General features: G+C 32.6%; 5 protein-coding genes across 6 annotated transcripts; 4 read left to right on the plus strand and 1 right to left on the minus strand.

Annotated features, from left to right (window-relative positions):
• Nucleotides 1-3,782: 3,782 nt before the first annotated feature.
• Nucleotides 3,783-13,035, minus strand: LOC105328790 (uncharacterized). Its single transcript, XM_011429801.4, has 8 exons — nucleotides 12,729-13,035; nucleotides 8,399-8,651; nucleotides 7,764-8,068; nucleotides 7,375-7,521; nucleotides 6,937-7,271; nucleotides 5,506-6,765; nucleotides 4,979-5,207; nucleotides 3,783-4,711 (listed from the first exon to the last, which is right to left on the minus strand). Exons 1-8 carry the CDS (start codon nucleotides 12,969-12,971, stop codon nucleotides 4,238-4,240), a joined length of 3,246 nt encoding a protein of 1,081 aa, XP_011428103.3. The 5' UTR covers nucleotides 12,972-13,035; the 3' UTR covers nucleotides 3,783-4,237.
• Nucleotides 13,036-13,167: 132 nt separating this feature from the next.
• On the plus strand, nucleotides 13,168-22,502 carry LOC105328791 (dual serine/threonine and tyrosine protein kinase). The gene is made up of 10 exons (XM_011429802.4): nucleotides 13,168-13,526; nucleotides 16,169-16,388; nucleotides 17,024-17,325; nucleotides 17,477-17,617; nucleotides 18,009-18,206; nucleotides 18,730-18,845; nucleotides 19,181-19,632; nucleotides 20,122-20,818; nucleotides 20,985-21,279; nucleotides 21,524-22,502. The coding sequence occupies exons 1-10, from the start codon at nucleotides 13,350-13,352 to the stop codon at nucleotides 21,926-21,928; spliced, it is 3,003 nt and encodes a 1,000-aa protein (XP_011428104.3). The 5' UTR covers nucleotides 13,168-13,349; the 3' UTR covers nucleotides 21,929-22,502.
• Nucleotides 22,503-23,773: 1,271 nt separating this feature from the next.
• LOC105328799 (uncharacterized) lies at nucleotides 23,774-29,409 on the plus strand. Of its 2 annotated transcripts, none has more exons than XM_034449514.2 (10): nucleotides 23,774-24,143; nucleotides 24,748-24,967; nucleotides 25,483-25,781; nucleotides 25,870-26,010; nucleotides 26,268-26,459; nucleotides 26,637-26,749; nucleotides 26,935-27,386; nucleotides 27,623-28,304; nucleotides 28,402-28,696; nucleotides 28,924-29,409. In XM_034449514.2, the coding sequence occupies exons 1-10, from the start codon at nucleotides 23,937-23,939 to the stop codon at nucleotides 29,332-29,334; spliced, it is 3,012 nt and encodes a 1,003-aa protein (XP_034305405.2). In that variant the 5' UTR covers nucleotides 23,774-23,936; the 3' UTR covers nucleotides 29,335-29,409. The 2 variants fall into 2 exon arrangements, with proteins under 2 accessions (XP_034305405.2, XP_034305406.2); XM_034449515.2 differs by having other exon boundaries at nucleotides 25,528-25,781.
• Nucleotides 29,410-30,542: 1,133 nt separating this feature from the next.
• Nucleotides 30,543-40,348, plus strand: LOC105328792 (uncharacterized). The gene is made up of 10 exons (XM_034449516.2): nucleotides 30,543-30,951; nucleotides 32,792-33,005; nucleotides 33,804-34,105; nucleotides 34,206-34,346; nucleotides 34,768-34,965; nucleotides 35,126-35,241; nucleotides 35,690-36,141; nucleotides 37,078-37,774; nucleotides 39,168-39,462; nucleotides 39,692-40,348. Exons 1-10 carry the CDS (start codon nucleotides 30,784-30,786, stop codon nucleotides 40,094-40,096), a joined length of 2,988 nt encoding a protein of 995 aa, XP_034305407.2. The 5' UTR covers nucleotides 30,543-30,783; the 3' UTR covers nucleotides 40,097-40,348.
• A 2,911-nt stretch (nucleotides 40,349-43,259) lies between these two features.
• LOC105328793 (leucine-rich repeat and fibronectin type-III domain-containing protein 2) lies at nucleotides 43,260-47,031 on the plus strand. Its single transcript, XM_011429805.4, has 2 exons — nucleotides 43,260-43,389; nucleotides 44,521-47,031. The coding sequence occupies exon 2, from the start codon at nucleotides 44,541-44,543 to the stop codon at nucleotides 46,476-46,478; it is 1,938 nt and encodes a 645-aa protein (XP_011428107.3). The 5' UTR covers nucleotides 43,260-43,389; nucleotides 44,521-44,540; the 3' UTR covers nucleotides 46,479-47,031.
• Nucleotides 47,032-72,089: the final 25,058 nt, after the last annotated feature.

The following is a 72,089-nucleotide window of genomic DNA, read 5'->3' on the forward strand; positions in this document are numbered from 1 at the left end:
ATTCAATCAAATCCATTTTGTTTTGTTTTGTGAATCCTAAATTGTTGGAGTCATTATGAAGCTGCTGATATTTGGCTAACATTAATTACATTAGAAGTTCAATTTTGGTAATTCCTGACGTTTTCAAAATATAACTACATGTATGATAGCAAAGCTTGGATAGAATACACACATAAAGAAGTTGACTTAATGTTACTTTTTAATCAACCGTTTTTAATGTAACAAATGTAGTTATTGGTTAACTTAGTCTATTAACTAGATGGTCAGTATATTTTATTTACCAGTAAAGATTTTCTTTGTGAAAAAGTTTATAACCTTATAAATAAATTATGTTGTCATTTAAGAAAAATGTACGTGGGAATAACTTTCATACGTTTGTATAATTAGTAAAATGGTTGAGTAATCAATTTTTCCAACTAACTCTTTTTTAAGATGAATTTCATATGCGGTATAGACCCCCATACAGACCCAGTTAAAGAATCAATGACAAAAGGACATTTTTTTTAAGAATTAAAGGGACGTACTTCGGGTAAATGCACAGAAGTGTCAATGAATTTTGCATTGTAAAACGACGACATGCGTTTTTGATTGAAAATTCACGCTTCCGGACCGTGATTACGTAACTCTAACTTGGCCTTGTGTATTTTTTTCAATGCGAGGGGTTTAAGTTTTGTTAAAACCACACTGAGTGATTCATATGACATGAGATTAAACCCGAAGATAATAATAACAATAGTGGTATCAATAAAAACATCATCATCATCATCATCATCATCATCATCAATAACAATCTCGGTTATAACAAATGGTGTTCAAAAAAGTTTTTGATGAAAGACGGCGAAACTCGGGATTAGTTAATTGAATTTTTATTAGTATTTACACTAGGTCTAATCAGTCTTGATTGTGTATTTTTGAAAAGAGTTCACGTCGACTTTTTTTTTTTCGGGAAGAATGCTGATAATTTTTTAAAAAATATTCCGTCAATTTCAAGACGTTTACATGTATACGATTTAATACGTTTTTTTAACCTCTGAACTTAAATAGATTTTTAATTTGACTGTATGACGTGGATTTAAAAGAATCTAGTAAACTAATCCAATAATTGAAAATTTTAATCGCAATTAAATAGCTATATTGAGGTAGTCTTTGGAAACCTCCCCAGATCTGACTATTTCTGACCACCTTACTCCCTTCAGAGTAGGGAGTAACTGTCCTGTTTGTTGGTAGTATTTTTAATCTTCGCCGTTCCTGTTTTTCACAATTTACCCAGTTGAAGTCGTTTTAACCTTGGAGTACATGTACCATTGCCTTGGTTTAAAGGTTTCGTGGTGTCACGGCTTTGTTGTACACATAAAACCCTCTCGGTATTTAATAATTAAGGAGTGCAATAGATAATTATAGAGCATGTCTTACGTGTTGGAAATCCAGGGAATTTCCCTTATTAAACCTTTCATGTACGCTGTAAAAATATTTTCTTTAGAAAAAAATAATAATCACCGCAGATCAATTCTTTATTGTTTTTGTTAAATTGAAAGTTGAGATTTGCATTTTTTAAATCAATTTTTATGTACATCACACGAGATTTTTGGAACCAGGAAGTATAGAAGTACATTGTATATTTTTATGCTATTGTGAAACTCTTATTCATTGCTGAATAATTCTGTTTGGTGTAAATCATATTGATTTCATACTCAATAACAATTAAGATCCAAAGCAGTTATTTATATATAGTACATGTACTAGTGCATGTGTGGGTTTTTTGTCTGTAAGAAGGGTGATTGTATCACTTTTTGAAAAAAAAAATATATGAGGAAGCGGGTGAAGAAAAAAGTATTACAATTTTTCTTTATCTAGAACCTAATTTACACCCTTCTTTAAAAAAAATAGTAAAAAGACCCGATGTCTTCCCCATTTATTTCTACTCCAAACAATTAACCACTTTCCCTCTTACAAAAATAATTTTGAGAAATTACTCTGTGCTGAAAAAAATTCTTTAATACAATGTATTCTGAGGATATTTTCCCCATTTGTGCCTAAATGTAGTATGCTATTTCATAAAAAAAATTCTGATTGTTACCATTGAGAAATTTGAAGAAGAAAATATAACCTTCGAAATGTATACGTATAAAATGACTTATTGAATACGTGACAAACCCCGATAGTGCCTACACAGCAAAACCAGATGTCTAAACAAGCTTGTCATTGTGAAACCGAAATAAGCATTCGTAAGAATTTCTCATGTGACATTGAGCAAAGACACTTTATTGAAAGACTTTTGGGTCTTCTGTGAGCGCACTCGCGCACGTCGGAAAACTTTCGCTTTCATCATCAAAAAAAGGGGGATTATACATGTAATGCGAAGCACTTTACGGCATTTAGTAACACCGTTCTCCGTTCCAATTAGGCCGTGTTATCTAACTGTTTTCTTTTTCATTATTTTTATATAATTTTAAAATGTTTTATTGATATTTCGTCGTTGACTTGTTTGACTCCTAAAGATGGAAGCTAAACGAAATTAAGGCCAAGAGTCATATTCAAATGTTAAACGTTTTATAATGAATTCTGGTCAATGAGGGTTAGGAAAGGATAAAGTATTAAATAACGATAAATGTTCAGTCTTCTTTCTAGAATTGCCTTTTTGCGCGTACTCGCTGCGCTTCTGTAGATTTTTGGGCCCTTCCACATTAAACTTAGCAAAAAATAAACCATTTTTCTTATATTCAGAAAAATAGTAAAAAACAGAAAATAATAACCCGATTGACTGGTACATGTTTTTTCCACTTTGATGGATGGTTAGTTTTTTTTTAACACCGGAAAGCAGAATAGCAATTGCAAGGATAAACTACGTTTTCAATTTATCTTGTTATTAATTATTATTGGTTATGTAAAGCAAGACATATAACATGCTGATATTTAAAACACCCCCTAGAGTGAAATCTGCATTTCCCACTGCTGAACTCCTTAAATAGCTGTTTTGACAACAACATTACCATTTTCATTGCAAGTAAGGAATTAATGTGAAGCACAAAACATTCAATTCTCAAAAATATTAAATAAAAAATATGGATCAAACAGCGCCAATCTTTTAAAACATATTCATGATGAAAGTAAAATATACACGTATTTTACTTTGATAAAAAGGCCTTTTAGTAGGAGAGCAAAAATGTCTTAACTTTCAGTTGGTCAAGAAATGGTTTTTTTACTGCATAATTGATGAATAAAGTAAAACGTTTGGATAATTAATCATATAAGTTTTTGTAGAAAAGAGCTGTTAGATTTAGGCAAATTTTCAGCTTTTGACTTCTATATTATTTTGGAAGTCTCATCATCAAATAGTGAATACATGGCACCTTTCAATTTAACCTTATAACAATGTGATAAACCACTTATATCAAAAGTACTACCAGTCAAAATTCTTTACTACAATCCGTTTAAAAAAAATATCTCTTCATGTTTAAGGTCTTATCTATTGATATAAAAAATAAAGAAACTTTACTTAATTTCCATAATTCAATAAGAGACTTAACATATGCCTTCTTTTACATCTAGTATCAAGTGTTTTCCTACATGGCGGTAGGTGTTTATTCTACGCTAGTGCAACAATGGCAATTGCAAGCAAGCATATCAGTTTGCATACTATCACACAGGTTCTGTCCTATTCAAATTTCAAATTTCAAATTGAAAAAAAAAATATTTAAAAACGTTGCCCACGTGGACTTTGCATGTACCCAGTACAGGGAATTTGTCCCTGACCCTTTGTTTACGTAAGAACAAGACTGATGTTATTTGGAAACCGTTTATTATGAACACAACAGTTATTGTAACAGTGTAAGGAACAGTTCTACAAACGGTCCTCTGTACATAAAACAAGACACATTCTTCTAGATCACAGATAAATAAACTTAAATACAGTCACATCGTATTACTAACGTACATACAAATACTTTTATATGAAACCCATATTCTGATGCAGAAGGTTCTACGATAGGCCTGCTGATATGCTAATTAACTAACTTTTTTTCAATTTAGTAATTGTAGGACTTGACGTACGAGCTTGTGCGTATGTTCTAGCATAAAGTAAGGTATAGCTACAATGCCCAGGTTTTTCCTGAAGTTCATTCGATTCTATTAAATAACCAGACAGAACAACATACATTCAAAATACACAATCAGCATACCATCACTTACATATGTAACTGATTTGCGACTGTTCATATGAGAAGAGCTAGACAGTAATTTATTCACGAGAAGGAGCACCGAATCCATCAAATCTTTGAGCAGAAGTTGGATTTTCTTCTTCCACTGTTCGCATTCTGTCAATGATCGGAAATTTCAATCTCATGAATTCCTCCATATGCGGTCGGTCGTCTGCTTTTCCGAAGCACTTGGTCATGACGTCATACACTTCTCTCGGCTGGCCTTGAAGAGTCTCGTGCAGTTTCAACATTTCCCGCGGATTAACTTCTCTCGCAAACTGGTCGAGCGACCAGGTGCGGTATTCCTTGTAAGGTTTTATCTTGAAAATCAATTCCAGGGCCAAAAGTCCTGCTGCGTACGCATCATCACATGAGAGGTAGGCTTCGTCGTTCAACACTTCCGGTGAAATGAAGACAAAGTGAGAGACTTCGACAGACTCCCTGTCCATTGGGAAATTTGCTTTCCTTGGCAAACACGCTCCAGTAAGAGTGACCCTTTCTGTAGATTGGTCCAGCTGATGACGAAAAACAGCATCATTACGTCATGAATCGTCATATATTACGAATCCAATTGGGAATGAAAATTTTTAAAATTGAATTTGCTTAATTATATGAACGTATTTTAAGGTAGTGGTTGCAGAGTATAATCACACAAGATAGGCTTAAAATTGACAATAATCCTTAAGATTTCAGTGGACCGAGCATGATTTTAAAAGAAAGTATTTTTACTACACTTATTATAACAATTTTAAGGTGTAGAACTATTAACATGTTTAGCATACCGTAATAGTGTGTGTGTTCAGCTCCATGTGAACTAATCTCCGACGATGGAGGTACTCCAGCCCTTTCACTGTCTCCTGAAATATCCGGATCCTCTCTTTCCCGTCCCTGGTTTTACTCTTTAAGTATTGTCGGAGTGTCCGCATTTTGTTCTTGTAGATGAGAGCCGGAAAACCAACGTAAGCTCGATGGAGACCAAGGAACTCGGCGACATGTTGGTGTTTCAGAAACCTGAGCAAAGGAAAGAGCATTGATGTACTAGATGTACTAGAATAAGTAATTTGAACAACTCCAGGTGATTTAATAACTGGCACAATTTAAAGAATTAAAGTGTGAAGTCCTCTAAATGAGATACTTGTATCAAATATCAAATCTTGACAAGATCAACTGCAATGAGAGAGAGAGAGAGAGAGAGAGAGAGAGAGAGAGAGAGAGAGAGAGAGAGATAAAATACTGCAGACCTCTTTATATTCTTTATTCAAACATCTTTCAAAGAGATGAATTGTATTATAGTATAGCGAATCTGTACCTGAGTTTTGAAACCTCCGATGTGATATTGTTAACCCCTGATGACGTCATGTAAATTCTGATGAACACTGGCGTATCCTCCCTCTCTTCTTCCTTTCTGACGGTTCCATTCTGGAGTATGGTCCACAGGGCTCTTGTTTCGCCCGTCATCGCCCCATTGTTCTCATTATAACTTTTCTCGATGAAGTTGGAAATTCCGATGGTCTGGTTACTAGAATGGTTTATGGAGTTGGAAATCTGAATATCGGCATGCCGGAAGTCATCTACAAAGATTTCTCCTTCTCCGTACTCAGTCAGCTGCTGTTTTAGATCCTCTAGTCCATGCATCATCTCTTCATATAGTTCTATGGATACATTCGTATCTTTTCTGCATCGTAGAATATGTTCCATGACTTCTCTGTTGGCCTTGATGATTGCAGGTATCTTCTGTTGAATATCTGAAAGCTTTTCTCTGCTCTGATCCAACAAATTGTCAACAAACTTTCGCAGGAAAGTGTTCCCTTTCGGCGTATTGAGAAGGTAATTGTAATACCGGTCTGACTTTTCACGAGTTACTTTGGTCCGATATTTTACGTACTCCCCCATGCGATTTTTGCCGGGAACCAAACTTTGTAGGGCGTTACCAAGAGGGGAAAGAATTTGGGCAATGAAAGGAACTGACAGTTGGTTTTCCGTGTCTTCTGTGTCCATCATCATGCTTGGTAAATTACTTTGACCAAAAATGGAGTTCCGTTTTCGCAAGGTTCCGAATTGATAACCAGAGTCGTTGCTGGTTATGGATCGACAATCTGAGTTAAGCTCGTCATCCACATCAGTCAATTCGTCGTTCAACAACTTCAGTTCATTGTTGATCTCTCTGAGAATAGTTTTTTCGATGTCGTGAATATGGCCTTGCTTCTCCTCCCATCTTACCAGCTCTTTGGATATTCTTTTCGATGTCATCTCGTAAATTTCCATCTTTAAGTCGTCCCAGCAGGAGAATTTCTGTGGATCGGGAGTTTCATTCAGTGCCCAAATTATGATTCCTGTTCTAGATGGATGTGTCATTAAATGCTGTTTGAACGACTGGAAGATTTCTTCACTTGCTTTGTCAATTTTATCGGAGAGAGCTTTGAAAACATTTTCCGCCTGAGAATTCAACCTTTGTAACTTTAATTCTATATGAGACAGTTTTTCCTGAAGACTTTCCTCTGAACCGTCCAAGCGATGTACAAAAGTCTTCAAGTGATGAGTCATTCTTTTTAATATGGTTTCCAACCATCTAAAAATGAATAGAATTTGCAAGTGAATTCACACTTCTGTTTTTTTTTTAAATTTCTGGCGTTACGTACTGATATTTACAAGAATTCAGATTTAAGTAACTGTTTTAGTATTGTTGTTTTTTTTAAATGAATGATGTAATTAAAAACTTCGTTTCTTTTTCCATACTTACTTGTAAGTAGATGTAACCCTTTTATCGAGTGCAGATTCAAAAAGTTCATGAATCCCTTCCCATAATGCCTTGTAATCTGGAGTGATGTAGTTCTCGTTCTGGTTCAACTCTCGCCTTGCCTCGAGGGCTGAAAACTTGATCACTTGATCTGTTTTAAGACCAGGCCAGAACTTTTCGAGTTTTGTCACAATGTGTTGAAATACTTCCTCTCTCTCGCTTTTCAAATCGTCCCAGTGGTTACATATAAACAGAGCCAGTCTTGGATCGAACCCCAGGCCACTGCCATCTTTCTTTTCCTTTTTGGTGGTTATAATCATTTTCAGCAAATCCCCGAGCTGAAAAAGGAAGAAAATTCAAATAAAGACCTGTCCTGATAAGAAATAAAATTCTTTTTTCTTGAGTCTACATGTATATCTCAAATGTAAGTTGAAAACCAACCCTATCTTCGTCCACTCGCGACCCACTGTTTGACTTGATCAGATATAGGAATCCGTGGATCTCGTTGTTGGCAACAAAGCGTTTGATGACGCTGTCCATGACTGGGTTTTCTCCTATTCCTGGTGAATCCACCAAAACAAGTCCACACTACACAAAAGCCAGAATCACAACATTAGCTTGACCTTGACCTTTAATCAATTCCAAAATTAGGTTTTTGACTTTGGTTTGTTACCATTAATTAGGGAACAAAACTCACACCCCCCCCCCCCAAATAAAAAAGACACCCAAAAAACAAAAACAAAACAAAACAAAAACTATGGTAGAGATCTAAAACAGTCGAAATTAAACTATTAACAAAAAATCTTTTGCAAATAGAACTGCTCAAATACCTTTAGAATCTTGCTTGGGATTTTGAGATGGACTTCGACGATTCTGTCCCCAGTTCGCTCAGTGGTCTCCCTTAGTGTTAGGTCGTGTTCAAACAATAGTTTTTCTACTTGTTTGTTCACTTCTATGCCGGGTGTGAGGGGGACATCTTCTTTGTTCCCGCTTTCGTAAAGGACGCACACAGAGACCTTTGTTCCATACGATATACGCGTGATGACGGATGTACAGCAAACAGCTTTGACTGTCAGGAGGTCCTTCTCGCCCAGAACCAGATTCAGAAATGTTGATTTACCAGCATTTGTTTCACCTTCAATGCAAAAATGTACCACATTTTGATTACAGTGTTTAAATATCAGTATATATGGAATTACTTAAATAGTATAAGGTGTAACTTGTAATGCATATTTGGAGTGTATGAAAAAATGACAATAACAAAACCGTCAACCATTTTATTCGGTCTCTCTGTCAAATCATTATGCGAATATGGACAAGGTTCAAGATCGACCATTTATACATTGATGCCACATGCTACTATTTTAAGTTTTATAGTGCTCATTTATTGAAGAATCAAGGATTGGTTTAGTAGCACCAACTTGTAAGTAATCTCAGTACTTTGATTATAAAAACGTCAGTTTACCTGCTACAACTACCACGCAATGTCCGCTGGTGATGTATTTGGTTTTGATAGTAAGATCTGTAACAAGGTCCTTTGTAATGCCCTCGGTCTGTAGAAGAGATTCCAGAGTTGTCTGCCCTTTGATGCGTTCCCTGCCGGAAGTAGACAATTTGTGGAAATTTGCGTTGGTATCCTTGAATTTACCGAGGAGTTCCCGTAGTTTTTTCCTTCTCTGGTAGTCGTCTGCTTGTTTATCGGAGAGTAACTTTAGAACCTTAAAAAGAGAAAAAAAATATTTAAACTAAAATATTTGCTTTCTAAATACTTTTTTGTGATTTGAATTATATTTTCTCTTGGCAGAGATCATTGTACATATTGTTTGCCGTTGTTTTAATATGATGATAGAAATGATGATGAAATAAGACTGATTATCAAAAAACCTTTTAAGAAAGTCTCCGAATAAAATTGTCTTTTATTTAATGTCTTAAATACTATCTTAAAATATTTAGAACCAATATCCAGTTCAGAATTTTCCTACTGGCCAAACAGTGAAAGTTTCATCAGAAAAACCAAATAAATGTGAAATAAACTTAAAAAGCCATTAAATAAGATATCGGAGTACTAGGTATCTTGTTATTTTGCTTACTGTCAATTACCAGTATCTACGGGCTAAAAGTAAATAGTTTTATAATTAGCAATTTCTAGGTGACTGAGATTTTATTTCACCAATCTGTTGTGAGTATAAAGAACACGAACTTCATTTCAGTTGAAAGCTAATCGTCTTACAAAAAAAATAAATATATGCAGTGTGTATTCAACACCCCACAGAGCTTTTCTTTATTTCTGGACAATACCCCACCCGTCATTGGCTTCTGATTGGTGGAAAGTCAGGCTCATGGAACCCGGAAGACAAATTATGTCTTTAAACATTTCAATTGAACAATTTAAAACTGTCTGTAAACTTAAACGGCTTTCAAAATTTTTTAAATGCCAATTCACGCATGGCTGAAAATGGTTCTATTGACAAACTGCACTAAGTTATCCTTCAAACATCATAAGGCAGAATTTGTATCGATCTCTTCGAAAAATACTGCATTGCTTTGGGTTATATTGATTTAAGAGGACTGGATAATAGTGACCATTTTAAGACTTTTTTTTACCTCCTTTAAATGAAGAGTTCTGTATAAAGATATAGAAAAATGTTCAAAATTGTAAAGAGAAAATATTTTAGAATTTCTCTCTCCTAAATAATGATGTAAAGCAGAGCATATCCTGTTAAAAAGTGTAAGGCAAATCTGACTTAATTTTTTTTAATCACCTAGCCTCCTTAAATGCAAAGATTTGTACGAATCAAATAATTGTGAATTTTGGTTAAAAGTGAAAAACAAAATTATAATAAATAAATGACCATTTAGAATTAAAAAGAAACCTAATAACAAGGATTTAAAATAAGTTATTAAACTACGGAAAAACCCCCCAAAAGATTTATTTCGAGCAATATATTGCACCATTTTTCATGTCAATTTTTTTATTATTAAACCTGCTTGAATACAACGTCACGAAACACATCGTATCTGGTTTCCATGCTTTATCTTTTGAATTCTTTTTCGTGATTTCAATGATAATGGAAAGGATATATATGTATGGTATGTAAGGTTACCACTGCTATTGAGATGCTGCTTTTAAACACAGAATGAAAATGTAAAGATGATACTGTGGCGAAAACCGAGAATTGATAGACAAAAAGCGCATGACTAAGAATTTTGCGAATTCCCAATACCAAATTTCCCTCAAATCTACACCTGAGCGTTCAAAGAAAATAATTGAAATGGAAAAAAAAATACGCCTTTGTTTCAAAAAATGAAATCCCCGCCATTCTCTTGTATTTTTAGTTTTGTAATGTAATACTTTTGTCTGTTTCTGAAATTACAAAGGGGAATTTCACTTTCCAAAATGATGTCATAACATATATTTAGATATGTTTCATTTACTTTAAATTAAAATCAATGTATCATTAAACAATTGTTTTAAAAATTTAAAAATTCAAACCATTTCATAGAATCGCAATTCTGAAAAGAAAAATATTACATTGTTGAGACCAAAAAACCCAACTCAACAGTCATTTCATATTACACAAAAATTTGAAATACATGTATTGAATATTTTTTCTATAATCGATAGTAGGCCTTTTTTCTTTCAAGACATTTTTTGGAGAAAAAAATTATTGATTTATTTAAAATCCCATAACATACTAGACTGTGTCTAAACACACGTACCCCCTTTTATATAGCATACGTGCACCTATAGCGAATTGAACGCAGTCGATCAGGTAATTTTCTTTAATTATATATGTTTTCAACCAAAACGTTTCGCAGAACTTGTCCTTGAATGTACAGACGGACTCGATTGTAAGATTGTGTAATCAATAAACGAGAGAGAGAGAGAGAGAGAGAGAGAGAGAGAGAGAGAGAGAGAGAGAGAGAGAGAGAGAGAGAGAGAGAGAGAGAGAGAGAGATTTATTTGCTTCTCTAAAGTGGCTTCAAAATATCTTTTATCAGGTAAACCCTTATAAATGCTTATTTATTTATATACTTAAAAACAAATAGATACTTATCAGTTCTAAAATTAATTCATTTTTCATCGACCCGGAAGATAGAATATGCAAATGAGACTGTGATATTGATCTACACCAATGAAGGTCATTATTTAATTGCTTTAATGACAAACAGAAAAAAAACCCCCTGATATGGGTATGTAAATAAAAGATCAAATACAGTTGCCAAGCGGAATCTTATCATGTTTATTTAAATGAAGCATGTGATTTAAATTTAACATGCTTTTTTATATTGTAAATTCATACGTTCCGCCGACACAGTTCCTAATATTCTTTCAATTGAAAATTACTTTCAAGTTTTTTAAAGGACTCTATCCCAAAACATTTTTTTTTTATTTTAATAGATATTTTATAATTCAAAGAATATTACACAAAACTAAAAAGGGACATTTTGTCTTTTGTAATCAAAATATGAAATGAAATGAAAAATGTTCTTGATAACGTGAATGAAACTGATGAAAATTAGAATGCTTCGAGATAATATATTACATGATGGAAGTTTTTTAGAATACATGTTATTTTATCCCAAAAAATATTCTAGGCTTCCGATAATTTGTTGCTTGAAAAAAAAATTGGGTCTTTTATGGGCAAACAATCTGACCAGAAACGTTTTTTTTTTCCTATTCACAATTTTACGAATATAATTTGTTTTTATTCTGACAAAATTTATTAGTTTAAAAACTTTTTAAAAAATAAATATTTCTAATCCATAACTGGTTATTATTTTAAAAAAAAATGTTTAAAATATCTTTAATTTCATTTTTGCAATGATGCAAGAGTTTCACAGAATAAAAAAAAAGTAAATAAAAGAAAATAACTAAAAAATATAGATATTTGAAGTCCAAATTTTTAAAGTACGTTCTTATATTAATGATGTTAATAATAATTTTACAATATTTAAAGAAGAAATGTTAAAACATATTCGGCAAATAGTTTGAAAATAAAGGATATGAAGATCTGCGTACATACGCCATAAAAATGCATAAACAGAAGCCCCTCTACCAGAACAATGCCTACCAAAAAAGAAGCAAACAATAGACATGTACAGTGTATATTGTCAACTCAATGATTATCTGATTGATTATATCATGTAACAACATATACAGTACTCTTATAGAAAGTTTCAAAACTAATAAATGTTAATCAAAAGAAGAAAGCAGCAATAGGTTTATATTTTACTAGTCAACCCTCCTCCGCCTCGAAAAAAAAATCAATTACTAGTAATTTGAAAACAAATGAAAGATAATGAATCCAGATAATTAAGCCAGATAATTGTAAAAAATAAACACCCCACACACAAAAGTGTTTGCAACATGCAAGTAAACTATATAAATGTAAAAAATCTATGAGATATTGAAATTACTTCTATCATATTATAATACTGTTTCGTTCTCATTCTAAACTAAATAGTATTGTTGGATTGTTATTTACAGTTGTATCTACCTCCCGAATCTGTTATTCTGCGCTTAACATTGGCATTGGATTGCGTTTAATTGTATAAGATTCAAAAGATCGATGATGAATCAGTTAAAGAGACAAAACAGTCTGCTAAAACTATCTGAAATCAATGTCAATCAAAACAAGTTACGAATGTTACTGACGTGTGTTTTTTTATTTCCACTCAAAATTATTTTGCAAATTCTAATAATACTTCTATAACTGTACCTGTCTTAAATGAAGAACCTTAATAAAAGCATATCTAATTTTTTGAAATCTTTCTTTAACGGAGTCTGTTACCTTCTCAATTGGGTTCCCCTTCGACTCCATGAAATCCAGGTGCATACAGATTCGGGTTCTCATTTCTTCCACCGTGTTAAGACCGCTCAGACTGACGTCCAGTTCGTCGGCATAGTCCATGACAGTGTCCAAGTCAGCGTCCGGACTCAGCACCATGTCCTTGTTAATGTCAACGCTCCCGCGCCTTGTTATCATAAAGTCCTTATAGGACGTGTCCATATCAGGAGTTCTAGGACTCGCCATTTTTTCTTAGCACAGAACAACTCGCTCTTGGTTTTGCGATGACTGCGAAGAATCGCCAACTGCAATTGACTATATAAAGATGGGTTTTTCTTATGCGACTGCGCATGCCTATTCTGTCTTTTTTTGCTTCGGATTTTTTCTTACTTTTGTTCTATTTTTAAAAGTCTCTTCAATGCTTGAAACTTGTATTTGAACCGGGAAGAGCTTTAAAGGTACACCTTCCACAGAGCCGTAGCACTACTTTGGTCGCCAGTGTAAACCGAGAAGAGGAAAAAGTATATTTTTTTTCTCTTAGCCTTTCTTCGAAAAACCTTTTCTCAATCTTGTCGTCTGACGAGAAGAAAACCGGGCTGAGGAAATATATAGGAATCGAGCACCATGCCCGTGGAAATAAATTGTCGGGACGATATCATAAAGTTACCAGACATCGCCTCGCTGCGTGCTTTGAAGAAACAGTGGAACGTTCAGAACGAGGGTCCCCTCACAAACAGGGATGATTATGTACGTCTTCTGCTCAATTTCTACGACAGGATGGGCGCCCCCGCTAACAATAAGGTAAGACAACAACAACAACAACAACAAAAATAAAATAAAATCGTGATCTATATTCTAATTAACAATTTGATCAATCGGTTGATTAAAGGGGCAACGATGCATTGTCACACAAGCGAGGGCTCTTAAGGAATGTTTCAAAACAGCGAATGGACATGATTATTCTTGATATAAATGGAATTTTCATTTTTTAAAAGAACTCTTTGAAAGATTTACGTAAAATTCTATATTGTTGAAAAAGAAAGTAGATAACATTGTGCCAATAAATGTGAAAGTATATGTATTTCTATGCTGATGTCTACTTTCGGAATAATTATTACGTGGTGCACACACACATTAATTATTTACCAAGCTTTAATCTGCGCAGCTAGATCATATTTGTCCCAAAAAATAACCACTGCTGCAAAACAGCCTGGAACAACAACACACAACAAATATAATACGTTGTGGGTCCAAAGGTGCACAACCTGTATATATTCATTACATGACGAATCTTGTAGAGGGTGCAACGATTGAAATTTGATACAAATGTTGCACTTGTAAAGAATAAAAGATGTCGTCAGTTTTAATTAAGAGCGAAGAATTTAGCAAAGTCTTTTTTCTTATCAAAAAAAAAAATAACATCGCCTCAAATATCACGGGACATATCTGCTTGATTGTATGGTATCGTTTAATCTTTGAACAAATTTGAATAGCGTAATTTACCATTAAGGGTGGCACTGAGACTCGAGTGTGAGGATATTTAACATTTGATGAAATTGTCAACATGGCGCGGGGCCGTCGTTTAGCGAGAACGAGCACATTTCCATACTCAGTATTTATTTGAACGAGCGTATGTAAGAAGATTTGTTCTTAGTCTACACAGATGATTGACAATATGTTTATCAGTTTTTAAACACTGAACGCTAGTCAAGGAAGAATGGATTCAAAAGAGAGCTGTTCAAGCACCACGCTTAGTAGGCAATTTCATTTTGTGCTGAGTTGAAAAAACAACATCGTTTTCTTTGTATGAATATATTTTTTTTTACAAGATAAAATCATGTCATTATCTAGTTTTCGGAAGTATGACAATTTTTTGTCCTCCTATAAACCAGTTTATAATACAAGGGCAATTTAAGGCTGCTATATTATTTGTTGGGTATTTAAATGCAGTTGCCATTAACTGAAACAGACACGTATATATCCATTATTAAAGTATGTATAAAACATTGTCAGCTAACGATTTAATTTGCGTGTGTCTATGGACGCAAAGAGTTTGCAATCAACACAACCTATAACGAAAACCTTTTAGTTGAATGTCGAAACGCACAGTTTAGATTTCAAAATTTAATGAAATAGAAGAATTCGTTTAGTATACATGTACGTGTAAGAACACAACATAAACATTAGGTACTCATATATATGATCAAACATTCAAAAAATTGTCGCCATAAAAAAATAGAAAGCACCCCCCCCCCCCCAAAAAAAATTCCAAAAACAAAAACAAAACAATGGTTCTGATGTTTTTATGATTTAAAAATATTTTGTCAATGAATATTATTCAAAACTAGAAAAATTAATGTTTGTGATAACTGAATTAATTACTAGTAATTAATTTTTTCATTCATTCTTTCATTCGTGAATCTATTCTATATAACAGGAAGTTGACTATTTTTTTTAAATTCAACATAAAAAGCCTTTTGATTGGCTAATTATTATTAGATCCGATTATACTGTTAAACTTTTAAAAGTTTTTATTTAAGTAATAAGGCATCATACTTTGAGTATAATGAGGTGACTAAATACGATCCAGATGATAAAATAAAAAAAAAAACTAAAGCGTTTATTTTAGATTTGATCACACTCACCTCTTAATTGTCAAAGAATAATTCCTTATTTTATACTTCAGCAATCGTCCTATTAAATATTAGTATTAAAAAAGTCAATGTATTAGACTACTAGTTTACATTACAAAATCAATTCATAGTGTTATCACAAGCAAAGACACTGAAAAAAAGTAAAAATTGTTATAAGATAATAAAGTAAAACCCCGACATTGATAACCGTACTTGTATTAATTGAACATTCAGAACCAGGAAGTACCTATATAAATATCTGATCGGATTATACTGATTAGTTGCAAAGAAGGGATAAGTGAAATAAAAATACGAAAGGTCTGTGGCCTGTAGCCTCAGTGGGATACGAAAACTGCGGTAAATCACCGTACAATTTTATTTGGACCCAAACAACTAAAACTATCACTGAGCTTTTCCAAAGTAATAAAAAAATCGACTGAAGGTAGAGAACTGCAAACATTTGAAGCAAAAACGATTTATAACTTGTTTATACATGTAAAGCAATACAATGTACCTATTTCTATAATAAATAGAAAACAGACACCAATTTACAAAATAAATTCATATGCACATGTAAACACGAACAATTTCGACTGATAATTGTTTAAACAACTTTTTAATTGGTTGTTTAAGTTCAACTCATCAAATACCTTTCAGTGAAACATTTGAGAAATTACGTACAAAGAGCACCAATTCTTCCTTTTATTCCTTTCATTCTTTTTTTAATTCTGATTCACATTCATTTTCATTCATTTACCATGCACATTATTTCAATCTTTTTAAGGATGAAGATTTTTACGTTCTTTTTAGCCCCCTCCGGATCCGAATGCTGGACTTTCGGAAGCCATTCAGCTGGACACCCAGAACCGAGCTAAGCTACAGGAGATGTACGACGAGATCCTGAAGTATTACGGCACCCTCCCCCACCAGTACCAGAAAAGTCTGAACACCGCCTACCCCGACCTCGTGAACTATATCGCAGCGCGGAGGAAGGAACTCGATTCCAGGGAATTGGTCATTCTGGTAGCAGGTATGTATTACAAATTCTGCATTTGATATCTGCCAGAGCAGAAATACCGTAACGTACAAATGTACACGTAGTCGTCTTTATTATCTACGGTACTACATCTGTTACATTTATATTATACTGTAGAAGCAGAAATATTCGTTGATGATTTGATTTCGTTATTTTCTTTGGCAGTATAAATCAACGAAATCCACGACGAATTTTTATCCCAAGTATTAATGATTACAAAGAGCTGACATTATGACAAAATGAAATGCCAACGAAATCTTAGTTTGTTTAAAAACAACGAAATTTTGACCCAACGAAAATATGTGCTTCTACAGTATGTATGTTGGTTAGTAATTATAGTTAAGTTGACCTGAAGGTCTGTAGCTTCCGGTCTGAAAAAAATATTCGGCCAACCGAATTTCGGCAGACCGGGAGCTACAGACCTGCATCAAAGTTGAGTTGAGTTGCAGAAACAAGATTTGAATACGGTTTATGACAGAAAAAGCTGATGAAAAATGTTTTTGAATGAGCAATGATATTCAAAAAATCTCAACATTCAGTTACTTCACTGCACGTAAGAAATAAGATCAATAGGATATCCAACACAAAACGGATTTAACACTTTTGTTAACTAATTGGAACTATTTTAGGTGACACAGGGGCCGGTAAATCGAGTTTTATCAACCTCCTGTTGGAAACTGACATCCTTCCTGTATACGCCATTGAAGCCACGCAGACAATTTGTGAGCTACGAAAGTCCAGAAATGGGGAAAAAGAAGCAATTTGTTACTATAGGCGCGATTCATCAAGGAAGCCGAGAGCCCCTGAAATTATAAAAATAGATGGCGCTGGAGGCATGGAAGATTTAAAAAACCGAATCAAAGAAACCGACCAAGATGAGGAGAGTCCGTATGAACGCATAGAAATATACATGCCTTTCAGAATGCTAGAAGTAAGGAATATTATGTTTGATTTTGAAAAACCGAATTGGACTGGTTTTTTTGATATAATCTTTTGAACTGTTTTGGGTTTGGTATTATATTGGAAAACTGATGTAAGAAACACATGTATTTTCGTTTTCAATGGTATCGTTTTTCTTTTAGGAGGGCGTTGTGATTGTGGATAGTCCTGGGTTTGGAGAACACGGAAAGAGAAGTGGTCAAGTGGAGCGATATTTGGCCAAATCTTTTGGCGCCATCTATCTTGTTAATACCGCATCAGCCGGAGGTGTAAACTCAGGGCGGGTAAGACTATGTTTATGTATGAGTATAGCGTAACAATCTCCAATCGTCTTTGCTTAAACGATCAACAATAATTTCGATATCAACATCGACATCCCTATAATATTAGCCAAACAATAATGAACAAACGTCAGAACTATGGTGTTTCATAGCAACTGATGTAATTTTTCGCATGTATCTGTTATTACCCTCAAGTTTGCATTATCTTTTTCAAATAATACCTAAAATATTTACAAAACTGCCGCTCCATTGCACAATCGACATTTTTTAAAATATTGATTTGATTTCAGAATATAGGTATCATCTTCCAGATCCCCAACGTTCAATCAATGAAACGATTACATATGAATACATTTAATAAGATAATAATTATCCATAACGTTTCCTTTAACAGCTAAGAGACTTCCTCCGATTCGTCGTTAATTCCGCCGGTGATGATTTCAATCCTTCCGCTACCATCTTCATCGGAAACAAAATAGATTCGGTGGATTCAAGAGACCAAGAGGAGGTCAAGCAAACTACATCCTACAAACTAAAGCAGTGCTACCCTGGCCTGAAGGACAGCAATATATTCTTCATGTCTGTAAATGAGGTTAGTTATTCTAATCATCATAACTGTCGAAGCGTCAAAAAACATCTCTATTGAGACCTACTTTTCAAGCGTCTATCATTAATAGCAATATGTTTAATATCTAGATACTTAAGATTAGGTTAATGTTGCTAGCACAGTTTTATTTTTTTGGGTTCAATTTATTTTCCTGCCATGAAGTCAAACTATGCCATGACCTCATATTGTGTAAACTTCTATAAAAAGGGATTTTTTTAGGCTTTTAAAATATAATTTTGAATTTTTAAGTTGCAATCAAGAGTTTTAAATACTTATTAGATAAAGTGTTATAGATGTTTAGGAATGATACATATAATCATGATGATTTCATTATATCCCCGGTAATGATTTTGAAAATGCCTATCTCCACTTAAAGGATTACATGTGAATAAGGATTGGAATTACGCAAAACATAAAATAAATGTTGTTAGAAAACTTCAAATCGTTTTAAAAGTTACTATGCACATTTGATTTCTCCGATTTCTATTCTCTTAACTTTTTATTCAAGGCTTTGAAAGGTGTCTCTTACAATACAAGAACTGACGATCACCAGAGGGTTTTGGTGCACGGGATACAGAAACTTTTTCCCGCCAGTCTCAGGAACAAACTCAGCAACCATTACAGGTCAAAATGAATCTGTCTTACAATTGTTGGATCATAGATATATATTGGCTGTAGTTCTATCTCCTCCTTTTATTTAACTTTCGTCTGTATTCCCTTTTTCATTTATAACTAAACTAAATAAAGGTGAAGTGCAATAATTTTTTGTTAGGTCTTGTCAAACTTAGATAAGTTGATATATAGTGTAAATTTAATCATACTACAGAGTTTTAAGAGTGCATTATTATTTTTAGATAACAAATATTATAACAAATAGACATTTTGATTTATCAAATGGATATGAATAATTAATAAATCTTATTTAAAATTCATTTAAATATTTCATTATTTCACTATAGGTTCCAATCTCAGATATTGAAAAGAACACTAGTATCCGTAAAAGTTTCTAAAACCATGGCGGCGACTGGACGTGAGAAAAAACAAAACGAAATCGAAGATATTCAAAGGCGAATGCGAACCCTCGAGCAAAATGCAAAAGCAACAATTCAAAACTTGAAGATGGACATCAGGCACGAGGAAGAACAGCTCTACGAAGATCTGGCATCTTCTCTACGTGGCAGAACTTTCACCGAAAGTCTGTTCAATATCCAAGAAAGTGAATGTGCAAAACCCTCAAAAGATTGGAAAAAAGTAGCACAAGAGGCCAGTGATATTATAAGCAATAAGGTAGCAAAGGAGATTGATGATTGGGACAATAAGAACCAGAGCGTGGAAGGGATCAAGACGAGGATTTTGGTGAAATTTAACAAAGAATGTCAGGTCTACGAAGATCAATTAAAGGAAATTGAAAGTAAGTGGATAAATTTACTTAAAGACTAAACATGCTGTAAACCAGCTAGTAATCGCGACGATAATATTTCGCAAATAACCTGAGATGAAATGGTTTGCGGCGACAAATTTCGCGACTAAGCCTTATCCAGACATGTTTTATTTATCATAACTATAAGGCAAATACTAGTCTGTGGCGAGAAATATTCGCAACAATGAGGTTCCGCTAACCTCGCGAAAATTTCTCTCACGCGAATAAAAGTTGATTTACTGTATATAAAAAAGATTGGATATGTTAAGATGAAAAGCTCAATTAAAAATAGTGATTAAAATATTGAAATAAATTTATTGATATTTGTAAATATATTATTAAAAAAATATGTGTCTGAGGCATACTAGCAATAATTAGACCGCTTTAACATTAAAAGTATATAATAATAATTTGGGGCTAAATTTGACGAATTTATTTTGTGAAAATAACTGAAAATTATGTAATTTTTGCTTTGAACAGGTGCGTTGTTGGACGGTGACGTCAGGGCAATCAAGGACTTACACAGGTCCATGAAAAAACAAGCTCCCGTGAGACAGATCTGGGCAAGAGCTAAAGAAACAAGGGCCAGTGGAGACAAAATCAACAGTTTGGGATCCATGATGAGCAGCGTCGGGGGTCTCTCCACCAGCGACAAACGAGTTAAAGACGTCTGTAAAGCATACGTAGCAAAAAATCAACTCCAAAGCATGAGATCACTGATCTCAATTTACATTGAAAGCATTTTCGATGGCAACGACCTGAGAATCAAAATCAGCAAATTCGTGACCAGATTCGCTAAAGGTGTGGACACCATAGCGAAAAAGATTCCCGATTTTATTAATGCTGACGCAGAACTGATTAAGAATATCAAGGAGGAAATTCAAAATGCCGAACATAATTTGAGAGAGGTGTATCCAAAGCTTCTTCAAACAGGCACTAGACTTCAGGGACAACTCGACGTTTTCTACGTCAAAAAGGTTATGGAAATGGATTTCCGCCTGCGAGACATAACTTACAACCCACATGAAGACTTGCTTGGAAGTGGGTCATTTGCTGAAGTTTATCAAGCTAAGCTTCTTTGCTATAAACCCCCACTGACGGTGGCATTGAAAATTGGGAAAGACTATTTGCAGGAAAATAATGTGTCCGATGTACTTCTGGAAGATCGTACCATGAGGTAAATATGAAGGTTTATTACGATGTACCATGAATTAATTATTCTCATGTAAATTTCTGTTTTTTGTTGGTAAGTACATGCATGCTTTTGTTGGTCGGTACATGCATACAAGAAATCATACATTTCCAAATAATATGATATAATCTTAACTCTTTATTGATTTCAGAGAGTTGGATCATGAAAATATTGTACACTATTACGGAGCAACTTTGCGTGAAGAAAAAGTAAGAGGGAAAAACCGACTCTTTTGGATAATGGTTATGGAACACTGCTCGGGGACTCTGAAAGACAAAATAATCAATGAAGATTATGACAACCCCGCCAAAGTAGGAAAGATATATTCCGTCCAAGTGGAACAGATGGAAGAAATGGCAAGAATGGTGATGGAGATATGCGAGGGTCTGCGGTATATTCACAATAAAGATATGGTCCATAGAGACCTAAAGCTCGAGAATGTTCTTGTAAGTATCAACCTTGCAATTATTACATGTAGAATTTTTTTTCATAATATTACGTGAGCAAAATGAAAATAGCAGAATGTAATAATAATTCAATAAGGGAAATATATGTGCGATTTTTTTGAAGTAGGAATAACTCAGTCTTTGAAATGAGTGTTTAAATTTTTAAAAACGTGTTCATTCAGACATAATTTGTTTACATTTTTTATTAAATTAAAAATGTTTGAGATTATCTTTTTATTTCTAGATTTCCAAGGGTCCAAATGGAAAAGATATTATAAAACTAACAGACGTTGGTCTTACCAAATCTATTACGGATATTGGCGGAACCATAGCAGGTTCTCCAGCTTACATGGCACCGGAAATTCTGCTTCAAACAGAAATTCATAACCGGAAAGCTGACATTTATAGCTTGGCCATAGTCATGTGGGAGATGTGGTACGGTATTGATGCTGCAGATCATATCCAGTCGCAATTATACGGAACGTTAGAGAGTGCAGTTAAAGGGGGACTACGCCCTTCTATGTCTCTTGAACACAAACCGCCCGCTGATTGGATGGGTCTGATAAAGCGTTGTTGGGACTTTGATCCGAAAAATCGCCCGGAAGTCGATGACGTCTGGAAATTTTTCGACAACTTTCTAAAACATTAATTTCTTCCATCGACATTTAGATTGATACTGTAAACAAAAGATATATAGTTTGAGGAGGTTTTACGAATAGAAGCAAGGGAACATTATGTTTAATAAATTAATACATGTAAATACGAGTATGGAATATGATTACAAATTTAACATAATTGTTAATTGAGTGTATTGTATGTTTTGACTGAATTTATTTTTTACGGCGATGTAAAAATGTAAATATGTAACCAATAGCGGTTTTATGTCAGAAAACTGTTATTAATATGATTGCATACTGCATGTAGTTTTCGTGCATATACTGTCAATTTAATACCATTTTTTCTTAAAATGTATTTTATAAGTTTCTCTCTCATTGATGATTAAATATTTATATTGCTCTTGTTTCATTCATCTTCAGGAGTTTTACCAAAAAAAGAGTTTATTTATATCGAGACTATCATGATAAAAAAGTAAAGATAGATAAAAAGGAAAACTACATATGATTGATCCTCGTGTTGTTAATTTAGGCTTTTTGTCTTTTAAATAATTTTGTCTTTACATGTATGAAAATACGTTATTAAAAAACAATAAAATAAATAAAATACATCGTTGTCAGCTTTATATTAGAGCTGTCTTGCAGTTTTTCCACTAATGTCATTATTATTGGGAACAGTCGAAACAAATGACTCAATTTTGCAAGTTTCAAAATTGGAAGTTAGTAGCCAAACAAAATAGTGATTATAAAACTGTTCTTGTATATGTATCATGTATAATTCCATTCCAAAATATTTCTCTCACTTTCTCTCTGTCCGTCCATCCATCTGTCTATCAGTCTGTCTTTTGTCTGTCTTTTTATATGTCTGTCTCTCTGCCTGAATGTGTTCTCTGTCTGTCTCTCTCTCTGCCTGAATGTCTTCTCTGTCTGTCTCTCTGCCTGTCTGTCTGTCTGCCTCTCTCTCTCTCTCTCTCTCTCTCTCTCTCTCTCTCTCTCTCTCTCTCTCTCTCTCTCTCTCTCTCTGAATGCCTGCTCTCTGTCTGTTACTATATATTGTCATGTACATTGTATTAAAAATCACAAAATATTTTGTTTCGTCTGGATACCATCACGTACTGAATTATTTTAATCTTTTTCATCTAGTTATCGTGCACAAGATAATTCATATTCAGAAAAATATGTGGTGATGAACTCATGTGAGATGTTAGAATTAACTTTCAAAGATATTTTAAAGAACTACTCTACACTTCTAATGCCGTTATCATCTTTGAGGAGTTCTCTTACCTTACAAATAATCGAAGTATAGAGTCCATTTTAAATATGTAGTAAGCTTTGAATTTGATCGTAGTAATCTGCATATGTTAATAAACACATCTAACGACGTGGCCGTCTTTTGAGGTATATTGTACAATGTGTATAACAATTTTATTTTCCTACAATGTGTATGAAAAGTGGAATATTAAACAAGAAACATTTTATCCTTGAAATTAGTTTTATATAAGTGCTGACAGTAGTTCTATCATCAACAATCAACAAGGGCCATCTTTGGATGTCATTCTGTTACTTTTGCTTTACACGTAATACAAATAACAAAGGCCAAAGTAAATCAAAGTAAAACTTGCATATATGGGATTTATTGGATCCTTAAAAATTAGACAGATAGAAAAAACATGATGGATAGGAGAACATTTTACACAATTAAATTAATACTGAACGAGATTTAAATTCGTTTTTAGATTTTTAGGCAAGATTTGTATTAACAAAATATTCAGAAGAGACAGTCATTTTTTTTCTTTTCACCTACTGGGATCTGAAAAGCACATTGGGGTAAAATTGTTTTTAATACTGCAACAATGTACCAACAGCTATGATGGAAATAATCATATAAGAAGCACTATGCGACAACACAAGGAGCAGGTAGTCTTTAAATCAACTGGCTTACTGCGTGATAATAGACTCACAGAGGATACGTCTGTTGTCAATTGTCTGTTTCTTGAGTAACTTTATCCAAGGAGATTGCTGTGTAACAATTCACCATCATTAATGGCCGATGAGAAGAAGAAGGACTCATTACGAACATTGGTGGAAATAAAATGCCGGGAGGATATAATAAACTTACCTGACATTGCAACACTGCGAGATCTTAAGTCACAATGGAATATAGAGAGCGACAGTCCACTACAAACTAGAGAGGACTACATCAGACTGTTGTTGAGAGTTTACGATCAAAGTCATGAAAGAATACAAAAGGTAAGGACCGTTAGTCAGTCAGCAGTAACTAAAATACCAAATATTATACTCAGTAGGGTGTGATGTCCACTTCACTGACAGCAATTTTTTTTTGTAAAAAAAAAGTACGAAATGATTTTTCCTCCTTATTCTTATAAATTTGCATATAATTCATGGGGTGTCTAAACTTTTAATAAGAATGTTACTGGTGAATTATGCTTTGATTACCATTTTCTTCATAGATAGTTGTTTGAGCAACATGCTTCAACATTTCTTTTCATGGTTCATTGAACCTCTGTATATTTTGTTTTGTTATCAATTGAATTGGTCTTGTTCTGTGTTTGTGTTTCAAATATTTAAATCCTTGGTAGTGTCTGTGCAAATGCCTATTGTTTTGAATGTCTTGATGATTCAATTATTTAAAGCAATACATTATTATGTACCAGCAACAGTTTTAGAATTGACTTATACATGTGTAAGCAAAATATTCGTTCTTTTAAAAACAATCTAGTTCACATCCTTCATAGTATAAAAGAATACCTGTAATATTAAAGACGGTACTCAGTTGACTGAGCAGCGGGGATACGTCATTCAGTCATCTTAAAAGATTAATTTTTTTCTTAAGGCACTCCCAGATCCAAACGCTGGACTTATGGAAGCTCTTCAGATGGACTCACGCAACAGAGCTAAGCTACAGGAGATGTATGACGAGATCCTAGGATTTTACAATTCCCTCCCTCCGCAGTACCAAGACAACCTGAACACCGCTATTCTCGACATAGTGAATACAATTGCAAAACGAAGGTGTGAACTTGATTCAGGAGAACTAATCATCATGGTTACAGGTACCCAGTAAAGTTTGAAAAAATTATCATATATATATTAGATTCGAATCAGTTTTACACCAAAGATTGATTCCGATTGGCTTGTTCTTGCTTAGGTTAAACAAAAATGCCTGTTTGTAAGGGATAATTAGATTGAATTAAAAGTTCTTTGCCAGCTGAAAACTTCTGAGTCATATCTTAGAGTTTTTCAAATTTCTCTGAAATGCTCTTACCCTGTTGTCCATTATCTTAGCGGGCCCTTTGAGGTGGTCACCATCTCAATGTTGTTTGGTTCATAATTTTGTTTTCGATTTAACGTACACTGCACAATTTGTTTGCTTGGCACTGGTTTTTTTTCAGATATTTTTCAGATACATATAAACTTAATGAAACAAAAATTTGGCATTCGCGATTTTATGTTCTTGCAATTTGATGGAAAACGGTGAAATCGTGGAATTAAATACTCGCGTAAAATAAAGAATATACAGTATTGTTGTGTTTCTGTGATATTTTTTAAGATTGCACTGTATTTATAGGAGACACTGGGGCAGGGAAATCAAGCTTCATTAACCTTTTGTTAGACATAGACATACTCCCTGTGCACGCCATTGAAACAACGCAGACAATTTGTGAGCTACGAAAGTCCAAGAATGAGGAAAAGGAAGCCGTTTTTCACTACAAGAGTGGGTTCAGGAGGGAGGGCTTGGCCAAAAATATCATTAATCTGGATTGCGCTGAAAATATAGAAGAACTGAAAACAAAGATCAAAGAAAGAGACCAGTATGAAAGTCCATTCGAACGCATTGAAATATACATGCCATTCAAAATGTTACAGGTTTGTTCATAATATTTCATCAAGGCTATGAAAAAAAAGTGTGCTACACGTACAAGGTAATGCTCAAAATCTTTGGATAATATTTCAGGAAGGCGTTGTGATCGTAGATAGTCCCGGATTTGGAGAACATGGAAAGAATTGTGGACAACTGGAGCGTTATTTATCCAGTGTCTGTGGAATCATTTATGTGATCAATACAGCATCGGCCGGGGGTGTTGATTCTGGAAGGGTGAGACAGTGATGCATGTATAAATACATTATAATACTTTATATTATGTAAAAATAATCCTCAGATAAAAGTTATCCGGTTTATACCGTTATTCATATACCCAAAAACTCTTATATTGGTAGAAACCTTATTACACATTGAAGACAAATATTTACACTATTTTGATGTATGTTGCATACTGAATAAATAAAAATTAGAGTAAATTTGATAAATATGTTACAATTGCTTTCAAACTTGTTTTTGTTCTTGCTGTATAGATCAAAGACTTTCTTCATTTACTTATAAATTCCACTGAAGATCATCCTTCTGCTACAATTTTCATTGGAAACAAAATTGACTCAGTTGATGCAAGAGATCGAGATGAGGTTAAAGGCACGACATATCACAAACTCAAGCAATGTTTACCTAGTTTGAAGGATAACAACATTTTCTTCATGTCTGTAACTGAGGTAGGGAAGATTTTTCTAACTCATGTAATATTTGTCTTTTTTAAAAAAGTAAAATAAAAATCCAGATGCCTTTGAAGACACTAACAAAGAATAGAAAACGTGAATCAATTGCCTAATAATCTACATGATACATATGTACATGTATGCTAATGTTTTAAAAATTTATATTTGCTAAAGGCTTTACAAAGTGTTTCCTATGATACTTGGACTAAGGATCATGAGAACATGATACACGGAATACAAAAACTGTTTCCAGCTAGTCTGAGGAATAGACTGAGTAGCCATTACAAGTAATAGACTGGTGTGTTCCTAATCTATTGCAAATCAGATATCATATTGATGTCATAAACGAATTTATAAAAAGAAGTTAATTATATAAGTAAAAGATAAATTGTTCCTTTTCTTTCATCGGAATAGAAAAAAATTGTCCTATTCAGCTATTTATATGATTTAACTTTCAGGTTTTTTTTTAAAGATTTCAGATACAAACATTAAAAGATATAATTGTACCTGTTCAGGATTCACACAATTTAGCCTTAGCAGGACGAAATAAAAATATTACCACAATGAAGGATGTCGAACGTAGAATGAATATTCTTGAGCAAAATGCAAAATCAACCATTCAAAATTTAAAGAAAATTATAAGAGATGAAGAGGATAGACTTTATGGAGATGTAGTTTCTTATCTTCGAAGCAGAACATTCACTGAAACTGTCTTTGCTATTGAAGAAAGCGAAAGTGCAATACAAACTAAAGATTGGAAAAAAGTGGTACAAGATGCTAATGTAATCATAGGTTATAGGATAACAGAAGAAATAAATAAGTGGGAAAAAGCAGATAGACGTACCCATGGAATAAAAACATTGATAATGGACAAGTTGGAAAAAGATTGCCTGGTATGCGAAAAACAGCTAAAAGAGATTGAAAGTAAGAAGAAAATATTCATTTCATTCATTTTTCTTGCAAAAAAAAAAAAAAAAAAGGTAACCTGCAACAGAAAATCCAAATCTCAGTATTTTGAAACAGATTATAAATACATAGAAGTATGCTACAGAATAAATGAATTATTTTCCTTAACAATATCAATTAATCAGTTGACAATGGTTCTTAACATAATATAAGCAAATTATCTTTAGTTAAAGAATATTGTATTTCCTATGTAGGTGCATTTTTTGGCGTTAAAGATCTGCAAAGGTCCATGAGAAAACAAGCACCAGTGAGAGAAATTTGGACAAAAGCTAAAGAAAACCAAAAACATGAAGACAACATTAACAGTTTGGGTACCATGGTAAGAAGTGCGGGGGTTTTGTGCACCAAAAACAAACGTGTTAAAGAGATATGTAAAGGATACTATTCGTCAAAAAGCCCACAACAAGACATGCAGACCATGATTGCTATATATATTGAAAACATTTTTGATGGAAATGACCTTAGAATTAACATTAATAAGTTCATGAGCAGATTTACAAAAGGTGTGGATATTATTGAAAGAAAAATTCCTGAATTCCTCACCGAGGACGCCAGATTGATTCGAAATATACAGGAAAATATTTCTGAAGCTGAACACAATCTAAACATTTCTTCAAAGATTCTCCACCAAGGAAAACAATTGCAGGGAAAACTCGGTGTTTTCTGTGTTCAAAATATCATAGAACCGGACTTCAGTCTTGGAGACATAAGTTACAACCGATCTGAAGATTTGATAGGAAGTGGGTCATTTGCTAATGTTTACAGAGCGACACTTGTCTGCTACGAACCACCTCTGACTGTAGCCTTAAAAATCAGGAGATGTTACTTGCAGGAAAATAATGTGTTTGACGTTCTTCTAGAGGATCAAACAATGAGGTTAAATTAAAAACAACATTCTTTAAGCTTGTAGCATTGAATTATATGAAGCTTAATACACATTTCTATTAATAATTGATTCCTTTATCAATTTCAGAGGGTTAAATCATAGAAATATTGTTCGTTACTATGGAGCTACTGTTAGAGAAGAGAAGGTCGGGGAAAGCAATGTTATTTTTTGGATTATGGTTTTAGAGCATTGTACGAGCAACTTGCACGAAAAAATAATGAATGAAAATTATGTTAATCCTGCCAAAATAGGAAATAAATCCTCCAATCACGCGGAACAGATGAAAGATGTGGCAAATATGGTAATTGAGATATGTGAGGGTCTACGATACATTTACGACAAGAACATGGTTCATGGGAATCTTAAGCCTGCAAATATTCTTGTAAGTATATAAAGCAACGGAACAAGCATTCAATCTACACCTACACACAAACAAAATTTAAGAAAATATCATTTTCATATAATTATGTGCTGTTTATGTGTTATGACAAATTATTTATATTTTGAACTTTTTGATATTATATTGTCTTAAACTTATCCAGTGCTACTTTACTTAAACATTGTCTGCCATACCAAAATTAAACTGACCCACACTTCTTTTTTTCTTAGATATCCAAAAATACAAATAACAAAGACATAGTAAAACTATCAGATGTCAGACTGACTAATTCTTTCATGGATATCGGCGATCCAACCATGACTTTGGGGGTCTACACTGCGCCCGAAGTTTTTCTCCAAACAGAAAATCACAACCAGAAATCGGACATCTATAGCTTGGCCATAGTCATGTGGGAGATGTGGTATGGTATTGATGCAGCAGATCACGTAAAATCGATCTCACAGGGAACATTAGACATGGCCTTAAAAGAGGGACTGCGTCCTTCTTTGTCTCTGGAACACAAACCGCCCGCTGATTGGATATCTTTGATCGAGAACTGCTGGGAACTTGATCCAAACAAGCGCTTAGAAGTTGACGCCGTCAAGACATTCTTTGATAGCTTTCTCAATCACGAAATTTAATTTGCATTTTGTTTTACATCGATTGAATACTAAATGCTTTTTATAAAATTAAATAAAATAAAGTATCTAAATCATATACTTTGGGTTTTTGTCGAAATTTTAGCGGGCCAATTTTTGTGGTTTGTTGGTTTTTTGATTATCCGTAGGAATGACATTTAGTTGTAACTGTGTTATATGCTTTACAAAAACAGTTTTCATACTAGATGAACACATAATTATATACTGCTATAGATTACATATATATGCACATCTTGGTGGCAACATTTTTTTGGCTAAGGTGGGATTGTATCTAAGAGATAAAATATCAGCTGTTGCAAGCTATATTGTCATACTCAATGAATATCACAGCCTCAGTTATTCATTATGATTTGCAAGTAGCATGGGAACATTAAATAAATTAATTTAAATCACAAGTCGTTATACTCGCACATCATATAGTTTACGAACATTTAGGATTTGTATTTTAAATACACCGTGTGCATTGCTTAAACGTTCTGATCATAAATATATCCCAGAAGTCAGTTTGCATACTTGTTTTTTTTCCCTTTTTCCCAAAAATAAGCAATAACAAAACTTATTCAGTACGCCGCACAGTAAATGATGTATTTTGCGAATGGATTTGTTTTTAAGGCTGTTTTCAATACAAATTATATAATCGGCATGGATATATGATCATCTGGTTTAAATATCTTTTAACTAAGATTAAATCGTATTGTTAGTTAGGCAATTTGTTCCTGAATAAAATTGTTGGATAAAATGTAAGCCCTCGAATGTCCATGTACAAGAATGTGCACAATATTAATGAGGCTGGATTTTAACATATAAATTCGAATAATAGTTGATCAATTTTACTTATCATGAAATCAGTGAATAATCCAAAAGAATGCACATACTTTTGATGAATATAACGATTGTTATTGGGGTAATAAAATTCATTCAATTCGAAAATAATGTAATAGAAGGAATATTCACCACCTTACCTTTAACATATCTTTAAACAGATATCCATAATTCAGTTTCATCAAAAAGTAGTAAGTCAAGTTCATTAATTCACAATAAAGATTCCTTACCTTATTTTGTAGGATTGAATTGTTGAGTCACTTCATACAAAAGATTCTTACGATAGTAAAAAAGAAAGAATGGAAAACCGGTAATTCTGCATTAAAATACCTAGACGGTATTCTAACATAATGGAAGCATTGTAATTTTTTTGTGTAATCCTTAGACAACTAGGTGTAAATTTATATTTTCCCCTAAACTCCTTCAAAAAACATTTTAAGATCCTGGTTGGTTTGTCGACTGAAATTCCAGAGTGAGGCTCAGGCAGTTAGGACATTTGCATCGACGTTTCTTATTTTGGACCGAACCTTTTGAAATTTAACTTAAACAAGTGTTTCTTTTCAAAATTCCATTCAAATGGAGAGAGGAAAATAATTCAAACGAAAAAACATGAAAATTAACTGTAGGGAGGACATCATTAGACTACCGGACGTTACATCTCTTCGGGCATTGAAGAAACAGTGGAATGTGAAGAGCAATGGCCCCCTTCATAATAGAGATGATTATGTCAGATTATTGTTGAATTTCTACGACAAAGATCATGAAAGGAATAATAAGGTAAGAATAAGTGTATAACTAAAAGAAAAGAAGGGAAGAAAGAAAAGAAAAAATGAAGTAAAAGAAAAAAGAAAGGGAACTGAAGAAAGGGAATTTGTGCTATTGAAATGCCTAAATCTTGTTTCAATGTTTGGTTAAGACCGAGAAATAGGGTGACGTTTTATCATCCATCAAAGATAACTCATTTCAAGTGCAGACACTAAAACAATGTAAGAAATATGAAAATATCAGTATTAATTTGTTTTGTATTGTTTTCTAAAGTTGGAATTGCAATGGTCCACAATTATCTTTATTTGGTATCGTTTAAATTGTTGTCCTTAAGAATTTGAGAAGCTAAAAACAATCATGTTTGTATAAGTATTATAAAGTATACTTGTCATTGGTAGAGTTTGAAAAGGTGAAAAGAAAAAAATAATCAATAATTCAATAATATTAACATTAACGTAATCAGTATGGATGGAATGTTAAAAATGAGAAAAAAATATTGATGATACTGATATGTTTTCTAAAGTCAATTTGTAAAGGAACCTACTGCAAAATGGGGGCGTGTTTCAAGGTTATCGCCAAGTGTATGTCGTATGAAAAAAACGACAAGGACGCTAGTACAGAGAACGAGGCAATAAACCTTCGTACAAAAGGAAATGGTTATCTTTTCCAAGTATTAAAAAATCTAAGTTTTTAAATAGCGATGTTTGGAGATGAAAGATAATGTTTTAACACAGGTAAATCCATTTCATAGGATTTATTTATATTACTATGCCATGTAAACCCACATTTTGATGATAAATAAAAAGAATATATTTTTTAATATTATTTTTCTCTTTTGTCAGAGTTAGTGTTTTTTCCCGATTCACCAGCATTCTACTGCAGTGTGTATCAAATATAAAGTAATTATTGTTAAACCGAAAGCTACATTACATTATACATTTTATACATTATGGTTAAAGAAATTTGAAGATTAATTGTCCCAAGAAAATTTATATTTCCCGAGGGTTTCGCCTGAGGAAAATTTGATTTTGCTTTGGAGAATAAATCTTTATATGTATATTTCTCGAACATTCATGCAATACACGATTTATTTTACCGAACAACATACGATTTTACAAAATACGTCCATTCTTACGGGGTTTTCGACTTTTAGAAAGCAAAAACGTCGTGAACGTGGATTTTTTCTTTTCTTTTATTAACTTGAATTGTGAATATTTAACTTGGTTTTTGTAATAAAAAGAGAATTAAAATAATAAAATGGTTTTTTTTAAAATCACATTTGTCCTTATCGTATGCTCATATCAACTTTTTCAACTCTTCAACACCGAAGAGGTGGAATTTGATGTATATTCCCCGGGAGACACTACATCTGATCGCCCTGTCACGTGTCCTTCAAGACCAACCAAACAATGCGTTATATATAATAATCATATTGAGGTGTAATAATCAAACTTATATTTGAAAGACAGCGTTACGCTATGACTATTTATATGTTTTGTTTAATTATATGTATCAATTGATTGTGTATCATGCTTATTAACCGTGGATGACAAGTTCAAATCCACCTGGGGCTTTTGATCATATTTACGGAGTTAAATGGTCAAAATACCCATAGTTTTTATAATTCAAAATTACATATATTTGACATATATGATTCTTATGCATCGTGCTATCTTTCAAAATCAAGTGATTTTCCGCTGATTTTGGAGACTTCCTCAATGGTAAAGAGAGCCACTTTAACTTGCCCACTGACAATGAGAAGAAATTAAGGCATATCTGTCCCTAATTTCAGTACTTAAAATGTTTCAAAATCAACATTATTTGATTAACATGAAAGTCATTATTTTTTTAGCCTGACTCTAACGCTGGACTTTCAGAGGCTATTCATTTGGACATGTTGAACAGAGCTAAGCTCCGGGAGATTTATGAGAAGATCCTTGGGTTGTACAATACCCTTCCTGTGCAGTACCAGAAAAGTCTAAATTCCGCCTACCCTGATCTTGTGAACTATTTAACGGCAAAGAGGAAGGACCTCGATTCCAGCGATATTGTTATTCTTGTGGTGGGTATTTATTAGAATTTTATTTTCTCTCTATGTTTATGTCAATTTATGTTTCACAAAGTCATACGCTTACAGACTGAAATCTATTTAGGTTGTGAATTTCAATAATGAAAAAAATGAGACCATTTAGTTTTTGCATACTTTTAACAAATAAGACTTTAAATACTATCAGAACTTATATCAACCAAATATTTCGTTGGGTATAACTTTTGCATATGCTTTTCTTTCTCTTAGTTTCCATAAAACAATTATTTGTCGCTTAGCAGGATTTCATCAGTTGACTATACATTAACTTAAACAAAATAATAGACCAGTACTTGTCACATTGTTGGCAGTTGCCATATAAGGTCATGTCAAAATCCGACAAACTTGTAGACTTTACATTTGTCAATTTGTATCATGTCAGACGTGCTATTGCCGAGCCTGAAGTTACAAATGCAGAAACTACGGATTGAAAGTGTGCAAAGTTGAAGGTTTAATTAACTAATGTAAACAATAAAGTTGCAAAATTTGCATCATGCGAAGGAACCGAGTTTTATAGGTTACACGATCAGAATTACACATATTCATGCTCAGGCTCACACATCAACACGATTGCATATTCGGATTTACAAGTTTACATGTCTGGATTTTTTAACACGATTACCCTCCATAGATAAAAGACATGTTTCAAAAGATTTCTTTAATATGTTGTGATTTTACAATAAAATTATTTTAAGTGTAAGAGGGATACTATTTCGCTGATTTACCATTTACATGTATGAAGAGTACACATGTATAAGATAAATTACCTATACTACAGGTGAAACAGGGGCCGGGAAATCAAGCTTCATCAACCTTCTGTTGGAAACTGACATACTACCTGTTGGTGCCATCGAGTCCACACAGACAATTTGTGAGCTACGAAAGTCTAAAAACGAGAAAAAAGAAGCATTTTGTTTCTTTAAACGTGGAAACAATAAAAAGGCAAGAGCCCCAAAAGTTATCAAGGTAGAAAACCATAAAGGTGTAGAGGAACTGAAAAAGAGAATCAGAGAAAGAGACAAAGATGAAGAAAGTCCGTATGAACGAATAGAAATATACATGCCTTTCAGAATGCTTGAGGTCAGTGCTTTTATAATTGGTTTCATCTTGAGAATAATGTTGTCAAAAGATTTTGATACATATTCATAACTCTCAGTAGATTTTTTTTGTCTTGATAAAGGAAGGAGTTGTGATTGTTGATAGTCCTGGGATTGGGGAGAATGGAAAGAAAAGTGACGAGCTGCAACGTTACCTCGCCCATTCTTTTGGCGCCATCTATCTCGTCAACACTGCTTCGGCCGGTGGAGTTAACTCTGGCAGAGTATGATACTCTTTTTCTTTTTTAATTCATAAATAAAAAATGAAAAAAAAAATTGCAATAAAATAGATACATGTGTATTAAGTAGGATAAGTGTAATAATGTAGCTGTAATGTGAGCCAGTGTTTACATACTTTAATATCGCAAAATATGTGGAATATGAAAGGAACACAAATGAAATCATTTAAATTTCATTTCAACAAAGCAGTCACGGATAAACAATCCAAAGCCTGACAATAATAAGGAAGATTGTAATAATGTAGCTGTAATGTGAGCGAGTGTTTACATATTTGAAAATTATTTCTTTAATAACGCAAAATATTTGGAGTATGAAAGGACACAAATGAAATCATTAAAATTCATTTCAACAAAGCAGTCACGGATAAACAATCCAAAGCCTGACAATAATTTTTCTTTGATATAGCTTAGAGACTTTCTTCGAGTTGTCGTTAATTCCACGGGTGATGATTTCAATCCTTCAGCTACCATATTCATTGGAAACAAAATAGATTCGGTGGATCTAAAAGATCGAGAAGAGGTCAAGCAAACTACATCCTACAAACTAAAGCAGTGCTACCCTGGTCTGAAGGACAGAAATATATTCTTTATGTCTGTTAATGAGGTATTTGTTACTCATAAAATGACATGAAATTTAAATTTCTAAAATCTTCAAAATGAATTCCAAATAAATCAATTTAAAGTCAACAGGATAAAAGAGATATCAAAATGTATCCCAAAACTGTTATGTAATTTTAAACACCTTGCGTTTTTGTTTATCTAAGGCTTTACAGAGCGTTTCTTACGATACCAGAACGGAGGATCATGAACACATTTTGGTACAGGGAATTCAGAATCTGTTCCCCGCTGTTCTTAGAAATAATCTAAACATCCATTACAGGTACTTAAAATTCGTTGAATACCAACTTTCGTGGATTTCGTTATTAAGTTGATCCACGAAATTAAGTGTTCATTGTAATACAATTTTTATTAATATTTTGTTTTGATAGGAGCATTGGCTACAAATTTGCGTGTCCTTGAAATTTCATTTTATCCACGAAAATTGATACCCTTTAATATTAATGAAACCACAGTAGAATCTGGTCGTCTTTCTTCATATAATTTTATGATAACAGTCTATTCACAATTCGATGATTTTTGACAACTATCATATATTTTTTTGAAAGAAAAAAGTGCGTTTTGCAGAATACTATAGTATAAATTTCCTTATTTATATAATCACATCTACATGTTCTTGTACGTTTTACAGAATACTATAGTAATAATTTCCTAACTTATATAATCACATCAACATGTACTTGTAATTATGTACAGACATTTATTTTCAGACTTCAGTCTCAAATTTTGAAAAGAACGTTGGTGTCGGTAACCGTTTCTCGAACAATGGCGGCATCAGGCAAAGAGAACAGACAAAACGAAATCGAGGACATCCAAAAACGAATGAAAAGCCTCGAACAAAATGCAAAAGCGACTATAGGAAATTTGAAATCAGAAATTAAATATGAAGAGGAGAAGTTGTATGAAGACCTCGTATCCTGTCTTCGAGACAGAAATTTTACTGAAAAGGTTTTTGATATTCAGGAAAACGAATGCGCAAGACCATCCAAAGACTGGAAAGAAGTAGCTGAAAATGCCAGTCATATTATAAGTAACATGATAGCTAGGGAGATAGATTTCTGGGAAAATAAAATCAAGCGTGTTGATGGAATAAAAGCAAGAATCTTGGACAAATTTAACAGTGATTGCCAAGGCTATGAAGAGCAGCTTAAAGAAATTGAAAGTATGTAGCAAAAACACTGTATCGGATAACTAAACCAGTGCCAAGGTGGCATTTTTGCACACGTCTAAGCTGCATGTATTGCATAATTCAAATATATGCTATATGATCGATAGACCATAACTGAAGTTTATAACCGCTTGGGTAATTGAATGTTAGGTAAGATATTTACATTTAAAAAATAAATTTCTACAGGAAAACAATTATACTATAGGATATATAATATTTCCTATCGGATTCCTATAAAAATGTGAATTACAATAGGATTTGAACCAAACGCCCATGATAAGAATTTAAAGTATGATAGCAAATCTTAATTTCTTTAGAAAACAACCAGTATGAATCAAATTTCTGATGGAAATACTTCTCTTTTATATAAAATATAAATCCGTTAGTGTTTAGAAAAAAGAAACTCCTATAGGATTTTCGATATTTCCTGAAGGAAAATACATGTATCTCTTATTTTATATGGGAATTCTTATTTGGATATTAATCTTAAAGGGTAAATATTTCACTTTTAAAGTGAGACAAACTAAAAACAAAAGTGGTTATAAACTCTCTAGACAATGGTCTATAATTTTATTTAATTTAAATATGGATTTTTACGAAACTGCATCTTAAGCGGGTGCAAAAATGTCACATTGACACTGATACAATTATCCGACACAGTGTTCAAATTTTTTTCACGTTGAAATGCATTAAAGTTTGGAATATACATGACAATAAATTCATTAAAATAATAAAATATATAAGTAAATGGTATTATGAGTATATCTGTGAATAGTTAAAAAAAATGTTATTTATTTAGTTTTTGTTCACTCCTAATATTCTGATAATGAGGATGGGTTTTGAAAGATTTCATTTTTATATCTTTTTACTACACCTACATATGTACATGTATATCATATTCTAAAATATGTTTTATTATTTTATGTACAGGTGCCCTGTTGGGCGGCGACACTTATTCTATTAAAGATTTACATAATTCTATGAAAAGACAAGCACCCGTAAGACAGATCTGGGCAAAAGCAAAAGACGTTCGACACAATGGGGACAAGATAAACAGTCTGGGGTCCATGGTAAGCAGTGCTGGGGGTCTTTCCACCACAGACAAACGAGTAAAGGATATATGTAGAGCATATACACCAAAAAAACAACTGGAAAAAATGAAGTCCCTGGTCTATATTTATATTGAAAACATTTTCGATGGAAACGACCTAAAAATTAAGACAGTCAATTTCGTGAAAAGATTTGCTACAGGTCTGGATACTATAGCAGAGAAGATTCCCGATTTCATCCATGCTGATGCAGAGTTGATTGAAAATATTCAAGAGGAAATTCGAAACGCTGAATACAATTTGAAGGAAGTTTTTCCAAATATTCTTCAAACTGGAAAAAGATTGCAAGGACAACTTGATTTTTTCTATACAAGAGAAATAATGGAAATGGATTTTTGTCTACGTGATCTAAGTTATAACCCATCTGAGGACCTGCTTGGAAGTGGGTCATTTGGTGATGTTTACAAAGCAAAGCTCGTGTGCTTTCGACCACCATTGGACGTGGCTATTAAAATCAGTAAAAAATACTTGCAGGAAAGAAATATATCTGACTTACTTCTGGAGGACCGTACGATGAGGTAATCTCAGCTTAAGAGGTATAGATGGCCATTTTGATGCTATATTTACCTCCTTATGGAAAAGAGCTCTATATAAAGATTTAGTAAAATGTCCAAATTTCAGAGCTACTTTGGTTTCATTAATATTCGTGGGTATCAATTTCCGTGGATTTAATGATATTAACTGTTTCAAGGACACGTAAATTCGTTGTTCATGATCCTATCAATACAAAATTCAAGTAGAAATTGCACTTCAATTAACATTAAATTTCGTTGATCAACTTCACAATGAAATCCACGAAAATTGGTATTCAATGAATATTGATGAAACCACAGTAATATATTTGGATTTTTTCATTGCTTTATTCTATTTTTCATATATATTTTTATTATAAAATTATAATATGTCAAAATTTAAGACACATCTTAAAGCGAATTTGTTGACCACTAAGCCTCGTTAGTATATATGTATTTCATAGACGAGTGGTGTTTGAAATCTATTGAGACACCCCATTCATCAGTTGATATCTGGGTCGTTAAACCTAGTATTTCATAGACGAGTGGTGTTTGAAATCTATTGAGACACCCCATTCATCAGTTGATATCTGGGTCGTTAAACTTAGTATTTCATAGACGAGTGGTGTTTGAAATCTATTGAGACACCCCATTCATCAGTTGATATCTGGGTCGTTAAACTTAGTATTTCATAGACGAGTGGTGTTTGAAATCTATTGAGACACCCCATTCATCAGTTGATATTTGGGTCGTTAAACTTAGTATTTCATAGACGAGTGGTGTTTGAAATCTATTGAGATACCCCATGCATCAGTTGATATCTGGGTCGTTTTTTGGAAGTGAGAGTAAATGCCCCTATTATAACAGCCCTGTTATAATTATATCAATTATAATATAATAACGTATTATAAGAAAAGGTGTTTGCTTTTTTATTCGATTTTTTCAGCATTTTTCGAATCAAACCCGATTAACTTTCGAATAAATTGACAATAGATGCTTCGATATTTTGCTTTAATAAGATACATTTAAAGTGGTATGGGACACCTCCATATTGTGACGTATTTCTGATCGAAATAAACAATAATATCAAGCATAATTTTATAAACATTTTTCTTTCTCTAAATTGTTATCTACAGCGTAGCGCAGTAGGTTAGAGGGTTAACTACGAATCTGTAAGTCATGAGTTCGAATCCCAATTAGGCTTTTAAAATTTTTATCTTTCTTAAAATAAAATTCAAAAAAAAAATATTTGTTGGTCATGTATTGTAAGATTTGAAAAATTTAAAGCGGTGAAAGTATATTGATTATTATGTACTTTTATCCACATTAATTTCGACAGCTGTCCAATGCCTTTTGAAACATACAATATATTAATCATTTCACCTTCTATCGATTTTAGAGACTTGGATCATAAACATATTATTCAGTACTTCGGAGCGTCGTTACGAGAAGAAAAGGTCCGAGGGAAAAAATGTCTCTTTTGGATTATGGTTATGGAGTACTGTTTCGGAACCCTGAAGGAAAAATTAATCGATGAAGATTATAACAATCCAGCCAAAGTAGAAAAGATATATTCTGTCCAAGTAGAACAGATGAAAGAAATGGCAAGAATGGTGATGGAGATATGCGAGGGTCTGCGGTATATTCACAATAAAGATATGGTCCATAGAGACCTAAAGCTTGAAAATATTCTCGTAAGTACCAGCATAGCAGATTTGTTACTTATTGGTTTCTTTTTGTATAATTTATAAAAGGCATTCTTACACCGAGTGCTAGCTCTAACAGCATCAAACGAGGAAGCATGATATTTTGTATATACCGAAAATTTTAAAATATTTTGTATCTTGCACTCGTGCTACATGTAGCTTATATTAAAGAACTTTAAATTCTTTGAGTTTATCGTTTGAGTGTGTCGTTATACAGATTGCTGTGGACTCGAGTGGTAAAGACATACTAAAGTTAGCTGACGTCGGACTGACCAAATCGGTTACAGATATCGATAGAACCGTCGCGGGTTCTCCAGCTTACATGGCACCGGAAGTTCTCCTCCAAACAGAAATACACAGTTGTAAAGCTGACATCTATAGCTTGGCCATAGTCATGTGGGAGATGTGGTATGGTATTGATGCTGCTAAGCATATCCAGACGCAGTTATATGAAACTTTACAGAGTGCAATAAAAGGTGGACTTCGTCCTTCTATGTCACTGGAAAACAAACCACCTGCTGATTGGATGGATTTGATAAAGCGTTGTTGGGACACTGATCCGAAAAATCGGCCGGAAGTTGATGAAGTCTGGACATTTTTTGATAATTTCTTGCAATATTAATTTCCGGAATTTTTGTCATATTCTTAAAAATACAAAAAGAAGAAAAGTTCAAAGTAACAAGATCCAAACATTAATATTTACATTCTACTGTGTTTTTCCATTAAATTCCGTGATGTTTAAATGCCTCTAAATGCAACAAGTAGTCAAAGGTCAAATTGACGAGTTTTATTATGACGTCACAAACGTTGAACGCTGTAATCTGCAACGTCACAAGCTAAAATCAAAGTTCACGCTTATGGCTGTTACTGTGGCTCTTCCATTAATATTAACTTACCCTTAGGATAAGATAGGAATTTTAAGGTATGAATCACATTTGCAGACAAGGCAAGAAGTTTAAAAAAAAAAGTAAATATAAGCATTAAATCATGATTTTTTGAAGTATACACTCTCATAACTGCAGCGGTGTGTGCATACAAATTTTCATAACGCGCTAACGCGCGTTACTCAATTTGTATGCACACACCGCTGCAGTTATGAGAGTGTATACTTCAAAAAATCATGATTCAATGCTATAATATATATTCTTGCGTCTAATAATAGATAAACAAATTTCTTAAAATATTTAATCCCATGATATATGTAAGTCTCCGGACTCATTCTGATTGATGAAAAAATTCGGGCGTTTCGAATCTCAGGGGAGTCGACTGACACAATGAAGATTTAATTAACTCACCATGTGTTAAGACCCTTAAACAGAGTAAGCCAGCCCAGGAAAGAAAATCCCTGTTGTTAATGCCCTTGTAATATCCCTTGTAAACCCCTATAATTGTCCATATTAGAAAATTTGTTTAAGAACATGCGCAAATATTAAAAATTCCGCGTTACGATCTCCTTATGATGCTGACACTGGCCGTGATAGAACGCATAATCCGCCTCACAATCTGTTTTATTCCAGGGTTTGAGGCCAGTAATATTGGCTTCTGCCATTGTCATTTAATTTGCTACAACACATATTCATTTGAAGTTGTTGTAGTTTATTGCCCATTTATCATTTTCATTGTCATAATACAGCTTTATTCCTGGTAAAATTAGCTTATCATAAACAACGTCAGTTCAATATTACTTATCATTGACTTATAAACATTATCATTGACTTATAAACATTATCATTGACTTATAAACATTATCATTGACTTATATCAACATTATCATTGACTTATAAACATAATCATTGACTTATAAACATTATCATCGACTTGATCATTGTTTTATATATACATGTTTATCAATTTATCGTTGTTTCATTTATGTACGTCAAATAAATAATAGAATCTGCCAACACATTTTCTATTACTCTGTTCTGTCGAATATTTCAGGCCACAGTTTATTTGGTACACTTATGATAAAAAATTAAGTAGTAGCCGAATAAACAGAACCCCCTCCCCTCTCCTGGTATTGCTCTCATCCAGCTTCGATAGATGATCGTATGTTTTATCCTTAATGGGACCTAACATTATTTCTGATGTCCGGGAGAGAGAGAGAGAGAGAGAGAGAGAGAGAGAGAGAGAGAGAGAGAGAGAGAGAGAGAGAGAGAGAGAGAGAGAGGGGGGGGGGCTTGTATCAACACATGTGAATCTTCTTAACTAGAAATTCTTCATAGTAATTTTGCCCAGGTACAACAGGGGTTTGGAGAAATATATTTTAAACAAATACATTGCTTGATTTTAATGTCAGTATCCCAAAAGTTCGTAAACACAAGAAACTTGATACTTTACAGATGATTCTGCGTCTGAGAATTGATCAATTCTAATCAAAGGAAACAATAAAAATGTACTTGCAAACTTTGTCATATAACAGAGATTGCAAATAGCAAAGTAAACTGACACTAAAAAGAGAATTCCTTTTGCTTTTGTCACAAAATACAACCCTGGTAAACGACATTTCAATATAGTGGAGTGTCAAAGATAGATAAAGTCGCTTATTTTTCGAGTTTAATGGACCGGCATACCTCACGGCTGAAAGTTATTTTTTCTTAAAGATATAACCCTCTTCAAACATTTTTGTACGGTCCTAGATTTTTCTTAGGTCAAATATGTTTTTTATAATGCAAAAAATTGAAGATTTCAGCATATCTTTTAAGTTTTCTTTATTTTGTTGTCAACCATTCTAGTTCTCCAATATATTGAGATATTTTCTTGATTTAACAGTTATTGTTGCCTAAAAGTCCGATGCAAGTATACATTTTTCTTTTTTTTTCTTGTAAATAAAACAAACATTGATTAACTCAAAGTCTCGTTTTTATAAACTGCTGACCACATGGACGATTGGCTATACGATAGTGTTACATATCTTGTTAGCTATTATAAGGGTGAAAAAGATAGCATCCACAGATACTAATTAAGGCACCTACAGTAATATTTTATATATGTTTAAACAATATTCATAGTGAAGTAAAGACAAAAATATTATTAGTTTTGTAAATCGACATACTTCGATTTACTGTGATATGTCGTATTTTCCCTTACTTGCAGGGTCTTAATGATACACTGCATATTAAAAAATATTATACATTAATTAATTGCGTGAAACATCCTCTTCTTTCAAAGCTTTTATCTGTGCCCTAATGGTTACACATCAAGAAAAGTGAAACTTCATATTTTTCAATATATATTTGATATTACTTCCAATGAGGTCAAACAAAGCGACAAACAGATAAAAAAAATAGATGACCCACTATACTTTAAAAATGTGATTTTGTAGCCCAACAATTGAACGTTTTAGAAGAATTATACAAATCCGTAAATTCGTAGCCAATGCCTCGTATAGCATTTAAACAACGCACTTTGTTGTGAATAAAATGGCTCAGTGGTTAGAGCAACAGACATAGGTAACTTTATAGAACTTGGGTTTTTAGGTTGTGGGTTCGATACCACCAAAATTTAAGGAGTTTTTATTTTTCTCTTATTGTTTTTTGAAATATTTTATACTAAATATAGTTAGAAATTACCCATGTGTAAACTTGTATTATAACATATGCGGTACTATTATAAATCATTAATCCTTGAAACAAGCGTGTCTTTCTCGAGAAGAATATAAATGAATCTGTTGACAAAACATACAAAACTACAAAAATACAAAAAAAGAGTGTCACTGGCCAAGTGTTCATCTCTCTTATATTATCACCCACAAAGTTGTGCGCCGACAAAGGATTACATGTACACATCGGATCAAATCAACCAGGGGCGAAACCACTAGTTACCGTTTTGAACCTGGAGACCGGAAGTGGTTACACAATCCAGGTAGAATGTTGAAATAACAACAGCTGACTAAGAGAGGTCAAACCACGAAATCAGGTATGTATTTATCATAATTTATCAATTTTATCTTAATAAATGAAAAAAAAATGGTTGGTTGATGAATTGTTAATTGCATGTTGGTAGGTTAAAACATTCAGAAATGCGTTGTTACATTCTATATCTATGTCACTTCCGGATGAAGAAATATTTCACCTGGCCAGCAAATTAAATAAAGAAATAGCATTATAAACATAGAATACAAGTGGTATATGCAGTAAATAGACTTTTTGTTAATATGCCAATGTCTGAATCGGTCTGGCAATGTCTTCGAAACTATATTTTTGAATTTCACTTCTTTTTTTTCAGTTTCCTTTGTAATTTTTTTTTTCTAAACATAAAACAATATTTGTACAATTCAAAGCATAAAGCACAGTCCAGAGAGAGAGAGAGAGAGAGAGAGACAGAGACAGAGACAGAGATCTTTGTGAGACTTCATTGCTTGCTGTGCATATATTTTAATGTTAAATGTCATTATTGTCCGTCCCAAGATATTTATGCTGCTTATTTGGACGATTTTTATAAATATACACATACCTGTGAAAGAAGTGCAATTGAAATCTATTAAAGGGAAAATTTCCAAGATAACTTCATTCACACTTATGATTTTTCCCTCGTAAAATTATGCACAGGACCTAAAATAGATTTCTTTCGGAGATTCATAATGGGGAATGTTGACATCTTTTCTCCATTCGGAATATCTCGCTTAATTTGCCAACTTTAGCATCCGGGCTTAATAATGGCTGATGCAATGCAAAATCCCTGTAGACTTTCTATTTTTTAGCCGCATATTGAAACCTGATAAGCTACAGGGGGTGTTTCAAAAGGGAAATCAAGGGATTTTTTCATACAATTGAATGAAAATTGTCTGAATCGAGGTATTTATAAATATTGAATAATTTAAGAAAGTTCGTAGCAAAAATATCTTGGGACAGACTATAAGACATTTTTACTCACTACGTTTTTGATCTTCATGTCATTGAAAATTATTTGGGGAGTTTGCAACTTTCCTCTGTGGTCTGCTTATTATTCTAAAGGCATATTGTAAATTGAAGATTCAATTTCTTTAATCATACAACTTAAGATATTTATATGAAAGTATTAAATTAATGCTCCTTTTATTTATTGTAGTGTAAGAAAACTGAACAAAGATGCAACATAAATTCTTCATTGTTATCCTCATATCAGTGGCTTGGAATACGGAAAACACACATTCTGTTTATATTCAGAGTATTAGTACACATGCACCGAAGAAAAATAACTCTGTTCCAGACTGCCCTAGATTCTGTGAATGCGATCAGGCAAAAAATGTTTACTGTTCTTCATATTATGAGGGATTTTCTTTTAGTTCCATACCAAATGCTCTTACAGTAAGGAGTTTGAACTTATTTGGAGGTTTAAAATCTATTCCAGTCGAAGTTCGGTCTTTGACTGGGCTCAGAAAGCTAGATCTTAGCAGAAATTCTTTAACCATAGTAGACAAGGTTACTATTGGCAATCCAGATATATTGCAAATGTTGGACTTGAGCTCAAATGACATTGTGAAAATCTCTCCTGGCGCATTTACAGAGTTAGTCAACTTGGAAATATTATCACTCAGTGAAAACAATTTGCAGACTTTACCCAAAGACCTTTTTCTAGGACTGACAAATCTGAAAACACTTTGCTTGAGTTTCAACAGAATTTTCTCTGTTCCTCTTGGATTATTTGACCATCTGCATTCACTAGAAGAGTTAGATTTGGGAAGCAACATCATTCAATGGCTTCCAGGAGGAGTGTTTCAAAATCTGACAAACTTGAAGACACTAAAACTTAGTGAAAACAATCTCCGAAGCTTGTCTCCAGATGTACTATCTCATATGAAAAATTACCATGATTTTAGCATTGAATTATACGGAAACCCATGGGACTGTTCTTGTAAATTGGAAAACTTTCTGGAATTTTTGTTTTTATACAAAACTAATGTTTCCCATTTAGATATGCTGGTTTGCCATTCTCCTGCAAGATTACTTGCAACGAAATTACTTGATTTGGTCCAAACCAAATTAAGATGTGATATACCCGTAATTGATGAAATATCGGATTCTCAGGAAGTGGTTGTTGGGTCAACTGTCACTCTTCATTGCAGAGCCTCAGCAGAAAATCATGCCATCGGATACTGGGTGACTCCTTTGGGAGAAAAAATAAGTCACATCTACTACCAAGAAATGCTTGAACAAATGAACATTACAACTAAGCCACATTTGAAGTATAAGCACTATGGAGATGTTTTCTCTGAAGCCTCCATTTCACAAAACAATACATTGACACTAACCAATTTTCGAGACGTTTTCAATGAAACTTTTCAGTGTGTTATGATCAACAGTGCTGGAAATGGTACAGCTACCTTGACCTTGACTGCGGTGACCCGATTGTTCACGGTTGAATGGGTGAGCATGGTTGTTGGGGGAATCTGTGCTCTGACAGCACTGGTGTTTGGCCTTATAGTGGGCACTATAAAACTCTGTGCTATTCATATATGCAAGTGCCCATGTGTGCTTTTCGAGCCCAAAAAACCAAGCAACGAATCAAATTATACTTTTGAGGTGTATACAGATGATCAGAACACTTACAATAGAAGTTCTGATGACCAAGACTCTTATGACGATTCGTATCAACAAGATGAATCACTGCTGAAAGTTCCTGTGAACTCTCCTGTTGCTCGCACACCGAGGTCGTCACCAAGGAAATGTGCCACACCCACTCCTGAAGAATACTTAGAGAAAAGTCGGGGAAATACCAACAACACTCTGAATGAAGTGAAAGTAAGACTGGAGAGAAAGATGGAGAAAGTGAAAAGTCGAGTACACTCGATTCGCGAGTCTGGTTCTCAGTACCTGATTACCATCAAGGACACGGGAAGCATCGCTGCTAATCGGGTCAAGGCAGGGGTGGCCATGGGAGTGGAGCAGGTCAAGTTTGGGGTCATGTCCATGAAGGAGTTCTGTGGGACGGGTGACATGGCTCAGACAGTGTCCGTTGTGTCGGTCAATACGGATGTGGATAGTGAAGAGAAATCCACAAAAATCACCAAAATGACCACACTTTAGCGAACCTAAATCCAACGGATTATTATTTTGTTAATAATAGTCAAGCTTGGAGTCTCATAAGTTTGGAGTCTCATTAAGGCTGATGTGCTGAAGTATTTGTGCCAGGTTTTTTTTTTTTTTTTTTTTTTTTTACCTACAGTCACTTGGATTGCTGAGCAAAATGTGAAAATAGATATTTGCGCATGAAAAAAAGTGATATCTTTAAATGCATGACCATGAAGACTGCAGTTATATTTTTGTATAAGATTGGAGTGATCACTTTTGTGATATTATGTTAGTGAGTTGTAATATATGTCAAAAAGAGTTGCATTTTATGACATTTGTAAAAAAAATAAAGTTCAGAAATTGAATTCATGCATATGTGTGAAAGTGAATAAGATTGTAAGAAAGCAGAATGGGTAAGAAGTATAGTACAAGGAGTTGTATATTTGAATGATATTGGATTAATGTTGCCATACATTATGAACATTGTTTGTCTCACATTTTTATGATAGAATTCCATTTGAGTTAGTTTTCCTTCATTTGCATGATAGAAATATATTTTCTACACCAATTCATTGTTCTTTTTTGAATTACAATCATATTTTTTCTATTATTTTATTTTACATGTATGTATATTTGTTCAATTCTATGCAAATCAAAATAGGATGATGTTGGATACTGGGAGATATATTAACAATGATTTAAGGTAGAAGAACACCTAGAAAAATCACTCAAATTTACAGTAAATTTTTTTTATTATGAAAGATATAATGATAAATAAACTATACAAGTGTCAAGTAAGCGAAAAATTTGCAGTTTGGGGATGAAAAATGATTATTTAAAAAAATTAATTCAGTAAGTAACAACAAAAAGCCCCAGCGGGATGTATGGATCGCAAGACCGAGGCCTTATTCACTCAGCTATGGAGTAAGTAACAAGTAACGATAAAAAAAAATCTTTTAATGAAACGAAATATCGCTTCGATCAGAGGTCAACCATTTTGTGACAATGTGTTATTAATGTGTTATTCCACCTTAAGTTTATCTCTTAACCCTACCAAAACCAAAGGCACATGATCCTGATCTAAATAGCTGATATATTGCTTATTGTATATAATATATGCAATTTGAGAGAGAGAGAAAAAAAAGAGGAAGGAAGAAAGGAAAGAGAGAAAGAAAGAGTCATACATGTACACTGCTAAAATTCCCTTTATTTGTGAATTAATATAAACTGTGAGAAAAAATATTTTTGTTGGATAAAATGCTAGATTTTTTTTTATGATGATAGCATTTATTTTTCTTGAGCTTTGGATTTTTTCTTTGAAATAACATACATGTACATTTAAGATCAACCAAAAAAAAATTTCAATTTTATAAATGAGATTAATGCATACGGCTCCTTTAACTAGAAACATCTTACACTCCTGAATCTCCATAGCAACAGTTCTTTTTTTTTCGTTCAAATTCTGATCAAAGTCCTATATAGCAGAGCAGGTGTCAACAAGCCCCCATCTTAATTAGTGTTAAGAGAATTGGATCGGAGATTTTGATGGTTGTGAACATTTTTAGAAGATAATTTATTAATTTCCTTGAGAAAAAGAGCCCTCTTCAAAGGAAAATTTCAAAATTGTAAAAATTTGGACTTTTTCTTTACAGAATAATTATTTGTGGCCAAAAATGTCATATTCAAAAATTTGTTGTAGATCTGATGGTTGATTTATTGTCAGTCCAACCTTCTATTCAGGGTAGGGAATTTTGACAGGTGCTCTGCTGAATATACCTATGTGTAACATTTTTCCGTTTTTGTTGATTTAGCTGTACTGTATCCAATATTAAAGCAGGGAGTCTGTTTCTTTAGAATATTCGGGGCTCTTTTGTATAATCATGGACTACATGTATATCTTTTACCCGTGGTAATGATAATTATTGAATTGTTAGGAAACAAAAATAATTTTACTTTTGCTTGTTAAAAATTAAGTCAATATAAAATGTTGACTTATGTTCAGATGGGTATATAGAGATTGAAGGATTTAAACAGCTTAAGGTTTATATATATATATATATATATATATATATATATATATATATATATATATATATATATATATATATATATATATATATATATAAACTATATATATATATATATATATATATATATATATATATATATATATATATATATATTATATAAATCTTCATTGTTTACAAAACTTATTTTCACTGGAATCTCCTCTTAACTTCTGGACATGAGTCATTTTTTATGTGATTTGTTGTTTGATTGCTCCAACTGAATTCAAAACCACAGAGTTATTTTCAAATTGACTGTGACTTGCATGAACAAAGAGTTTCTTATCTCTAGTTTTGTTGTTGGATATATTCACTGTCAGCTTCTGTTGATTGGCAAATAATCACGATGGTTTTAATTTCACTATGTTTGGGCTATAATTTTTGCAAAATCACAGCCATCGTGGTTTAATTTTAATTAATTAATTGATTCTTTGTCAGTAACTTAGTTTATTCATTTATTTATAATTCAACAATAGATATTTAGTGTGTAGTAAATAGCCAATGTCAGAACACATTATCAAATGCCTTTTACAGAGATCAAGTTGTAAAAAATACAATATTTCCAGCTTATATTCTGAAAAGAAATGTGTACTTTTTTTCTTAAAAAAAAATTGACACCAATTTCATTTACAACGGTTTTTTTTGGTCAACAGTGATCGTGTCAGATTTTAGAATATACACATGTATATGCAAAAGTGCTTTTCTCTAGACTATTGATGAATATGTAGTATAGTAACTGAAGTAGTGTACCTGTTGTGTATACCCAGAGAATAATAGACATATCAGTGTATACACAATTTATTTCACTTGCACTTTCAGGCACGTAGCATCATTTTTGAAAGTGGGGGGGCCAGACTCATGCAAAAAATCTTGACAAGCAAAAAAAAAAAAAAAAAAAGGAAAAAAAAAAAAAAAGGATATCACAACTTTTCCAAAATCTTCAAAATCCTAATCCGTGGGGGGAGGGGTGGGGGGGGGGGGGGGCAACTCCATGATAATTCAATTTTCTATATGTAAATTTTAAAAAATTTGCTGCTGCGAGAAAAAGTGGGGGTGGGGCCAGGCCCCCCCTGGCCCCCCCTGATGCTACGTGCCTGACGTTATTGGTCCTGATAATAGCTCCTACACACCTTATCTATCTAATGAATTTATCAGCAGTTTTTGAGAGAGGTTAAAGATTAAGTGAAACAATGATTACTTTATTTGATGAATTTGCATTGCTTTATTAAAGATGGTTTTGTTTGGTTTCCACTTCATGACAGTTTAGTTTATATGAACTGCAATACATATTTGTCACTATTCATTGGAATGATACTTGTAAAAGTAGAAAGAATGTAAGATAAATTTCATATTTTTTGGAGTGGCTACCTAAGAGATAATTTGGTTAACAGTAGTTACAAGCTGCTGAAATTGTTTCTAAAATGTTCATATTCATAGTTTAAATAAGAGGATTTGTTTGAACAGTTTCTAAGTTATGTATTTTCATGTACAAATTTGAAATGTATTTTTTAAAAATGTTATATCATTCTGATCTGTTGATTTTTCAGCTGAAGAACATGAAATCCATCAAACTCATTTTTTTTCTGGTATTAAGAATGTATTTTCTGTAAACTGTGTCTGGCTATGCATGGTTAAACATTCCAGCTTTTGATGCGCTCGACTTTCAATTATATATATATATATATATATATATCCCTTACATGTAAAAAAAAAAAAACTGTTGCGTTATATTTTATACATTTATTGATATGAACTGGCCATGTCTTTCTAGCATTTGTATTTTTCTATTAATAAATCTCAGTTTTGAGTATGCTTTGACTTCAATTTTAGCTAACCAGGACAAAGTCTGGAGGAACGCATTCAATACCTTTTGAGTCGATGTCCAGAACTGGTTAAATTTTTTAAATTGTTACTTGTCCTATCTTCACCAAACTCTGGGAATACTCATGGACTTAAAAGATTTGGATGCTGAATCTAGGCCATGAATTTCAGATGCTTAAGGAAGTTTAGATGTTTGGAGCAGGTGTCCTTTAATGGCCATATCAAAGTTATTACTGGCAGTCCTATTTTTACCATACTTGCATGGATTGTGCACTCAGTGCCATGTACTTAATAGGCCTGAATGTTGAAACTGAGCCATAGATTTTAGATGCTAGAAGAGGTTATGGTTTTTGGAGCAGGTTAAAGACTTTGAAGCAAATGTCCTCTGGTGACCATATCTAAGTAAATACATGTACTATAATTTGATGCAATATTATACATTATAGCATGATACAATGTCATCACAAAAGTATGATACAATATTATACATTATAGTATGATACAATATCTTATAATATATATTGTTATAATATATGTTACACTACAGTATGATACAATGTTATATACCCTAGTATGATACAAAACCATACACTAAAGTATGATACAATATTATACTTTATAGTATGATACAATATTATACAATATAGTGATACAATATTATACAATATAGTATGATACAATATCCTTTTTATCACGATACAATGTTATATTGTTTATAAATGTAATACTAGGTTTTATCTTATGCATGATTCAATATTATTTATTGAATCAAAATTTGCTGCAATGCAATTAAATGAAAAAAAAAACCCAGTTACATGTATATAAAATTCATCATATTGTATAATAACGATATAGATCATATGCTATGCTTATTTTATCTTATGCATGAAGGATTTTATGGCTCATTTAGGCAAATACTAGTAGGTTCAGATTTCTGATTAATTTCGTCTTTAGCAGTTGTTAACTTTTATCTCTTTCATCTTCCACTGTAAGAACCACCGGCCAATTTCAACAAAACTTTGCCCAAATTGTCCATAAACGAAGAACGTTGAACTTTAATAAGTAAAACAATTAATTCAGACAACAGGCTACTAGTATTATAAAAATGAATTTTTTTGTAATTTTTTATGTCTTTGATGTGTAAATTCTGACTTATTTATCGATTTTGATTTCTATCGATCGCCTTCTTAAAGAAAGGTCTAAATGATAGGATATAACAAAAAATTGGGATAGTTTATCTGCTGAATAGATGGAACATGCGTAATACAATTGTACAAGCAATAGTCGTCCCAGGGAACTTAATTGATGTTACCTTTGTAATGGGTGCTTCACATCATCCGGCACTAGTACAGATGCGATCATGGTTTACAAATAAACCCTTTACACGGTATTTTTTGTAACATAATTTCCGATTCTTGGAAACAAAACAAAAAAGGATTTCTTTTGTGTTTCATGTGGGTATGAAGGTAGCTAGTATTCCAGAAAAATAGCATACGCGGGTTTAATTTTCTCTGTATTTTTCTTTTTTTTTTTTTGCATGGAACGAAGTAAAACTTTTTTATCATAATTACTTAAGTTAACTAAACAATACATTTGAAAGCAGCTTTTAAAAATAAAACGAATGTGTGTACTCGTACTTGAACGTCGTTTAATTTACTCGATGGCTTATCAGTTCAAAACTGTATGTTTACTCATGGAAGTGAACACCGGATGCTGAAAGGGAGTACTTTTTTTCGATAAAAAAATAGTTCAGGTTTTTTTCATATCAGAAATACATGTAAATTACGGTACGTTGTAAGAAATTCTTTGGATAAAAAATTTTAAAAGCATTTATTTGAGATAAATGGGAAAAATTGCCTTTAAATAGGCATTAAAAGTTTTCAAAAAATTCATATGTCCCAGAGAAAGGGGGGGGGGTGGGTTCCGACCCCCGGACCCCCCCCCCACCCCCCGGATCCTCCAATGGGATAAATCTTGCATGGGGAGGGAGAGGGCGGGGGGGGGGGCGCTCCTTGCCGCGGAAGACTATAACTTGGTCAACCTTGAAGATTCTTGTTTTTGTACCAAATCTTATTTAACGTCCAAGAAACCAATACGACTTTTAGCGTTTTTTTTTTTTTTTTTAGAATTTGCATGGAATATACATTGAAATGGATTTGGGATTTGTAAGCACCGAAAGTTTGATTTCAACTGACAATGATTTTATATTGAAAACCATGCATAGTGAACCCTGAAATAACACAATTGATGGGTTAAAAAGAATGTAGATCAAACAGCTAATAAGGAAGTCATACAACTGTAAAAGTGTGTATATAAAAGGGTAATTTAAAAGATGAAAGATAAGCATCAACAAATATAAAAAGAAGTCAAATAAAAGATAAAAAAGTTCATCTTTCACTGGGACTCAGGTGGGCGGAAATTATAGCGATTTTAGAAGAGGTGACGACGTATGAGAAAAGGGTTTGTTGCAATTTGCACAAGTTCCTAAAAATAAATTTGTACAATTATTAGAAATACTAGTGGTCCAAACGATCAAGTATCACATCGTGACACACGCTGGAAGTCCCCGGTCGTTTTTACTTTGAATAGGTAATCAAACCAGTTTAAAGTACTTAATTTATTATTTAAAAACAACAAGTCTCTTATCAAGAACTGAAACAATTTCCCCTGGTTCAACATATAAGGCTTATACCTTTGTAATTTGAATAAATACTTTGATCAGATGTAAGATCTATCAATAATTTGACAACATTAGCTTTTTGTTCATTTTTAAAATTTTGAAAGGAAAGTATTGACCCCAAAATTAGAGAAAATAGACTTTGCAACAAAGTAACAAGGGAGTCAAATTCCATTATCTGTTGTTACAGGTCATCCACATCACTTCATTTTTCAACACCTAACATTTTTAAAATCAAATGATTTATGCAATAGATCGTTGGAGCGTAGTGAGGTAGACATTTATAATTGCGTTTTATTCTTTTACATCACAGAAAATTTGAATTCGGTGTAAAATGTAGGTTAATTGATCTGTAAGTCATGAGTACGAATCCCACAGGTCATTTTAAAATTTTTACCTTTCCAAAATTTTTAATACGTATTTTTTTTGTTTTGTTTAAGATTGAAAATTCTAAACCGGTGAAAGTATTTTAATTATAATGTACTTCAATCCACATTGATATCGACAGACGTCCCATACCACGTTTAAAGGGCTGGATGGCCGATGCCATTTTTAGGCTATATGTTCCTCCTTGTGAGAAAGAACACTGTATAACGATACAGGAAAATGCTCAAAAGAACTATATATGTTATTAGTCAAATTTGGCCCCCATAATTCGCTATTTTTAAAGTGATTCAGATACATCAATTTGTTCTGTTATATTATAAAAGAGTTGACATAAAATATGTTTTTCATCTATTTATTTGATTTATATGCACTCACTGGCAGTATATGACGTCAGAAGTGACGCTATTTTTATAATTCATTCAAAATCAGTACAAAATTGACATTTTTCTTATCTTTTTTCGAATGGGAAATACAGAGCGACTCTTTGAAAAAGAACGAGCTTTTGGTCACTTATAGGTACTGGGGAGATACATCTTTGGTGAAAATATTTTGTTTGTTCAAGCAGTCGCTCAATGTTTCCTTAAAGACAAACTGCTTCAAAACAAGCCGTTTTATGCTAAAAATGCGAAAATGGCGGGAAAAGGTAAACTTTATGATGTCATATTTTTAAATTGGGGGCATTAAAATCAAAATTAAAATTATGAAAAAACTACAAATGTATATCTGTACAAATAAAACAAAGAATTACAGTAAAATGACCATGTTCATTTAAGGGGGCCATTTAAGGCTCAAACCATATATATAGTACTTTAAAGCTTAAATATTTTGATTGTTTTACTTGACGTTAGTATAATTTTGGCAAGAAATATTATATGCCAAAGTTGAAGGCAGATCTGATGGTTAATTTGTTGATAATTCAGCCTCCTTAAACTGATATAATAAAACATCTTATTAAAATATTCAACACAAAATAGACTAGACGAATGGCTTTTACGAAGGTGTTCTGAATAGAATTAAAAGCTAAACTTATATTTGAACTAAAAAGGTGTCCAATTCAAGCATAGCAGATTTTATTGAAACGATGAATTGCCCTTTTTATGGAAAATTTTTGTCCAAAAAAAAAAAGAAAAAGAATCTTGATACTTTTTAAAAGACATTAATTTTTTAATTTTTTACTTAACAAAAAACATTTTAGAAAATGCTAGAAAATAATCATGAGGAAAGGATATTACAAGAAAGATGTTATACTGACTGAAAGAATAAAAACAATTTATTGAAAAGTGCAGAAAAGGACCGGAAAATGTATTTTCATTTTTCATACTGTGACAGAGTGGATCTATTTTTAGTAACACAGCTTCACAATTATGCACGATTCACTAAAAATTTTATCATTTTTTGAGAACACTTATTTATACTGTTCTCAAAGTAAATTATCATCTCAATATGAAAGATATGACTTATCACTGTTTGCCTGATTCTTACGTGAACCTGTAAATTTTCATCAAAAGTGCAATCAACCTACATTTGACACCGAGTTTAAATTTTCTGTGTTGTAAAAGAATTAAACCCAATTATAAATATCTACCTCACTACAGAGGTATCGTTGGAATACCATGTACAGTTATACTGTTAAATACACCTTGTTGAAACTCGTGGTTTGTGTGGAGTTTTTATTCAGCGTAAACTTGAGCAAGTGTAACGAATTGAGCTTTACCCTGAATTCATCATATGGATTCTAAGAGCTTTACCATTTAAATTTACAGTCAGTTTACAATAAAAATCAAATACAAGATACGTTCGTGAAAGTTAGTTAGTATATTAGTAGAAAGCTGAGTGGCATGCTACCAGGCTAACCACAACTTTACGGAAACTTGACGAAAAGAACTTTGCACTTAATATAGCATCGAATCATGGTTTTTTGAAGTATACAGTCTCTTAACTGCAGCGGTGTGTGAATACAAATTGAGTAACGCGCGTAAGCCTTAAAATTCCTATCTTATCCTAAGGGTAAGTTCATATAAATGGAAGAGCCACAGTAATAGCCGCAAGCGTGAACTTTGATTTTCGCTTGTGACGTTGCAGTTAACAGCGTTCAACGTTTGTAACGTCATTATAGAACTCGTCATTTTAACCTTTGAGTTCCCTGTGTGCATTACAGTGTTATAACTGCCGTAGCTTTCAACCCACTTTACAAGCATAAAAAATATGTGGAATGTAAATATAATGTATTGGTGAAATTAGCATATAAATGTTTTACATGTAACAGATTTTGAAGAAAAATGTAAAAGAATATATTGCAGAAAATTGAAAGGCAAAGCTGTACAAGCTTTCCTCGATTCCCCGTTTAGTAGAGACGGTTCAATTAAGCATTGAATCATTATTTTTTGAAAGATATAGTCTCATAACTGCAGCGGTGTGTGCATACAAATTGAATAACGCGCGCTATCAATTTAATGCTTATATTTACATTTTTTTAACTTCTTTCCTTGTCTGCAAATGTAATTTTTACGTCAACATTTCTGTTTTATCCTATGGGTAAGTTCAAATTAATGGAAGAGCCACTGGAACAGCCACAAGCGTGAATTTTGATTCTCGCTTGTGACGTTGCATTTTACAGCGTTCAACGTTTGTGACGTCATAATAAAACTAGTCATTCTAACCTTTGAGTACCCTGTGTGTGTTACAGTCTTATAACTGCAATATCTTTTCACACACTTTACATGCAAAAAATATTTGGAATGTAAATATTTAAGTATTGAATCCTTATTTTTTGAAAGATATAGTCTCATAACTGCAATGGTGTGTGCATACAAATTGAATAACGCGCGTTAGCGCGTTATGAAAATTTGTTTGCACACACCGTTGCAGTTATGACACTATATCTTTCAAAAAATAAGGATTTAATGCTTATATTTACATTTTTTTACCTTCTTGCGTTGTACGCAAATACCAATTATACCTTAAATTACTGTATTATCCCATGGGTAAGTTCAAATTAATGGAAGAGCAACAGTAACAGCCACAATCTTTGATTTTCGCTTGTGACGTTGTATTTATCAGCGTTCAACGTTTGTGACGTCACAATTAAAACTCGTGATTTAACCTTTCAGTACCCTGTCTGTTTTATGGAGCTATATCTGCAGTAGCTTTACATGCAAAATATACGTGGAATGAAAATATTGGTCTTTAACAAATATTGTAACATATATAGATATTCTAATTGTACAAACTAAGTCAAATGAGGGAGAAGACCCTAATGGTCATAACAAAAAACATTGTTATGAATTGAAATTGTTACAATCAATTTAAATTATGGAAAAAAATTAATACAAAATGATGTAAACTTTATCCGGAAAAGCAAGAATTGTCTACTCATTACCTGTATCTCAATTAAAGGAGAAATAATCTAAAAATATGTTGTAAAATAAATCAATTAATTATCATCTACATGTACTATAATTGAAAATCTTATTTATTTTCAAGAAACCCCTGGAACAATGAACAATGATAAATCAAAAAAATCAATCGCTTAATTTCAATTTCCCGCCGCTATGGTAGATGCCAACTTTAATCTATGATGTCGTACCATCTATTCCGGTTTGTTTTAATCAACATAGCATCAGTATTAGCAAATCATGATATTCGCTTTAAATGACAAGTTCTGAAAAATTTGAAACAATATCGATTTAAGACCATTCTTTTACCTTTGACTTTCCTCTAAATTATAAACCAACGTCAAACATAGCATGTTCCGCGATAGCTGGTTATGAAAAGTTTTCTTCAGTTATAATGGCTACTGTAATGACCTGCATGGATCATCAGAGAAAGCATTTTATTGTTTATAGTTACATCTTCCTTTAAACAAATATATGATAGATTTAAGGATTTTGTTTAGGTTTTAAAAAATTTAGTTAAATTAACAAATTTTCTATTAATGTATTTCCGTACTATAGCTATAAGAAACAGCCAAATCTCTTACATGAGAATTTGAGTCTGACATCACCATGATTATTTTGTGCTGTCCGTGATTTTTCCTTGGTCGCTGCAGGTTCCGACCAATCGATAAACGGTGCATGCAGATTTTAGTCCTGTCATTATCCTGTCAGTTTTAGCCGCAGTAGGTTTCGACTAATTGATAAACGGGGCGTGTAGATTTCAGTCCTGTAAGTTTCTATATAGGTATGAATTAACGATTGGGTTCCGTAAGAAACAGAGGGAATCATACTCGGTAAATTTAAATATTAATCATAAGTATGGAAGATAACAGTTTTAACAGTAATTTCTATAATATGATGTCGCCATTACAAAATGCGTAAACACTATGCGTGTAAAACTTATCATTCAGAGCACTGAGAAGGAAAAAAATCCCAAACTAAAGCAATTTTGAATTCATTGAGTTTTATTGTTTGTAATTAAATATGATAAACGCATTATCTATACTACTATATTAAAATAATAGACTCGAATTTTTTAGCTTTAATACCAATTAATCGGAAGAGTATTGTCTTTTGTTTTATATATTCTAAACATCATTGGTACTTGAAGATTACCAATTTGTTTTTATTTTTTCTCAATCAAGCTTCGCTAATTAATAATCAACGAAAATTCCTCAAAAAATTCCGGAAATCATCTGAATTTTTTTGATTTTACAATTTTGCGCATGCGCATTACATTCACGGTAAATCACGGGAGGCTCTTTATTTTATGTTTCCACAATATCACATTTGCAAAATTGTTACATATTTGTAAAAAACGTTGTTGAAGAAATGTTGAATTCTGCAATTATAAAATTAAACTTTTCGAAGAAAGGTATTCACAGTTCAAAATGGTTTGTTATGAACAATTTGACTGTTTTTATCAATGTAACTTTATTAATTTTCTCCAAAATCGATTTGGAGCGATTATGCAATTTTCTGCTACATTACGGGTATATGGGAGGCAGACACAGATTACATTATTCCAACTCAGCAGAATGTAGTGAAATTAATAGCATTATTAGGCTTAAAGCTTGGTAATGCAAATGTCAACAATATACGGTGCGTCGATGTATCTATTTCGTAAATGTCCGATATCATATGCTACAATGTATGTCAACCCGTGCACGCACGGGTCAAAATCTAGTACAACTTATCTATTTTGATCTTAAATATGGAATGGTGAATAGGAAATCAATGAAGATAGCTTACAAAGTAAGATATCAAAAGTTTAAAAAAGGGGAAAAATATATTTTGTCTACCTAGTTTAGCATTAAGAGAACAGATTTACTTGTTTTTTTTTAAAAATAGGTTTTCTGAAAACTGAAACTGAAAACCGATACACCCACTAAATTACTTTACCACGAATAAGCAAAAAACCCACAATCCACGAAAATCTGCCCCCACAATTAAATTTAATTGGTTCAAAAGTAAAGGAAAACAGATTAACTACAATTATACAATGTACAAGCAAGAAACACGCACAAGTGCCACCCACGGTATCTGATTGACAATAATATTGCTAATCTCAAGTAAACATGATAAAGCAACTATAATAGTTAATAGTTAATATATAGTTTAAAAATTCGAAAAGTTTTTTTTTAATCTCTTCTAGATGTTTTGTTCTAGTGGAAAACCATTATTTTAAAACAACATTCTCAATCAATTTAGCAAAAGTACATCTTATACTGAAAATAAAGAATACGTTCCAAAAAAAATCATCTTAGATGTGATGCAAATCTAATTCACACAAATTTCAAGCATAATTCTTTAAATTTCCTATTTTCAATTAAAATGCTTTTGGAAAAAAAAAACAAATAAAATAAACATTCATTAAAATCATGGAATAACTCAAACGTAACAATCATTAATAAATAACACTTAAATATAAATACACATAATGTTTAATATTAGATAACTCCAAATGCTTACATGTATATCTCGTATTTTTAAAATATCTATAACAAAAAATAACATAATTATTTTTGGTTGTTGGTTTCCTTCTCTTTTAAAAATATGTGTTTGTAAACGCATTAGACACGACAGTATCTTTTACACGAACGTGTATTGTACTTATATATTAAATTTATTTGTTTTGTTGAAATACATGCATAAAACAATTTTTAAAATTGGTACTTACTAACACGAAGTTTCGAAGCATAGATTCGAAGTATCGAGAATGCAAAGCGTTAGTTTTAACAAAAAATGTTCATAATAGTTCCACAGAAACAAACAAAGCAAGCAGATTCTTCAAACTTTCATACAATATAACCAACCGAGCCTTAAAAATTAAATTTTAATTTTCGTCAGTCATTTTTTGCAATTAATAAGTTTATCATAGACAGTAAGACAATATACAATTTCTGCGTATTCAATATCTGCAATGTAAAATAGAGCGCAAAAAAGCAAAACTTAGATCATCGCGAAAATCACCATATATATGGTATCTGCTGAGTAGTAGCGGCTGTCCTCTTAGAGACAGTCATTACTGAGGATATATAGCCTACGACAACTTCCTGTGCCTACAAATACTTCATTTTTCAAGAAAAATGTCTCTTTCACAAATGATGTTCAAATTTTTACCACAATATTCATCATTCCACTGACCGTCGTAACACAATGCCACGCAGTGCTCATTGCCGTGAGTGTTGCTTGGTTCAGCTGGAAACCAGTTTGTGAATTCGACATTTTCTTTATTTGTCCACTGGAACACATTCTCATTACCTTGGTCACTTGCGCCAATCCATGAAGGACAACAATTGCAAGCAGCTGTATATTAGATACATTTATATGTAAAATTTATGGTTACTGTATTAAAAGATAAGCGATATTTGGGCAAGGGTAAGATATCTAAAGAGAGGACAAGACGTGTCGAGCAATCTGTGCGTTTTGAACACGAGCCCAAATAGTGCTTAAGGGAATCGTCACATAATTTGTTTATAGAATATTACTGTCACATACAAAAGTCTAGAATGCAAGGTTCAAGATTCGAAATACGAGATTTGAAATACAAGATACGATTTTCGAGATTCAATATCGAATTTAGCCAGTCACATTGTGGATCTGAAAACCTGTGTCTTAGCGTCACCAAACTGTTTTAATTAAAAGACCATCCGTACATGATCTTACCTCAAATTAATGTTGTGTCATCTCTTATAAAATGGTTTATAATGGTAAAATAATGGATTGATGAACTTTCCCACACAGTAAAAATTTGCTTAGTGTAAATACAGTATGCTTTGCAAATCTAAACTATTTTGCTCGCCCTGTGTGTATTTTCCACAATAGATTTTAACCCAGTCTGTATTCGCCCCAAAAGTGTACAAATATTCTTGGCTTGCAAAGAAAGATGATCTTTAAATACCTGTTACAGTCTAAATAATTACATTAATAAGTATGGTTTTAACAATGAAACGAAATTCAAAGTAGAGGTTATGATGAAGTTCAAATACCATGATTTTAATAACAAGTATATAAACTATTGATGATAAACAACACCGACAAGAATCTAAAATTTGTATTGTGCTGCATAAATGAAATGATCAATAATACACAGAGAGAGAGAGAGAGAGAGAGAGAGAGAGAGAGAGAGAGAGAGAGAGAACTGAAATATACACATTAAGACAAACAGAAAGGGGCTATGAATAAAGCTATTTCCTTCTAGCAAAAATGTTATCAAACATATAAAAGGGCACAATATGTTTATTAGAGGAGGGGGTCGGGTTAACGGACGCAAATCCACGATACATTTTTAAGATAATAAGCAGAACATGAAAGCAAAATAACTATACTGGTAAAATTTTGTTACTTTTTGTTAAAATGTGATAAAATTTACAGTAAAAAATGTATTCAGGCTACTTTTAATTTGCAGCAAACGTCTATGCTTTTCCAACATCACATACAGTTTCTTTAGTCGGTGTTACATATGCGTATATATGGCGACAAAGTGTAAATTTAGCTTTCCAAACAATCTTGTATCTACCGTCCTTATTGGATTTTATCCAATCAAGTGTGATGTAGTAGCATTCTTTGCAATGCATGTTTACATCTTTAGAGAGTACTAGTAACTTACATACAAAGCACATTTATGATTCCAATGTGATTTTTAATCTTGGTGTGTGTGTGTGGGGTTGGGATTGGGAAACTACAGAGAGATCTAACTTCGGTGTGATGCGAATGCCTGTTTTATACCTTCTATTCTTTCTTGTTGATAAAATTTATAAAAACAAACTAAAAAACTAAAGGTTGAAAACTACTTTCAATCAAATCTCAAAGTTTTATTGTTCTTCACATTTTGGCAATGTGATTTTGATCGCATAAAAATGGATCCTTCTATATTGAAACTCTAGATTACGAATTTACATAGTAAAATTACTAAAAATAGGGCCTCGAAATACCCCTTCCACATTAAACAAAATTGTTCTGGGACAGTGCATGAATCTCTCTAACATAACTGCATTGATACACAACAGTGGTCAATAAACCCCGGTTTTAAACTATTTATGATAATATATCTCCGGGTCCAGGCGCATCAAGAAGGAATACACACAGGGCTAGCAGAATCGCATAGATCCACAAAATACACTTCATTCTTACTGGTCAGTTATTTTGTGTAAAACTAAATACAGTTACAAATAATAATTTAGCTAAGGGTAAAATAACATATATTTGTACATAAGAGCGTATACGGATGTTCTTTATTTAAAACTGATTGGTATCAATCTTATATTTTGAATCTCGAATTTCGAATGAGCCTTTTTGGGCTTTCGTAGTCACAATCATGCTAATATCACAATTGCAATTACAGACAATGAACATAATAAGTTCTCTTGATATACATGTATCGTAATAGGCTTTGATTTTTATGAAAAAAATTTGATGTAAAAAAATGGGTATTTTTTTTTACTGTCTGATGCTTACTAAAGTAATTACAGTGAATCTTACCGGCTTCATTCCAGAGTACTGATAAAAAGGTTTCATGTAACCAGTCACTTTCTTCCTGTCTTTCTATTCTAACAAGATAGGCACCGATACTTTCACAGAAATTCTATAAAAAAGAAGTGATTAACATTATTAACCCGAATCAGAGTAACCTGTTCTTCTGATGAAATCTTTGAGGAGTAGACTCTGACATCAAAATCAAATCGAGGCTATAGTCATGTTGTATATTTTATTTCATAAAATGAAAAAAATCGGAAAGAACACTATAAAGCCCACACATTGCAATCTGCAATTGATGAGGTTGTTACAAAAGACAAGAAAACCCTTTTACAATGTAAAAAAGAAACAGACAAAAGCAGGGTTCCACTTGCTACTACCTATCACCCCACCCTAAGGAACCTTAACAACATCCTTATGAGTAATCTACCCACTAAGAAAGAATGGCCGTCCTTTTCAAGGATCCACCTTATATAAACTTGGGACAATGTTGTTGATTTCATTGTTTGCTATCTAAATTTTGCCACAGTGCGGTCCTGGTCTACAAAAAGATGCAGACATTATTTACTTTGTATGAACGACGCGGGTGTTCGATGATCATCAGAAGTACAACAACAAAACACTATCTGTGCAAGATAACGAGGGTACATTGGAAATTATTTCAATAAATAATCAATTTTTCAAGCTTTATTGATTGCAGTTTCCTTTTTTCTTTAAAAAAGCATTAAATTTACTAGTACTACAATGTGTTGTTTTATCATTTAGAATTAAGTTCGTTAAACCTGAATGCCTCAATCGGAAAGGAACCGACCATTACAATTTTGGCCGATATGTATACCCCAGTAGCAGTTGAGGAACAATCAAAACTAACATGACAATTCAATGTTGTATGAATAAATGTCAGGTTAAATAGATACCTTTGCTTCTGTCCATGTTTTTTTCAACTCCAAGTGCGTATAACAATGAGTTTTGTAGAGATGCCAACCTTGACCGCAAACTGTAGTTGTTAATGTATATAATTACACATGATATAATAGTTAATAAATTTACAAAGTAATAACGATAATGGCACGATATTTTGATAAATAAATATAATATTTCACTTAAGAAGGCTTGGTGTCTTGGCCATTTATAGACTATTTTAATTTCATAAGAAGAAGAACTTTGAATAAGATTATAGGGAAATTGATAAATTTTCAAACTAATAACATTTTGGATTCTTCTTCTATACAGAATGTTAGTATATGGACAAAAATATCTTATGTTAAAGTTTAAGGCAGATCTGATGGATAATTTATTGACAAACTAGCATTTTTGACGTTTATTAAAGCTGCTCTATCAAACTTTTGTTTTTGATGTACATTTATTAAAATTTTTATTTTCCTATTATTTCAAAAATTGAAATATTAACCAAAACGGACATTAAAAAAAGAAGAATACGCATTCTTGGTAGGTCCACAATACATTATATAGACTTGAAAATACTTTGAAGGCATGGTTAAAATAGCAATTTGCTCGAACCGATATCATTCTGCTTGAATACATCGTGAGTTTGCCTTTTTTACATTAATTTTGAGAGAGCTTATAATATCTTCTTTAATGATAATTTTTTTGTTCTTTTGATTTTCAGATTGACCTTATACGCTTCATTTAATCATTTACAAATATGATCAAAACTTTCTTTAAAATTGGACCATTCAGTATTTGGTTTTTAAATATTTTGCAAATCGGTTTAAATTTGATTCATCTCGATCAAAAACTAAAAAAGAATTAAATAACTAAATATATCAATGTGTTTTAAATGTTTTGATTTTGATATCTTTTTAATTTTCGACATACCACTCAAACGGATATAAAATTCCCATCCGATGTCTACAAGACTTGTATTAAAAGATTCCTGGATAAGACGAGTTTTCACATGATGGCAGGTTCCTGACGCACTGTTATACAGAAATCCGGCACAAAATACACAGCTACTAGCACACTCAATCTGACTAAGGTCATACTTGGTTTCTATGAAGTTAACATTGCCAGTGATAGGAAGTAGATCTTTAAAAGTTTCATCTCTCTCAAAAAAAAATTTCCTGTTCTGTGCCATAGTATCTCCAACCAAGAAAAAAATCATTAAAACAGCGAAACGTTCGGAAAAAACCCCTAACATAATTATAATGAAAAGAAATGTCCCGTATCTGTGATGAAAGTCAATAAGTATTGCTAATCATTGCCTCCAAACTTCAAGCTACATGCCTGCTGTGGTTTGTGGTTTCACCATTTATATAGCTTTCGACACTGCTGAGCAATCATGATTGGATCTTAAATATCTTGGGTGGAACACCGATCTCGTTTGTATGGTGGCAGTTTTAGCCTCGTACATGTCACTATGCAAAATAAGTAAATGACATGGGAGAAAAATATGTTTACGTTTTAAATAACTATGATGATATACAAGTCGGCGGTCCTTTTGGTTGTTTTTTTTTAATTGGGTAAAAAACTTACTTACGCCTGTGTTTTACAGTAATTAATTAAACAAACGACATATTCATGTCAACAAGCGTATTAATTATGTCAACATGTCAACATTTGAAATAATTATTTAAACATTCGACCTATTTAGGTTAACATGCAAGAAAGGAATGTTAATGTATAAGTTTACTCAGAATGAAAACAAATTCACTGACGATAATGAAAAACCATAAATTGTGTGTTAAAAACATATCATGCTAGTGCTATTTTTTATTTCAAAAAAGTAGGTCAATGACCTACTTTTTGAGATATTGGCCATTGAATATTTTTTTTTAAAATTTAAGAAAAGTCCCTTAAAAAATTTACACTATGATTGATATTTTCTAAATTGTAAATATAATACAAATTGCTAAATTCTTTTAAAAATGAAGTACAGTTTATGAATGGCAGTGGAACTAAACAGACACAAAGCATTTAGTTTTCATTCACAATTTTTTTTAATTTTCCATTCCGAATTTCCTCTATCAGTTTTCATATTCCTACCCTTTTTTAATTTAGTTGAACAAAAAACTGAATGATGATAATACCAAAACATGAAGTAGGTATATTGACTTTACTCTGTTTCCATAAAAGTTATATGAGGTCAATGATCAAACTTTTGAGATATGGCGTCTTTTAAGCATTTTTAAATATTTTTGTAGTGTGAGTCATTCGAATATCTTAGCGAAAAAGTGCGATAAAACCAACAGAAAGTATGCAAAATTAGTGTATTATGTTGACTGACCTCTGTTTTGCTAAAAGTCCCACTTTGTTTGAGCATAATTTCATAATATAGTAAAAATATCAAATGGTTTGTCAATAAAAATTCATTACATAACTACTTATAGTTTTTTGAACAAATTTTACTCATGACATTGAATTTTATTACAATCCGAAAATGAGAACTCAAACCCTGAGTAAACAATGTCCTTAATATACAACGTATTTATATCAAGATCTAAGCTATTTATATCTACAAACAGCATATGAATGATATGTTTGATATATGCAAATCAAATGTCATATGACTATTTTGCATTTGGTATGATTTATGAATGACATCAATGTAGGTAGTCGCCTTAAAGGGATTTGGACACAATTAAGACTCAAATAAAAAAATATCAATATGGATGCTTTTAATGCTTTGTCAAAATTTGAAAGTCATATATCAATTTACTAGCGAGTTAGAGAGGTTAGAATTCTTTGTTTTGTAAACAAAGCTCGAGTCCTGTTGTTGTTTACATATGTCGTGTATTGGTATAAGTTTCAGTCTAATTAGTTTTTTATTGTTGATTAACTAATTGATGAACATATTGAACCAGTTTATCCTGTTGGCCAATAGTTATTTTGTCAAAAAATGGTTATTTCTTTGTTTTACATTATTTGTATACAAATATAAGACTCAAGCTTTGTTTACATAACAACGACTTCTTTTCACTATATCTTGCTTGTAACATGACTTATAAGTTTGGTGAATCATTCAAAATACACATGTAAACAATGCCATTTTATACATAAAAATTAAAAAAAAAAAATTCATCTCAAATCGTGTCTAGGTCCCTAGTCCCGAATAGACTAATAGTATCATTCAATGTTACGAGTGTGGGATAGTGAAATCCACCGAGGGGACAAGATTCATGGTCTAGGTTGAGGCCTTGCCGAGTCCTAGACAGTGAATTTTGGCCCTGAGTTGGAATTTCACTATCCCACAAGACAATATTAAGCATGATTTTTTTTCTCTCATTATTTCACATTAAAAAAGATGTCTGACAACTTTCTGTTACGATGTTCAAAAGATTACTCGCGGTTTAGCACTCCGCGTTGCACAAATAGTGCAAGTTAAAATGAGAGCATACGGCAGTTTAAAATTTATATATATATATATATATATATATATATATATATATATATATATATATATATATATATATATATATATATATATATATGAGAAAACAGTTGTTATATGTTTGCATGAAAACATTGCTAAAAAATTAACCCTAATACAATAAATGTTTCCAAATATAAGAGCAATAGTAAAATAACTCAATCAGAAGATAAAATCATCTCTTGGTTCAATTGATATTATTTTTGTGTATAAAATGATGCATAATTCATGAAATCTCACTACGATAAAAAGAGGATTAACTGTAGCATAAATGTAAACCGAGTGCTGTTATTTATGTTTCAATTTCATTGCTTAAAGATAAAAAAAAATGCATTAGTAACCAAGTAAATAATTCTCTATAAAGAAATGCAATCATACTATGTGTGCATAATTCGTTATTTTATAGCATCCAAATTGAAAACAAGAATTAAGTGGTATTTCATTTAAAAACTTTTGTTGTTCTTAAACATTAGATGGAAAAACATAAAAAAAATTACTCTTTTGTGTTTGATATGGAACGTTGAATAAAAGGGAAAAATTGATTCCTCTATAAAGGTTAATATTGAAAGTTTTAAAGAAGTGGAGTATTTTTGTAACTGGTCTACCTTTTAAGCATCAAGAGTATAGTCTAATCCACACTTTGCGAAGTGTGCGGGGTCAACTCAAAGATCCAAAGGGAAAAACCCCAAACTTTTTCCTTCTTTATGCTACCAAATATTTGGGCGTCCTTTCATAAAACCTCTTTGAATTTGATTTATTCCTTCGATGTTAGGGTTGCCCCATACTGTGGCAATCCAAATACACAACGGAAACAGAATTGTATTGGCAAATGACAAACTAACAAACCTCTAAACTACAAAGGCTACGGTGAGATTCCGATGGGTTTTCCCTAAAGATGGCGGCCAAGGAACATAACTTTTGTAAAGTGTGGATTGGTCTATAGTTCTACATCAAAACGCGTTGGAACCTGTATACCTGTACAAATAAAAAGAAAATAGAAAAAAAGATTCAAAATAATATCTATCTATCTATCTATCTTTCTATCTATCTATCTATCTATCTATCTATCTATCTATCTATCTATCTATCTATCTACATCTACATTTAATTTCTCTCTCTTTTCTATCTATCTATCTATCTATCTATCTATCTATCTATCTATCTATCTATCTATCTATCTATCTATCTATCTATCTATCTATCTTTCTATCTATCTATCTATCTATCTATCTATCTATCTGCTAAACATCTACATCTAATTTCTCTCTCTCTCTCTACTCTGTGTCTCTCTATCTCTCTCTCTCTAAATTTAATAAAATATCTCTCTCTCTCTCTCTCTCTCTCTCTCTCTCTCTCTCTCTCTCTAACAAATTATTAGGCTTACTTTTTTTTTTCTTCTAAATTTCTAATGTTTCTAATGTTTGGTATGTTTTATTTGAGTGAATGAGGGTAGTGCATTCACTGTATTAAAAAAAGATAGACTGATAAAATATGATGCAGTATCGTTTAGGATAAACTGTGAAATATTGATAAATTTATCAATATTTTGACGTACCTTTTAGAGTGTACACGTTTTTCAATTGATGTTATTTCAATTTCTTTTTGAAAGATAGTTATATGCACTTATAATCAGAGTATTATAGAGATGAATCATTAACAAAATTATATCCAGGGGCATAACAATTTTAATGGTAATCTAACTGCTGTAGAAAAACTGGTAAGTTTTAACAATTCATCAGTTTCACGAAAACATCGCCACAAAACAAAGCAATCAGTAATTGTTGATAAAGGCCTTAGAACATAAAAAAAATTCTACAAGAAACATCTACTATGGGAAACATGTTCTTATTAAGGTCTTCCTTTCCAACAGAGGACCATATTGTTTTCGTTCGTTGCTTTTCAGGGTCTTCCGTTTCCATTGGAAGACCCTCTTGTTACTGTACGCTTTCTTTATTATTAAGGCTTTTGTTTCAATTGGAATACCCTCTTGTTTTTCTACAGGTTCTGATATTGTTTTCTTCATTATTTTCCTCGGACATATTCTGAGAGTAATAACTCAGAAACTCTTTGGTGCATTTTCACTAAATTTGCGAGACCGATAGAGCATCAACTATACCTGCGATAATAACATTTTGAGTTGATGACGTCACTTTCGGTTTGAGATATTTAGGATTGTTTGAATTTTAAAGGACCATTTTGTCCACGTTACTCTTCTGAAACTAGTAATGATAAAAACGTGAAAAGCCCCGAAGCTTTTCCTAGCTCCAAAATGAACATGAGGTTTTTGGCAAAATGTTAATGTTCTGAACAATATGCTACCTTTAAAGTTTTTGTTCTTGGCCCTGGTAAGGAGTCAAAGAGTCAGCCCTAAATGCAATTTTTTCTGATATCTCTATAACGTTTAACAATTCCTGGAAGCTTGTTTAACAAAATATGCTCTTACATTTGATTTTATTATACATCTTTACTGAGCAATAATTTTTTAAAAATTTTAGAAGCAAAAATGTCCATTTAACAGCTGATTATCTGTTCAGTATCGAAATAAAATCATATATTACGTAACCATGGGCTTCAAAGGGCCACAATTTCAAAACGTAGACCATTAATATCTGAAAAATAAAAATAAAGAGACAGTATTCTAGAATAAAATTTGCTCAGATTAATGTTCTTAACAATATGCTACCTTAAAAGTTTTGTTTCATGGCCCCGGTAAGGAGTTAAAGGGTCGGTTCATGTAACACTGTTGTTCAGATATCTCTAGAGTAGTTACAATTTCTGATCCCTTGTTTTCCTGATATATTGACACTACAGTGTTGGTTAAGAAATTAGTTTAAAATGTAGGTTAAAATTAACTCGTACTAGAAATAATTCAGTCATTAAAATTCAGTTAAACGACCCTACTAATGAGATAAAAGGTCGGCTCCTAAAACGTTCTTTTACAAATATCTCAAGAACGGTAACGAATTTTTAAACTTGTTCAACAAAATGTGTTTAGATGTAAATGATCTTTAGTTTGATACACAGGGGCCAAGCCCGTTTTAACATTAATTTCAATGTAACCATAAATAAAGAAAGGGGTCGAACTCTGACCCAGATAAAAAACTACCAGCTCGCTTCAAAAGCCTAATAAATCAATTAATTTTTAAAACACTCGCAATATGCATGTATTTTTCAGAATAGTAATGTTTGAGATACACTCATGCGGAATTTCAAGTTGACGGGTCTTAAAGTAGCGGAGATATACGTCATTATTCTCTCAAAGTCGCCAGTTTATTTTTACTCGGACATTTACCGGTCCAGGGCTCACGATGGGAATTTGCCTCTGACAACAGCAGTATTGCAACAAGTGTAGAAACATTCGCACTAATCTTTTAAAATCTTATATCAAATGCACGCTACTTACATACAAAAACTCCGATAAAATTCCTTAAATACTCTCCATAATGAACTTTTATTCTGCAACCACATTGACTTCTGACAGGGTCAGCCATTTTGACGTTTTCGAGAAAAACTGATTCTGATTGGACCATCAGGAATATTAACCAATGAAAATGAGTTAAACATTATCTATCACAATGGCCGGTCTGGTCAGAAGTTGATGTGGCTGCAGAATAAAAGTTCAGTTTTGAGAGTATTTAAGGAATTTTATCGGAATTTAAGGATGTAAGTAGCATGCGCTTGATATAAGATTTTAAAAGATTAGTGTTAAAACGGGTTTGGCCCCTGTGGTTTGATACCAAGAAAGAGGCGCTTGTCCCTAAAATTAGACTCAGAGGGGTATAAAGTCTTAAATCTATAGCACTTTACATAAAGGTAATTTGTAAAAGGCTATAGAGGGACAACTGTTTACATACAGTTGTGCGCCCATAGAGGACGAGGTGGAGTTAAATATTTTTTGGGCTTAAAATTCAAAGGTAGTGTTGAACGTTTGTGTAAAAAAATCAACGTTACGTCCGCCATGTTGCCGTATAAATTTTGACACCCGTCGTGTAAAGAAATTTTAAGGCAATCACGTGACGCGATCCATCCAATGACGTCAGACATTCTAGTCCAAGGCAAAATAAAATATAATGATTTTCTCACTTGTTACGTAATTAGTTGTTTTTAGGGAATCAGAAGTCAAAACTTTTATTTGAAATATCTTAGCAAGGAAAAAACTGATTTATGTAAGTAGTTCCGAAGAAAGGATGATCATAATTATGAACTGAAAAGTATCCAAATATCAAAATTTCGATAAACGGCCCTGATAAAGAGGTAAGTGATTCGTTCCTAAAACGTACTTTCTTAGATATTTCAGGAATAATAACGGATTTCTAAACACTTTTTGAAGAAAAAGTGTTTAGATTTAGACAACCTTTTCATTTGGTATTAAAAAAGGGACTTGCTCCCAAATAAGGGGTCGATAGGGTCGAAAATTTATTTTTCATTCCTAGCTCTTACTTTTGATACAAAATAACTTTAAACCTTCGAATGAGGGCTGTGCTCCCTCCTTTTTCTAGATCATGTCTGGTTGTAGATTGATGTTTTACTTTTTGAAATGAACGAAAGACCTCTTTGTTGCTAGCATTGTGATCGTGTCTAGTTACACTTCTACTGTTTTACTATAGCAATTCCATAGATAAAAACCACTGGCTACGTAAGTGTTTCAGGAGGAAATTGGGATTGAGACAGATAAGGATTACCAGCTGTCCCCTAAAGATATTTGATACACCATTAAAGCAATGAGAGAGAGAGAGAGAGAGAGAGAGAGAGAGAGAGATATTAGTGTCCATTTGACAAAAAAGGGAATAATTTGAATTCTTATAACTATATACAATACGTTTTTGCATTTAACCTTACATTGTCGGATACCTACTGGTGATCGCATCTTTTGATAAGTAAAAGACGCGCTCACCCGTGGGTATCAGACGATGTTAACCTTAGTGACTTATTAGCTTTGTTTTACTCATATGGATTTTGAAAGTTGTATTTAAGAACCCGGTTGTGTTCATGAAAATATTGCAGTCACCTGGCCCTGGACACGCTGAATTCTTTGATTATGTCGCAAACCAGAACAGAAGTTATTAGGGTCTTCCGTTTCCGACGGAAGACCCTCTTGTTATTCTATTGTTTCTTTTCCTTATTATTAGGGTCTTCCGTCTTCAGCGGAAGACCCTTCTATTATTGTAATGTTTCTTTTTCACTTTTCTTATTATTATTATTATTATTATTCTTTTTTTGTCTTACAAATTTTGTGCAGGCGATTTCTCGGAGATGACTCGTTCGATTCCCTTCAAATTTGCAGGGCTGATGCCTAGTCTTATGAATTTTATACCCCCGGAACAATTTTGAAAAATTCACTTCCGGTCGGAAGTTATAGTCGTTTTACGATTT

This window comes from Magallana gigas, chromosome 4 (genome assembly GCF_963853765.1).
Source record: "Magallana gigas chromosome 4, xbMagGiga1.1, whole genome shotgun sequence".
In the NCBI taxonomy this organism is placed as follows: Eukaryota; Metazoa; Mollusca; class Bivalvia; order Ostreida; family Ostreidae; genus Magallana; species Magallana gigas.

What these genes read in the sequence shown, in the direction of transcription:
- LOC105328790 (XM_011429801.4), bottom strand. Translation starts at nt 12,971, where the DNA reads ATGGCGAGTCCTAGAACTCCTGATATGGACACGTCCTATAAGGACTTT. An exon ending in AGGGGAACCCAATTGAGAAG is followed by an intron (nt 8,652 to 12,728) that starts GTAACAGACTCC and finishes TCTCTTTTTAAG; the next exon opens with GTTCTAAAGTTACTCTCCGA. An exon ending in CGCGAGTGGACGAAGATAGG is followed by an intron (nt 7,272 to 7,374) that starts GTTGGTTTTCAA and finishes TTCCTTTTTCAG; the next exon opens with CTCGGGGATTTGCTGAAAAT.
- LOC105328791 (XM_011429802.4), top strand. Translation starts at nt 13,350, where the DNA reads ATGCCCGTGGAAATAAATTGTCGGGACGATATCATAAAGTTACCAGAC. An exon ending in GCGCCCCCGCTAACAATAAG is followed by an intron (nt 13,527 to 16,168) that starts GTAAGACAACAA and finishes CGTTCTTTTTAG; the next exon opens with CCCCCTCCGGATCCGAATGC. An exon ending in AAACTCAGCAACCATTACAG is followed by an intron (nt 18,846 to 19,180) that starts GTCAAAATGAAT and finishes ATTTCACTATAG; the next exon opens with GTTCCAATCTCAGATATTGA.
- LOC105328799 (XM_034449514.2), top strand. Translation starts at nt 23,937, where the DNA reads ATGGCCGATGAGAAGAAGAAGGACTCATTACGAACATTGGTGGAAATA. An exon ending in AGACTGAGTAGCCATTACAA is followed by an intron (nt 26,750 to 26,934) that starts GTAATAGACTGG and finishes TTTTTTTTAAAG; the next exon opens with ATTTCAGATACAAACATTAA. An exon ending in CTAGAGGATCAAACAATGAG is followed by an intron (nt 28,305 to 28,401) that starts GTTAAATTAAAA and finishes TATCAATTTCAG; the next exon opens with AGGGTTAAATCATAGAAATA.
- LOC105328792 (XM_034449516.2), top strand. Translation starts at nt 30,784, where the DNA reads ATGAAAATTAACTGTAGGGAGGACATCATTAGACTACCGGACGTTACA. An exon ending in TGCCTTTCAGAATGCTTGAG is followed by an intron (nt 34,106 to 34,205) that starts GTCAGTGCTTTT and finishes GTCTTGATAAAG; the next exon opens with GAAGGAGTTGTGATTGTTGA. An exon ending in GTGGAGTTAACTCTGGCAGA is followed by an intron (nt 34,347 to 34,767) that starts GTATGATACTCT and finishes TCTTTGATATAG; the next exon opens with CTTAGAGACTTTCTTCGAGT.
- LOC105328793 (XM_011429805.4), top strand. Translation starts at nt 44,541, where the DNA reads ATGCAACATAAATTCTTCATTGTTATCCTCATATCAGTGGCTTGGAAT.